Genomic DNA, 72,089 nt, shown 5'->3' with positions numbered 1-72,089 from the left:
TTTTACATAGTAAAATGACTCTTCTGCACTTTATTACTTAAAAATTAATTATTTGTCAGTACATGCTTTGAAACATGTAAATAACCTCTTCCTCATTCAAGAATTCCCTCCCATTATTTCTTCTATATTTATTTCTTGATATTTAGGTCCAAAGAGATATTTTTCCTTCTCACATATTTAATCATGCCTTCATTTTTTACCAGTATCCATCAGAGATATTTTATCTAAATATGTGAGGCAAATCCACCCCATCATCTGTTTCTGTATAGTCTGTGAAGGAAGAATGATTTTCCTTCATGAATGGAAAAGAATTAAAAGAATTTTTTTCACATAAACATTATATGAAATCTAAATTTCAGTGTAATTTCATGAAGTTTCATTTTCAAAATATTATGATTCATTTAATATGTCTCTGATCACTTTTGTATTACATAGTCAGTTTGAGCAACAGTTGTAGTACTACACCTGGCTGTCTACATGAACATTGCTTTGCACTGTTGCCTATCGAACTAGAAGTCACAGTGATGTCATTGTAACACAACAGTGCTTCATGTGGCAGGTGTTCTGTCATACCCTGGTAGTTAGTTAATGTTTTAAAATCACAAATGCATACTCAGTGTGTAAAAGCTAGAAGAGAAAGTGTATTATGAATATTTTTAAGGAAACACGGAGTGTGGATTACCTCTTATTAAGGAATTTACCAAAGTACACATTTGGCTATCAAATGCTGAAGAACATAGTGTATATCAACATTATCAGATTAAGCAGTCATCTCAATATTCCCAACTCACAAGAAAGAAATGTTTAGAAACTTTTAGTAGTTTAAAACCCATCAAATTCCAAATTCTTAGTTTTGCAAATATTTCAACACAGGCAACTTAAGTTATTGAAAGTGTTATATTTTTTGCCCATTTAAGCTTTTATAGGTGTTCCACATCTGATAGGGTGGGACAAAATATTAAACATGATTTCATAGATTCAACATCAGGAAATAGTCTGCCCTGCTTGACTATCAAATGAATCACTGAGATGTTGACTTTGATTACATATTTGTTTTCATTTTTTAAAAAATTTTAATTACATTTAATGAGTGAGGCCTACTAAAGAGTCTAGTCTTTGGAAAGAGGATATAGTAACACTTTTTAAAAGCATTTTTTTTTTTTTTCAAAAAAAAAAGGAAAAATGAAAATCATGCTGGAAACAAACTTCTCAGTATTCATTTGTGAGTCAAGCAAGGTAGGCTGTTTCCTGCTGTTGAATCAAGTAAATGAACTTTGATTAAAGCAGTTGAAGACATGTGCTCAGAGAAAATAAAGTTGCCTAACATCACACTTCCCTTCCAAAATGAGTGCACTCTAATTTTACTACACATGTATTGACAAGAACTGCTATAAATTAGTGTTATCTTTGCATCTGTTAAAAAAATTAGGGACATTTTTTTCTTTCTTGTTGAGAACATCTAAATATTCTTTTGTTCTTGTCCCTTGTCCTGAAAGGCCTAAAACTTTTAATGTCTGTCTCAGCCAGTATGGTTTGTAGGGAGACCTACAAAGCCTATGCTGGTAAACTACCACCTGGTAAGGGAAGGGAATAATTTTGAACCCAGGAGTCTAATCTGCCCTAGGAAGGAGTCCCTGAGGGCCAACGTAGCCTTGAAGGCTGTGGTGGGGTGTTTTCCTCCCCGCAGGTGGGCAAAGAGGTTTTCAGGACAATCAAGGGTCAAATCCTCCTGACACCACCATTGGGTTTAGGACTCCAGGAATGGGAAACTCACCAATCAAAGGCCATTGGTGGATGGAGTTCTGGCGGTGGAGAAAATGGGTTCAGGCTGTCCAGTGAGTGGCACTTCAGAAGGAAGAGGGACCCCAAAATGGGTTTTAACCCTCTTCCCGGGTTTTGGCACCAATGAAAGGAAAGTGACCACAACAGTTGGAGTGACCAAGAGATCTTTATTGCAGCAATGCAACAGAGGAGAAAAGAAAGAAAGAAAAGAAGAAGAGAGAGAGAGAGAGGGAGGGAGAGAGGAGAGAGCACGCATGAAAGGGAGACAGAGCAAGAGAGAGAGAGAGCAAGCACAAGAGAGAGACAGAGAAAGCAAGAGAGAGGGGCCAGGCAGGAGGGAGTTTTATAGCCTAAATCTAATGGGGTCTCTGGGTCTGCAAGCTGCCTTCCTGGCTCAAGGGGGTTAAGTGTTTGGCCCTGAGCAGGGGGTGAAGTGCTCAGCCTTGAGCTGGGGCTTGGGCGTTTGGGCTTGAAGCAAACAGTTGATAACCAGACAGAGGGTTTGAGTGGCCAGGTCATCCTGCAGCTAACTTTGTTTAGCATGCCCTGCAGACAGCTTACTCAGCCTGTCCTGCACCTAAAAGGTTCAAATTCTGTATTTAGTGGGAACTTGAGAATCAATCATTAGATAATCATGATCTAAGAGCATCTTGTATGAGCAACAAAAGACTGAGGAATGATTCCATGAGAGATGTTAGAAGAGACCTGAGATGAGTAAGTTATTATGGAAAACAAAAAACTAACATCTATCATTAAAACAAATAAGGCAAACTCTATGTACACTGAAAAACAAATTTGTGTTCTTTGCGAGTTTATATAACCCACTTGTAAGTTCATATAACCCCTAGCGCCTTCTGTAGCCACTGCCAAACAACAGAAGAAACAAACTGGGTGAGATTATGCAAGAAAAGATCTTAAGAATGATCACCAGCCCCTGAGATGGCTGCAAAGACAGACTTAACCATCATTCGGGTACAAGGAAGCTGTCCTTGAAGTTTTTGAATGCATCTTTGTGTTTGTTTCATAATTGCTGTAATTCAGTAAATGTGCCCTCTCTTCTTCTGAAATTTTTAAAGTATCTCCAAAGGTTTCATCCCTTTAAAGAACCTGGGATAACCTGATATGCTTTCACCAGTGTCAACAAAATCTTACCCAATTTATAAGAGCTGAGTTACACAGGTTCTAGAACACTACTCACTGGCCAAAACAAACTCCATAGGGACTATTTATTCCTCAGTGACACAGACAGCAGTTCCTGTCAGCCTAAAATTTTTGTGAGAGCTGATTTTCCTTCATCAGCTGATCTCAACAGTGAGTACCAACAGAATAGATTCTGAGCCACTGTCAATTCTCATCCTGTTTTGCATGAGAGATTACTATCTGTATCTACCTCCTTTAATTATCTATGAACACCCCCACCCCTTTTCTTTGGGACTTCCATGAAGGAATAAGGAGACACAGACAGGCTTCCTACTTACACAATTGCCTTCTCCTACATTCATCAAAGACATGCAAACTATACTGAGGAGCCAGTGAGCACCCACCTGAATCCTCCTCACATGCAGCTTTCTCCTTTGCTTCTGTGATACCAGAGCTCTCAAAATTTTCTCTCCCCTCAGACTGACAGTTGAGTGACTAAATGCAATAAACAAGAAAATAGAAGAATTTGGAATGTTTGTAGATGCTGCCTGATGCTCTTTCTCATCACTCAGAGTTTCTGGAACCCTTTGTGACATTTCAAAGGGTGTGTGGATGGTGTTACTAGCTGTTAGGAAGGATGTGGTAGGGATCACACTTCACTTTTGGCTTTCTCCTCAACTTATATCTCCTACTATGGGCTTCTCCATTTATCCATGTGATGCAGTATAAATTCTCCCTCACCACAATCTGAAGGCTGAATTCTCCAAAGTTTTTCCTAGGAAATGCAGGATGTCAATATCAAAATAGCTCTCCATCTGCCTGCATTGAAACCAATCTTTTGATGCATCAGCCCAACTCTTCCCTCCCCAGAACTCAATATTTCTTGTCCTAGATGTCAACTTAATGAGGGGAAACCTCTAGCAGCTTAGTAGGGCCTTAGTTTTATCTTTCATTTGGTAGCCAAGAAACCAATCATGAAGGCATCACTCAGGTGAGTCTAACATTAATCATTTTCTGTTCTTATTCTGGAAAAGACTAAACTCAGAAATCCTCCTATTGATCAGGTAACTTGGATTGTTTGTAAAGAACTCAATGTTATTTCTTGACATATAATTTAAACAAAGCCAAATTTACAGCTTTTTAGCAAATTCAGTTTCTTGGTATGCACAGAATTAAAAAAAATAACTGAAATCTATACTGGTTCTAAATCTACGATTATTAGAACTTTTGGGATTGTCTCAATCATGTAACCTTCAAGGAAAGATTTCTCAGGAAGAACAAATAGAAATGCTTGGCTGGTCTGAATTTTGTAGGGATTCTGACCATGGAAATACACAGGGAAGCATTCCTCTTGTGAGCACATTCAGAGAGGGTAACTGGCACTCTGTTTCCCACCCTTAGAATGCCCTGCAATTTCTCCTAGGAACTAGTAAGATAATGAATATATGTGCTATGTCTAGCTGCTGCGGCAATGCCCCTAGAGTCTTATCAGCCTAGACCTTGATCTCAGGCACACAGCTCCTGAGACAAATACAATGTTTCACTGACCCTAAACTTGTCCACATAACAGTAACTTTATACAATAGACTTTCTTGAGAGATATATATAACTCCTAAAAATAACACAGCACATTGCAATTTAGTATGTAACTGAGGGATAAGCTGCATAATGTTGCTAATTCTGTAACCTGCCTAGTCATATAATGAACAATACATACCAATGATGCCAATCACCTGAAGTGAACTATGGATATAAATAAAGCTGGCAGCTTGGCCATTCTGCCATCTTTCCTTCCTCTGCATCTTGCCTGTATGTCTCCCTTTTTGTTCTCATTACACAATTTTAATTATGTTTGTCTTTACATTGCTTGCTTTCCATTTTTGTTTTAGTTTATTATTGAGATTCATATGATTTCTGATTTTAAAATCTCCTACTGTAAACTATGATAACTTTCGTGAAGTAACTTGTAACTACCAGGGCAGCATTTCTGAGGTAAGAACCAATTTAAAAAGAAGGCATTATCATTCTTCACTTTCAGCAGCATCTCAGATCCCTAATTCAAAAGCTTCTTAAAGACACAATGAGTTATGCATACTCTAGAAAAAATTAGAAATAAAAGAATGTCCATTGAAGAATTTCTTATTTCTACAACAATCAAAAAATATAAGCAATAAAAATATAAAACACTAAGAATTTCTGGGTAAAAAGTATGAATTCTCTGGCCAAATTATGCCTTCTCCAATCTATCCAGTTCAGCTAGCTGGACAAGTTTAAATAATTTGGTTGACTTCTCTGAGTTAATTCCTCTTCTCTATGTTGAGGATCATAATATCTGTTCCTCATGGATCTTTAAGAAGAGTTGTCTCACTTTTCAGCATTTCTGCTGCCTCATCTTTAAAACACTGATGCTAGCAATACACAATGTTGGCATTTTGTGAAGTTTTAAATCATTCATATATGTGTTCTGGTTAGTGTCATTAGTATGTTCATACACATCAGACATTGCAATAGTGCTAGGCATATATTGACCACTCAATAACTATTATTCACTTCTAAAATAACTTGAAATTTTATGTTTGCACTTGTAGGTGAAAAAATATGGACAACACAGAGGAATACTTACTTGAATTTAAAGGCTACAATTTTGAAAGGTCTTTAGTTAATATTCCTATAGTAGAAAATGTGGAAGATTTTGAAATTAGAGATGATGATGTCTTCATAATCACATATCCAAAATCAGGTAAGTATAAAGAGTGGATTCACAATCATAACTTTTGCTTTTCTTTGGTGTGTGTGTGTGCGTATGTGTGTGTAAATGTGCTCTTTTTCAGATATCAAAAGCAGCCTGACCTACATTTATATATCCATTAAGGATCAGAAAAAAGTTAGATGAATCTCAAATCTCTACTACCTAAGCCCATTTGCAATGGATATATTGTCAATTTTGTTATATATATATATATATATATATATATATATATATATAATGCTGAGCCAAGAGCAGGTACTGGGTAAATGCTGACCTGTTGACATGGTCTGCCAGACAGACCTGACACAGTTCAAACTTATCTTTTCTCTAATTTGTAAATGCTTCATGGGTTGAGATATTTATCATGTTCCAAGATGTTTCATTTTCTTAAGAAGTATTCCATGACAGCTGAGTTCCACTGAAGATTCTCAAAAACGTTTTCAACCAGCAAGTTCTACTAGAAAATAAAATAAGAATGATTTTGAGATTTGTGAAGACCATCATTACAAAGAAGTAGTAAAACACAATCCTGTTGGGCTAAACAAGTACTAAGAAGAGTAATAGTGACTTCTACTTCAGCAGGGCAGGATACTTGGCTTGGTTTGAGTTTTTAGAGTGGCCCATGTAGATTAAGAGGTAAAGCTGAAGTTATTAATGTCCACATACAATGTTTTGCTCATTTATAGTGTAGTTTCCCCAGAATACCACAAGCAAGTTGGTCATACATGGTTAGACCACATAAGTGAATAAAAATGTCATATATATATATATATATATATATATATATATATATATATATATATATATATATATTGCTTTGCTCATGTCAAGTTCTGCTATTTCCTGACATCCTTGGATGCTTAAATAGTTTACAAAACCACCTTACATGGTAAAGAGAAAAGGAGGGGAAAGTGAACTCGCTATAATTTTGTTAATTTGTCTATAATTCTAAAGGGTAAAGTTCTGAAAAAGGAATTTCATGAAAGAAAAACAGGTACCTACAAAATATAGTCAAGAGGGACTCAGTAGCCAATAACATATTTTAAGAAAATATAGAAGAAATAAGCTCCAAGATTCCAAACATAAAAAATGACACAAAGAGGGAAATGCTAATTTCCCTGATGTGAATAGTGCAGGGTGTATGCATGTGTGGAAATATCACACTCTACCCCATCAATATGTAGAATTATTATAAGTTAAGGAAAAAGTTAAAAACACGAAAAAAGACCTAACATGGAGCAGGAAACAGAGAAGGAGAGGCAGAAATAACCCAAATCATCACTGTCATGGAATCAGAACAAACACAGCTCTTCAAGAGATAAAGGAATTTAGAGTCTTTGATTTTATCTTTATTAACTTTAATGTTTCATAGAGACAAAAATGAAAGTTGGACAAAGTTGTTAGCATACATAGAGTGTTTAAAAGTAAAGAAAGCTGAAATGATTTTATGGTGAATGACACTATTGTTGACTTAATTTTTAATGACTAATTGAGTTTGAAAACAAGATGATTTATTTTTTCAGGTACCATCTGGACACAGCAGATACTAAGCTTGATTTATTTTGAGGGGCATCGTAACAGAACTGAAGACATCAAAACAATAGATAGAGCTCCCTTCTTTGAATACAATACTCATAATTTGGACTTTATCAAAATGCCATCCCCTTGAATCTTCACTTCCCACATCCCATATTATTTAGCTCCAAAAGGTCTGAAGAACAAAAAAGCTAAAGTATGTCATACAGCTTAAATCTCTCTCTCTCTCTCTCTCTCTCTCTCTCTCTCTCTCTCTCTCTTGCACAAACAAAATAACCTGCTTTAAGTAGATTCCCCAACCTCACTAAACCACAGTTTTCCAAATGTTACAATCATTGTATGTTTAGGATATTGCCTTCCACAATAAAAATATACAAAAGTCCTAAAAACTATACCTGTAACAAGCAATTGTGGATATAATTTGCAATTTATTCTATAGCATATAACAAAAATTCTTTCACACTGGCCATGAATGCCATTCTTTTTTATGGTTTCATAGAATTTATTGTGTGGCTTTGCAATAATTAATGTGTATTTGATGGACAGGTAAGTTGCAGCCAATGGATGTCTTGTGTTGTAATAAACATTCCTATAAAGGCTTGCAATTTAATTCTCATGCCATGTTTCAATTAATGTGAAGTTTACAAATTAAAATGTCTTATATTTTAAGTGTTGACAGGGATTATCTAACTGTTTTTATGATATATGAATTATACTTCATCAAATACCATGTAGGAATGCCTCTGTCCTCACATGCTTACTAATAATGGGAATTATCAAATTTGTCTAATATGCTAAGTAAGAAAGTAATCTCATTTTTGAGTGATTTAATCTTTCAATTTTAATAAGATTATCCTTTTATATATTTTTATAGGCCTTTAAATAACCTTTTTATTCTTTGCCCGTATTTCTTTAGATTTCTTATTTACTGTTTGTGGAATATTTACTTGGGGCAAAGTCTTCCCCTTTAAAAAGAAAAGACTTTTCTGAAAAATGGTTTAAAACTTTTAACCTTATGTAACCCAACTCTTAATACTTCTTTCCTGACTTCTGGTTCTGGTGATTTACTAAGAAAACACAATACCCACAACAAAGATTATGTAAATACCCTCCAGCTTTTTCCTAGCTAACATTATTTTTAACCTTTTTTTTGGAGGGGGGGGGGATATGGGATTGAACTCAGGGTCACTCAACCACTGAGCCACATCCCCAGCCCTATTTTGTATTTTATTTCGAGACAGGGTTTTGCTCTTTCATTTCATTTCTGTGGTTATATATTTTCAGCACCTCTCTCTTTTTTTTTTTTTTTTGAATTTTTTAATATTTATTTTTTTAGTTTTTGGCGGACACAACATCTTTGTTTGTATGTGGTGCTGAGGATCGAACCCCGGCAGCATGCATGTCAGGCGAGCGCGCTACCGCTTGAGCCACATCCCCAGCCCCTCACCACCTCTCTTTTTGAGGCTGGCTCTGAACTTGTGATCCTCCTGTCTCAGCCTCCCAAGTAGCTGGGACTATAGGCTTGTGTCACCAAGCCTGGCTATATTAAAACCTTCTTAGGATTATAAATTAAATCTTATACTGCTTATTATATATGAATATTGCATTATACTTGTCCCAAGAGTCACTAATTGACACAGAATAGTTTTTTAAAATTTTCTGTGTCAATTAGTAAGGAAAAGTTTTCTATCAACTTTTTACAATATAGTGTAGTTCCACAACGCTTGTCAAATGTGGATTTTAATTTAAGAGACATTTGTTCTGGGAAAACAGACATTGCAAAATACCAACATTCTTCGAGCTTCATTCTATGGCTCTATTTTATCAGGTCTACTTTAATACCATCAATATGTACCTTTTATTATTCTTTTTACCCACTTGTAGATATTTAACATAGAAAAAAGTATAACTTTTTAATAATCTTGTCAATTTACTCCAATTTTGTGGTTATATATTTGCATTCATGCTGCAATGATAAAAATTTTATATTCTCCTATTTTTAGATTTTCGGGATATAAGGAGTTTTCTATTTTACTGGGTTTTCACCCTCTGAAGAACTAGCTTTTTTCCTGGATGTATACTTTCATTTTAATATTTGTCTCATTTTAGTATATATCTTTCCATCTTCTTTAATTAAATGTTCAGTTTACCTATTTCCAGCATTTATTTTTGTCAATATTAACATTTTAAAAAGGATATCACTTTTAGTATAACTATGGATATGATTTTGTTAATGTTTAAAACTCTGTTATTTCAGTTTTACTTTTATAATTGGTTTCAGCTCTTTTGAGATTTTTTTTAGTTTGAAAGTGTTTGTATAGTTTTCTATCATGGGCAATGGTGTTTACATATTCTAATTTTTGAAATTTATTTAAAAGTTAATTGTCAATTGCATGATCAGTTTTCAAACATGTAATATGTTTCATACATGAGAAAAGGAGATAAACTTTCTGTGTTGGATACTTATACAAATTTTAAAAACTAAATGAAATAAAATTTTAATAATCAATTTTATAAATTTATTTTTGCTTTTATTGTTATGTTAAAGACAGTTCTCTGTAAGTGTTCTACTATGATTGTGGCTAAATCAAAATATTTACAGATTTACTGGAACTTTTCCATTGAAGTTTTTCTATTATGAGCATCAGTGGACAAAAGTTCTTTTTCTGTTGGTCTTTGAAAACAAATTATGAGACATCCTGTTAAATCATTTGACCTACAATTTTACTTAATTTCATTTTGTTCCTTATTCTCTAATTCTCTGGGACTTTGCCACATGTTTGTTCTTGACTTGAAATGCCAATTCCATTGCTGCATAATATAACTTCTGAAAGTAGTTCTATCAGATCTGTACTTTCTCTTCATAGAAAAATTAGAATATTCCAGAATTTGCATATCACTACATGCTTTTATTCGTGTTCTTGAGAATGGCCTTTGGGCACATATGCAGGAATTCTCCTAGAATATATATCCAAGTAGGGAACTGCAAAGCCAAAAGTACAAGGATTTTCAGTTCTATGGGATGGGGCTATATTTTCTGAAGAAAGCAGGTGTATCAGTTCCTGCTAAATTGCTAATGGACGTGTTTTGACTTCCTCCTAGTAATGATACATATCAGAATTTTAAATTGTTTCAATGTGTTATTTATGAAGAGATATGTTAAAGTGATCTTAACCTACATGTCCATACTCAGTAATGAGATTAAGCCTGTTTTGAAAGGTTATTGACAATAATTATTGTGTATTCTGTGAAAGGCCTTTTTTTGGTTCAACATTTCATTAGTGGTATTTTCATATTAATTTTTTTATACAGTTTCTGTCCTATAAGTAAAAGAATTTATTTCAACACTTTTTGTAATAGAGAAAAATGGGGAGAACACCTAATTTTCCATGACTAGAAGAATGGATTAAGATGATTATGATTCATTCAGCTAATGAATATGATGCAACTGTTAAAATCTTGAAATAATATGCTGGAATTGTTAATATTATTTATAATTCTTCCTGCAGATTCTTTATATCTACAGAAATCCTAAAGATGTTTTGGTTTCCTATTTTCATTATTCAAATTGGGTGGCTATATTAAAGAATTCTGAAACTTTTGAGAATTTTATGAAAATGTTTCTAGATGGACAAGGTAACTATGAGTTTATTTATCAAGGAACTTAGGGAAGATATTTAGAGAGATGGAAAAGGGCAATTGTACAATGGATGCTCTTGAGTAGTTACTATGACACATCAACTTAGTCTGCCACCCAGTGGCCTTTCCTTCCTTGCCAGGACCGTGTGGGTCTTGTCAAGTTTTCAAAGGCATGTTGTTTAGGAAACATTTTGACCAGTCCATAAAAGGCTTACAAATATTCTATCAATTTAAACTAGCTACAAATATAATTAAAACAATACATTCCAGAATTGCTAATGATCAGGGTGTTTGTGTACTCTCTCCTGGACCTGTGGGAAGCCTTCTAGGGCCATGGTGGAGTTTATCACTCCACTACTGATGAGGATTGAAAGTTGCAAGGGACTTGTAGTGAGAAGTGTCAGGATCTCACTCATTTAAAGATTATATTCAGGTTCTGTCTCATTGTAAACAGGTAGCTTTGCTATCCAGAAATCTTAGAGAATAAGAAGAAATGGACATGTGTTTTCTGGTGGATATAGGAAAGTGGAGGAACTTGCTTTAAAGAAATCTGATTTAAACTTAGACCCAGGGGCATTCTCATTTTTTTATTGCTGCCTTCCTACATCCATAAAGTCGCTTTTCATGGTCACTTCTCTATGAAAACCATGATTGTTCCCCTAAGCAGTAATCATTTCAAAACTGTAATATAGTTGTTCAGTGGTTGGGCCTTTATTTTTGTTTTTGTGACTATAAGGAGGAAAAGACAGAATACTTTGCTATTCAATAAGTGCAACATCTCCACCTTGTTACTAATTATTTTTTTATTTTTATTTTTTTTTACTAATTATTTTTTGCACAGTGGTGGGAAGTTGTTGGTTTGATCACATAAGAGGCTGGTATGAACACAGACATGACTTCAATATTCAGTTCATGAGCTATGAAGATATGAAAAAGGTAATAAGAAGTATTTTTAAAAATTCTATTTTTTAAACCTTTTTTTCTCCTGGTTTCAGGAAAACTCATTCTCCTAGTCATTTTCATACATATTTCATAGGCTTTTGGAGGGCGAGTGGGGGTTCTAATTTCCTGCTTATCCATTAATTATTCCTGGTTTTCCTCAAGGGTGCCTTCTCACTACACACAGTCACCATGGTTATCATGTAACAACTGTAGCATTAAAGGCAACCTCAAATATCTAGGATACCAATCTTGTAAATCATTTTTATTAATATTAATTACGTATTAACGGCTTTTGTTATCTGATTTCTATATGACAATATAACATGCACTGATCATATTCAATCTCCCTTCTTCCACTCTCTTACCTCCCCTTCGCCCTGGACCCTTCATAGGTCCTAGTATTCACGATTCTACTTTCAGTCATTATTTGTTGTTGTTCTCACGTGTGCCTCTTGTGCTACTTGTCTTTCTATGTCTGGCTTATTTTATTCAACATGATCTCCTCCAGTTCATGAATTTTGCTGGAAGATTTCATTTTTTATATCTGAATAATAGTCCAGTTGTGTGTGTGTGTGTGTGCACCATATTTTCTTTATGTGTTCATCTTTGATAGACACCTAGGCTGAATCCTTATCTATTGTGAATAGTGATACAATAAACATGGGCATGTGAGTTGTCTCTTGTATGGTGACCCTGTTTCTTTTTGATACATACCCAGGAATGTAACAGTTGGATTATACAGTAGTTCTGTTTTTAGTTTTTTTTTTCTTTTTGAGGATACACCATACACCAAACATTTTCCATGGTTGTTACACTTAAGAAAGTTCATCAAGGAACACCATGACACTGGGGAAAGAAGCCACTTCAAAGACAGGATAATTCTTGCTATAGATGAGGGTGAGCCCTGTGAGGCACATTCTTCCTGTTTTTTAAAGAGAATCTTAAAACTAGTTCTCATGTGAAGTCATAGGATGCTTATATGCTGGTGAAAGTTTCAAAACTGACTGAAAATTTTGTGTAATTCAAACATAATACAGTTAAAGTTTATTGTTCTGTGGTCTCTGATTGATATGCTGATTCATTAGTACATCATCTATTCAGTTATTTAAAAAATCACTGAATGATTGCTCTGTGACTGGTACTGAATCTTGAGTAATAGATGACTGAATCTTTTATAGACAGAATTCATAATCTATCAGGGAAAACAGGTACTCACCAAGCTAGTATATGTAGTTCAAAAGTAATAAGTGAAATTATTAAGGAAAAGTCTACCTACAATGTCAATGTGCATATGTACTGAGAATAGCTAATATAGTTGATGGTCTTTTTTTCTGAAATAAATAAATAAGAGCTAACAGAAAGAAAAGAAATGGGAGAGACTTATAAGGAAAAAGGAAAATACATGACACCTTTGAAGACCTAAGGGAAGAACTTGAACAATGTTGAAGAGATGAAAGATTAATATAGAGGGGTTTTGTAGGAGCCAGATTTTATAAGATCTGTGGGCTATGTAAATGAGAGTGATTTCTTTAAAGTTAAAAGTAGTCAAGAGCCTCTTAAAGAATTATTAAGAAGGGTAGCCATAGAACATAATTCATATTTTTGAATATTACTTCCATTCAGAGTTGAAAAGGAAAAATAGTGAGTATAAGGAATCCAGTACACACACAGACCAGTGTGTTAATCCACTGAACATCAGTGCTTCCTTGGATTGGAGTAATGTCATTATGAATGAAGAGAATACAGAGTTTTGAGGCACAATTAAGATGTAAAAAAAAAGGGATTGTACAAAGGACAAATGATAAAGAGAGAGGTATCAAGGATGATTCCTTTATTTCCAGTTGGTGCAGGTGTGCAGATAGTGGTCTCATTCGTGAAGGTGTTTAGGGCACTCTGAGGCAGGGTTGGGTTAGAGGGGGATCAGAGGAGCTTGAATATGACATTGTTTTTGACCTGTGAAGATTAAAGTGATTTAGAAGAAATCAAATGAATAGAGTGAGAAACAAATGAAAAATACAAATCAAACTCAAAAAGATTTCTGCCTTTAGATATTAATGCCACTAATTTGAACATCATCACTATAAAGAATATAATGGCAGTAGCCTGGGAGGCTGAAGCAGGAGGGTTGAGAGTTCAAAAGTAGCTTCAGCAATTTAGTGAGGCTCTAAGCAACTCAATGAGACCCTATCTCAAAATAGAATATAAAAAGGAATAGAGATGTGGATAAGGGGTTAAGGGGCCCTGGATTCAATTCCCAATACCAAAAAGAACAAAAGAATGTATGAGAAGAATGAATGTGGATAAAATTGATTGGGGTAGGATGGAGTAAGGAAGTAAAGGAGAGAAGGAATATAGACGTTGGTCAACTCAAGTTTTCCGCTTTAGAGCTCTTTCTAGAGAAACCTCACAATGTTGTCAAAAATTAGATATTCAGGGCTGGGGTGGTGGCTCAGTTGGTAGAGTGCTTGCCTAGCATGTGTCAGGAACTGGGTTCTATTTTCAGCATCGTATTTAAATAAATGAATAAAATAAAGGTACATCAACATGCAAACAATATTTTTTTTAAAAAAAAACATTAGGTATTCATCAAAGTTGGAATACGTTTTGGAGTCTTCCTTTGTCTGCTGCTTCCCTTGGAAATGTCTTGGTAGTTTTACGAAACACTGCCCATGCCTGCTTCTCCAGTGATAAACCCAGCAAGATGTGTAATCTCAGGGCAGTTTCTCTCAGAGGATTTTTCACATTTCTCACTTAATTAGTAGTAGTAGCCCTAGAACCTTAATGACTATGCAGGATTATTTTCTACTTTCCTGTCACAAGTAGAGTTGAGTGGTATATAATTGAACTAGAAGCAATTATAACTATAATGTTTAAAGATTCATATTTAGGTGGAAAAAGTCAAGTTAAAAGACCAATAATTCATTATCATATAATGAGGATGGAGGTTACCATTGGGGGAAGGACAAGGTTTAAAATGAGGAAAGGGTGTTTATTGGGGGGTTCTGGAATGTGTGTCATTTTCACATGTGTATTTTAAAATGTAAAAATTCTGGAAATACTGTAATTTATCTTAAGAGAAATGATACTCCCCTTTGGGGGGAGTCTAATATGAGAGATTTAATCATTCCAATCCTGTTATCTTTTCCTTCAACATATTGGAACTGGCTGATGCCTCTTGGAAAGAAATGCATATATACCTGAAGGGTGTGGGGCAGTTGTCTTTGGAGACCCCACAAATACAGTGGTAAAGAAGAGAGCTGCCCGTTGTGTTACCATGAAAAACCGTTTTGTGGAATATGGCTCAGAATATTGGACAGTAATAGGTAGTAGAATTAGGGAACAGCTGGTGTTCTGAAGAATTGGCCAAAGTGCAAGACTGTAGCAAGACCTAGAAAAGATTCTCTGAATCTATGTTATGATTTAGATATGACCTGTCCCCCAAAAGATCATATGTGAGACTATGAAAGAAAAGTTTAGGGATGATATATGATAGGATGATAAATGGCCTGATCTAATCAAGGCATTAATCCCCTGAGTGGTAATTGTAGGCAGGTAGGTAGGGTAGAGCTGGAGGAGGTAGGTCATCAGGGATATTCCTTTGAGGTATAATGTCATGAGCTGATTGGAGCTCTCTCTGCTTCCTGGTGTGATGTCTTGAGTTGCTTTTCTCCACCACATTCTTCCACCGTGATATTCTGACTCACTTCAGGCCCTGTGGAATGGAGCCGGCTGTCTATGGACTGAGACCTCTGAAACCGCAAGTCTCCAAACAAACTTTGCCTCCTTTAAGTTTATTCTTGTCAGATTTTTTGGTCACAGCAATGAAAAACCTGACTAAAACAATCTGTGTTTCATCTTCCATTAAAATTATTCACTGAAGTCTACATTTCAATTAACAAGCTGGGGTTTATCTGATACTTTGGTTAATAATAGTTAGCTTTTGGGGAAAGATTTTAATTTTATCTCTTATTTCCTTGTATGTGACAAGTATAGCTGTTTTGAAATTCTTTCAGATATTTCTACATTTGTAACATCTATAGTTCTATTTTTATTGTCTTTTTTATGCTAGAGCTTGTTCACATTTTCTTATCCCTTTGTATTCATTTATATCCTGATTTTATTATTTTTTTCTGCACCCAAGTTTGGTGTAGAAATAAGTTAATAACTGTGGTGTGGGAGACCAACCTTGCTCGTGACTGAGTCACACTCCTCCTCTGGGTGCTGAAGTGCTCAATCACAGAAATGTGGCAGAGCTTTCCCCACCCTTCTTGGGTTCAAGGGTTGGTGTCTCCTGCATGGGTGTGTCTTGCTACAGCCCCATGGGTGAAGCTATGCTCACCTGTTCTTTTGTAATATAACCCCTTGCCCTGTTTAGGATAGAATCTTCCATGGAAGTGCCTTGTGTGTGTCCCCTTCTCTTACTGTGCCTTTGGGTGTGGCCTACCCAGGTGTCAGTCAACCTGGTGACAGTGGACATCATGAACATAGACTCAGCCCCCTGAAACCTGACCCCTTGCCTCATTTGAATAGCTTCTCCTCAATAAAAGGGGTAAGGGCATGTGCACTCTCTCTCTTCTTGTGGACCCTTAAGGTCAGAGGAGCCATCACAGTGACCCCAAAGAAAAAGGTATTTGTGTCCCTTGTGTGGTTATTTTGCACAGCCCAGTTAGCCCAGTTCAACTTGAGTAACCCCTGAGCCTTTTCTGTGGACCTGTTATTTTTATTCATCCTCTCACACTACATTTTTTCCCCTACAAGAATACAACTAACATACTCAGGAAGTTAGCAAGGCCCTGTATCCTCTGTCCCCAACCTGCCAACCCATCTCCATTTCTTGTGAGCACATAGTGTATCGAGCACTTTGAAGTTCACATTTCATAGGGGTAGGGGATTCAGGTTTCTTTAGTTGAGGGCTCATTTTTTTAATTTTATTCAGAAAAGAAATCCTTGCTTCTTGAATTGAAAGAAAAGTTTCTTTCTCATGAAAATTGTTATAACCTCTTTGAGATACAGTTTTTCCAGTTAAGTACTCTTGCCTATAATAATTCTGTTTAGGTTTTATCCTCCCACTGAAATTTTTACTTGTGATTAAATATCCATGACATAAAGTATATTTTTTACTTGTGATAAAATATCCATGACATAAAATATGCCACTTTAACGACTTTGAGGCAGGTACCAGGGATTGAACTCAGGGACTCTCGACCACTGAGCCACATCCCTAGCCCTATTTTGTATTTTTTTAGAGACAGGGTCTCACAGAGTTCCTTAGCCCTTGCTAAATTGCTGAGGCTGGCTTTGAATTCGCCATCCTTCTGCCTCTGCCTCCTGAGTCCCTGGGATTACAGGCATGAGCCACCGATCCCAGCCTGCTTTAACTATTTTTTTAAGGGAACGGTTGTGTGGCATGAAGTATGTTCATATTCTTGTGCCAACATCACCACTCTCCTACTCTAAAATGAATTCATATTGCAAAACTGAAACTCTATATTCACAAGGCTATAATCCCTCATTCTCCAGTCTCAGCTCCCTGTAGGTCTTGTAAAAAAACATTCTACTTTCTGTGTTTATGAAGTTGATTAGTCTTAGTATATCATATCAGTGGAATCATACAGTATTTGTCCTTTTTGACTGGCTCATTTAACTTAACTTACCATAATGTCTTCAGGGTTCATGCATTTGTAGCATAATGCCTTCCTTCTAAGGCTGAATAATATTCCAATGTACATATGTACTACATTGTATTTGTGTATCTCATACATATACATACATATAGATCACTTTTATATTCTGCATTGTGAATAATGATGTATGAACATGGTGTACAAATCTCTCTCTGAGACTTTAACTTTCAATATTTGGGGTACATACACAGAAGTGGATTTGTTGGGTCATATTGTAATGCTGTTTTTAGGTTCATACTATTTCCATTGCATTTGCAGCATTTTTATATTTCTACCAACATGCATAAATCTTAAGTTTTCTGTGTCATTGGTCTTATTCTTTTCTGTTGTGGTTTATATTTAATAATAAAAATATTGAAGTAAAAAATAAATAAAATATTTTAAAATTAAAAATAATAATAGCCTTCCTAATGGGTGTGAAGTGGTACCTTACTGTGGTTGATTTGCATTTCCCTAATGATTAGTGATACTGAGCAGCTTTTCATGTACTTATTGGACATGTGTATATCTACTTTGAAGAAATCTCTGTTTAAATCCCTTGCCAATTTTTAATTGGACTGATTTTGTTGTTCTTGTTGATTTGTAAGAATTCTTTATGTATTCTGGGCAGTAGAACTTTTTAGATATTTGGCTTCTTATTCTACAACTTAAATTTCTTTGTTCTAATGTCTTTTTTGTTTTATTTTTTGTTTGTTTGTTTGTTTTGGGGTGTGTGTGTGTGTGTGTGTGTGTGTGTGTGTGTACTTGGGGTTTTCAATGTAAAAGATAATCTTATGTGCTAACAGGGACCACTTCATTTGCTTTATTTTCTATTTCAGTACCTTTTTTGTTTTTATTGCTTAGTTGCTCCAGCTAGTATTTCTAGTATCATAATAAATAAAAGTGGAAAAATGGAGTTGAACTTACTCCACATCTCGGATGAAAATCTTTCTCTTTTAGTTGAGTTTGCTGTTAGCTATTCCATATAAGACTTTTTCATGTGGAGGTAGTTTCCTTCCATTGCAGATTTATTGAGAGTTTCATCATACAAAGATGTTGGGTTTTGTTAAATGTTTTTTGTGCATCAATTGAGATAATCATGTCAGTTTGTTTCCCCATTCTCTTCTCATAACAAACTGCATGGTTCATATGATGACACTTCTTTGCATTCCAGCAATCAATTTCACTAGAATATGAAAATGTTGTGTGTTTAGCTGTAACTCATGCATACTCATGACTCTTTCAGGACCTCAGAAGTGCAGTGCTGAAAATCTGTGGATTTCTTGAGAAAGAACTTAGTGAAGAAGTTGTGGATACTGTTGTGAAACAGGCTTCATTTCAGAACATGAAGACTAATCCACAAGCAAATTATGATGATATTGTAAAACAGGAACTTGGAGTGAGAAACAATGAAGGAAATTTTCTGCGCAAAGGTACTATTCAGTAGTTCTTAGTAGCAAGATGTAAGCTGTCATTCAAGTCCTTGATACCTAGGAGAAATAGTAAGTGCTTCCATTATGTCTCTCCAAGTAACAGTGACATTTGGAACCTAGAGAAATTAAGCATCTAATTGAGAGTAGGTCTGAAGAGGTTTTCAAGAAACCTAAGTGTTTTAGTATACAAACTGACACATTAACTTGCTTAATTAATATTGCCTTATTTCTAAGTCACATGAGCCTGGTCAGGTATATTAAATTAGAATAATAATCCTTATGTTCCCTTTTTTCTTCTAGAATAATCTAAGGAGTAAACTTAATGTGTGTTTTGCTGTGCTGGGAGGAGGTTTGGATTACTGTGTTCCCATGTGTCGTCACAAAGAGTGATATCTTATTAGTGCTATCTGCTATGAATTCAGTTACTTCAAAAAGTCCTTGAAATCATTTTTACTGTGATCTTATTACATGCTTGAAGTAGTTGTCAAGAATGAATATTATTTTCCTTGTAACTGATACCCTTTATATTCAAATTATTATTATTATTATTATTATTAGTAGTAGTAGTAGTAGTAGTAGTAGTAGTAGTAGTAGTAGTATAGTACCAGGGATTGAACTCAGGGGCACTCAAGCACTAAGCCACATCCCCAGCTGCTATTTGGTATTTTATTTAGAGACAGGATCTCACACTGAGATGCTTAGAGCCTCACCCTTGCTGAGGCTGGCTTTGAACTCAACGTTCTCCTGCCTCAGCCTCCTCAGCTGCTGGGATTACAAGCATACAGCACCACACCTGGCTTCAAATTGTTAATTTTTGATTTAATCATTTAGTGTATAAACATTTTAAACATTTCACTTCTACTTTATTCACATTTTATGTCATAATTGGCTCATAATTTACCAATAGGATGATGGATATTAATTTATGAACAATTGTATAAACAACTTGTGGAAATTGCCCTAGATATTGATATATTTTAAAATTCCTTTTTTGATGACATTTATTATAAATTCTCCCTTTTAATTCCTCAGCTACAGTAGATAAAAAGCAATTCTCATATCCCTAAGAGCTTGTTATCTTTTTCCAAAGGCCAATAATAATATCTATACATGTGAACCTGATAGCTGGAAATGCCAAGTTATTTTTCACTTAAGAAGAATGGCATAATGTAATCCCTGTGGTTCAGGAGGCTGAGGCAGAGGAATGCAAGTTCAAAGCCAGCCTCAGCCAAAACAAGGTGCTAAGCAACTCAATGAGACCCTGGCTCTAAATAAAGTACAAAATAGTGGTGGGGACTGGTTCAGTGGTCGAGTACCCCAGAGTTCAATCTCTGGTACTCACCCCCACGAAAAAGAATGGCATAATGATGGTTTAATCTTGTATAAAAAAAAGATGCAGAAAGAGAAGCTCTGGTGCTCTATATGACTTTGATTTTATAGGTTGAAAATACTTGAGTCTTGTTTGTTTTGTTTTTTTTTCAAATTGAAAAAGAAAGAAATACTTATCTTGGAGGGTTTTAGTAAGAATTATATTACAGTTGATAAATGTGGTTCACTTAGTATGAGGTTCACTTAGTATATATACAGGAGTATATATATTAAAATACTTTTTAAATTCTAATATATTCGTATCTTTATAGTTTTTTATTCCTAAGGATCACAGAGTGGGAAAGGCTAACATATGAGGAAGTAAATTTTCAATCTCTTTACTGCATTATTTTGTTCCTAGATTGTTTATTCAATCATTCCTGTGTAAGAAAAGATGAGGTCTCCAATCCTGTGGACCTGAATAAATATTTAGCTTGGTTGAAAAGAGATTAACCCATTAATTTCCAATTTTTAAATTCTGTGAACACAATAATATTCACATGTTATTAGAAAGTTAAAAAAATAGGTATATTGGTTGCTCCATTTAAATTTGACAGGGGTTCCACATCTGGGACAATAGGACACATGGGTTCAAATGGTTGAGACAGTCTTTAACATGATGTGTTCTTTATTCACCAAAGTGCCATTCATGTTCTTATCCCATTAGGTACCATTGGAGATTGGAAACATCATTTTACTGTGGAGCAGAATGAACGATTTGACCAGATATTCCAAAGGGAAATGAAAGACTTTCCCCTCAAGTTCGTCTGGGATATAAATGAGGAGTAGAATTCTAATCAAACTATAAAAGAATCATATAAACTCTAATCAAATGCTATACCTTAACATACATAATAACATACGTAATGCCTATTACTAATTATACAACTTCATTAACAAAATAAATAAACTATGCTTAGATCAGTTGCCATGAATTCTTTAAAATTTAAAAAAAATTAGTTTTACTTTAATAATTAAAATTACAAATCAGAAATTAAAATGCTTTTGCAGCTTTGGTACCCTGCATGAAAATGGCAAAACAGGAAGCATAAAACATGACTTGGAAATATATTTAGAGACGATTCTGTGCCGCAGTCTGGCTGGGCACACAATCACGAGCCACCACACAGCTTGTAGATTCAAACAGCAACTCTTTATTCCCGAACTCACACCAGCCGTCTACAAACACGTTCTGGGGAAATCCACGTTCTCTGCCCAAATCCACCTCCACTGGGCTTCTATCTCCAAAATATACTGTCTGAATCCCGTGAGAACTCAAGGGGAACTCAGGCAGCAGGATATGCCCTATTCCCAGCAGGAATAATCTTAAACCTTAAACCTGGAACCTAAACCGGGAACGCCCTAATTCACCTTGGTCCTTGAGCAAGGTCACCTACATTCAATGTCAATGCAACATGGGGTACGCTGGCAAGGAAATTGTCATACCTACTTGGCTAATGGCTCCCAGCATCTCCCCCCTTCTGATTAATTAAACAACAAGCAATGTGGCTTAAGGACCATGCCTGGTAGGTTGTCCAATTCAACATATGGTTCTTACCCGTCATCGGAAAACTGACCTTTAGGCGTCAGCCTCCTGTCTTAGGTTGATACCACTGCAATTGAATCATACCCATCACTGACCACCGGTCCAGCATACAGCCATACTTGTGGATAGGTCTATGCACCAGTGGGGGGGTGAGGTTCTTTGCCTCACCTCTGTTGGCCCCCAAATTTGGCCTTGGTGCCAGTGGGGGAGTGAGGTTAATGTGGCTTAAGGACCGTGCCTGGTAGGTTGTCCAATTCAACATATGGTTCTTACCCGTCATCGGAAAACTGACCTTTAGGCGTCAGCCTCCTGTCTTAGGTTGATACCACTGCAATTGGATCATACCCGTCACTGACTACCGGTCCAGCATATAGCCATTGGCCCCCAAATTTTAGACGATCACTAGCAGAAGGGAGGAGGATACAGAAATGCCACAACACCAAGCCAATAGACGGCTCCTTGGGAAAAATTGCATCACTGGTGACACCATCAGCAAAGATATGTCAGCACTACCACAATTAACATGGGGTGCGCTGGCAAGGAAATAAAAATTGCATCACTAGTGACACCATCAGCAAAGATATGCCAGCATTACCACAATTCGCTGCACCAAACGATAGTTACGTAGTCCAGGCAAGTTCTGCAAGCAGTTCAAAGCAGAGGAATCTATCAATATGTCCATTTCCTCCCAAAATCCGTTTCCTCCCAAAGTAAGTTGACTCCTTGATTGAGCATTACTTGTGGAGTTATATTCATTGATGCATCAGTTTATACAGTTTACTGTGATAGCTATCATAGAAGCTGTAGTTTGGTTTTATCTTTGTCTTCACCGGCACTGGGATGAAGATAGGAATTCTGGCAATGATGCTAAAAAGACATTATCCTGAAAAGAATTATTAAATATAATGAAAAGGAAAGGTGAAAGTAAACAAACAGATCTGTTAACCTACTTTAAAAACAATCCTTAACAGCTTTTTACCTAATTTAAATTAGTAAACAAACAGATCTGCTAACCACCTTTAAAAACAATCCTTAACAGCTGCTTACCTAATTTAAATTAAACCATTTAAATCATGTGAATAAAAAAAAAATAATAATTCAGATCCATTTTTTCATGAGCGCTCCTCATATAAGAAATATGGACATACGCACATACAGACATACAACACAAAACACAAGAGTGTACACAAACGTACAACACATAAGAAAATAGTAAAGGCCTTGTAGCTTTACCTAGGTGAAATCTCCATTGCAATGTTTAAAAACTCCACCGTCAAAAAATAAAACTGATCAGAAAAACATTAACCTAGGTTTGTATGAGCTCAAAAAATAAAAATAGAACCTTATGATGTGGAAAAATGCAATAATAAAATAGCTATTGAAAAAAGCATCCTGGTTAATCACTGTCGCAGATGTAAGAATGGCCAAGCTGGAGTTCTGGATATCAGCTGTTATGGATTTGAGTCAAATCATCTTCTTTTCGATCTGTAGAGACTGTTTTAGTTAATCTCTCTGGAATCCAAAAGGGCTGCTGTTCTCCCTGTGGAAAAACACAAACAGACCCCCGACTCCAGACAATCACTGGGTCAGGACCTTTCCATTGTCCTGTTAGAATATCTTTCCAAAGTACTTTAGGCTTATGTACATTTTTTGGATACATATGTCTTTCTGCAGCACTAAGTCCTGATGAATCCAAATTTAAAAAGTTTAGAGTAAAAAGCGTTATTTTAAGTTTATCTTTGGGGGATATATACCCCTTTCCAATTCCCTCTTTTTGCTTTAATAAGTATGTTTTAATAGTTTGATGAGCTCTTTCAACTATGCCTTGTCCCTGTGGATTGTATGGGATTCCTGTTATATGAGTAATACCAAATGATGAGCAAAATTGTTTAAAAGAGGTAGAGGTATAGCCAGGACCATTATCGGTTTTTAACTGTTTAGGAACGCCCACAGTGGCAAAATTTTGTAAGCAATGAGCTATAACATCTTTAGTTTTTTTCTCCGGCATGAAGGGAGCCCATCAGAAATCCGGAAGAAGTATCAACTGTAACATGTAAATATTTTAATTTTCCAAATTCTGGCAAGTGTGTGACGTCCATCTGCCAAATATGGTTAGGTATCAGTCCTCTAGGATTGACTCCAAGATTAACTTGTGGTAAAAATGTCACACAATTTTGACATTGTTTTATTATATGTCTGGCTTGTTCCTTAGTTATTTTAAAATGCTTTTGTAAAGTATTAGCATTAACATGAAACCTTTTATGAAAATTTGTAGCTTCTTCAAATGTAGAGAAAATATGTATGTCATGTGTAGTTTTATCTGCTAAATCATTGCCTAAACTAAGGGCTCCAGGCAATCCTGTATGTGCCCTAATATGTCCTATGAAGAATGGATCTTTTCTGTCCCAGATTAGACTTTGTATAGTGGAAAACAAAGAGAAAACAGTAGAAGAAGGGGAAATCCTACCAGCAACTTCAAGAGATACTATAGCATTAACTACATACTGACTATCAGAAAATAAATTAAATACAGAATCTTTAAACATCACAAAAGCTTGTAAAACTGCATTAAGCTCTACCTTTTGAGCTGATTGTTTGGGTACTAAAAATGTAAAAGTTTGATCAGGGGTAACTACTGCTGCTGTACCATTATTTGACCCATCAGTGAAAATATTTGGAGCATTCATGATAGGTGTTTTTCTTGTCATTTTAGGAAAAACTACAGGATGCTTAGACCCAAAAGACAACAAAGGATTAGATGGTAAATGATTATCAAATGAAACATTAGATTTACACATGATTATTGCCCAAGCATTTAACTCATTAGCTAACTCATCAATTTGATCCATAGTATATGGAGTAATAATTTTATTGGGAGAAATTCCAAACACTCCCTTCGCTGCTTTTATTCCTTTGAGTATTAATTGTCCTACAGCCTCAGGATACCTAGTAAGAATAGTGTTAGGAGAATAAGATAAATGTATCCATAATAATGGACCTTCTTGCCAAAATACTCCTGTAGGAATATTTTTTGTTGGTAGTGCAATAAATAATAAAGGCAAACTTATATCAATTCTATCCAAATGCATATTTTCCATATATGTTTCAATAATTTTTAATGCCTTTCTTGCTTTACGAGTTAACATGCGGGGTGAATTTGGATCTGATGGACCTTTTAGAATATCAAATAAAGGTCCCAACTCTCCTGTTGGTATACCTAGATAAGGCCTTATCCAATTTATGTCTCCCAATAACTTTTGAAAGTCGTTAAGTGATTTGAGTTGATCTACTCGTATTTGAATTTTTGGTGGACGGACCATGGTTGAGGATAATAGAACTCCTAAATAATTAATTGGAAAATTTAATTGTACTTTATCTATTGCTATCTCTAGATTATAATTTTTTAATAAGTTTGTAAGTGTGGCATAACATTCCAGCAATATGTTTTTATCTTTATGTGCCAATAATACATCATCCATATAGTGAAATATTTGTAGTTCAGGATTTTGATTTCTAAGTGGCTGGATTGCTTTGTTAACATATATTTGGCACATAGTTGGACTGTTAGCCATCCCTTGAGGGAGTACTTTCCATTCATATCTCTGATCAGGACCTTCATGATTTAATGAAGGGATAGTAAATGCAAAACGTGGACTATCCTTGGGATGAATTGGAATTGAAAAAAAAACAATCTTTAATATCTATAGCTAAAACATGCCAGGTTTTTGGCAAAGCAGACAATTGAGGAATCCCTGATTGAGCAGGTCCCATAATAACCATCTCATTATTAATGGCTCTTAAATCTTGCAATAATCTCCATTTACCAGATTTCTTTTTGATGACAAAAATGGGAGTATTATGAGGAGATATGGAAGGTTGTATATGTCCTTCCGCTAATTGTTGTTTGACCAGATCATGGGCTACTTGTGTCTTTTCTTTAGTCAGGGGCCACTGAGGAACCCACACTGGTCTTTCTGATTTCCAAGTAATTTTGATTGTCTCAGTGGCCCTTTCTGAAAATCCAACCCATGTCTGTCTGTTCCTTGATCTATTTGTACTGGTGCTGCAATACCTTGCCCTTGTTTTCCTAATCTTTTTTCTTTCCTAAAGCCTTGTCTATCCCTAGTAGTGGGCACATTAGGATTGATGTTATTTGTTAACGTCAAACCTAATTGATCTAGGACATCTCATCCCCATAAATTTATAGGAAGATGATCCAATACATATGGCTGTATAGTTCCTTCACATCCTTCAGGATCCTTCCAATCTAATATCATAGAACTTCTATGGGGATTAGTCGCCACTCCTAGGCCTCGAAGTGTTTGAGTGGCTTGTTGTAATGGCCAATGTTTTGGCCATTCTTGACGAGATATGATGCTAAGGTCAGCTCCTGTGTCCAGTAGCCCATTAAACTCATGACCTTGAATATTTAGTTTTAGCATTGGGCGAGAATCTAAATTTAAAGACAACATAGCCCAATCTACACCTGTGGAGCCTAATCCCCTGGAACCTCTTTCTACACTATGACTAGGAAATTTATTATGTAGGCTGGGTATTATTAACAACTGTGCTATTCTATCTCCAGGTGAAATTACTGATATACCTCTTGGAGAACTAGCTATAATTTTTATTTCACCTACATAATCGGGATCAATTACCCCAGGACTTATCATAAGTCCTTTTAATGTAGATGAACTACGTCCCAGTAATAAGCCTACTGTTCCTTGGGGAAGAGGTCCTTTTAATCCTGTGGGAATGATTTGAACTCCCATCTCTGGAGTTAATACTGCTCTGGCAGAGGCGCAGATGTCCAACCCTGCGCTCCCTCGGGTTTGTCTGATGAGGGATTTAATGGACAATGTGTCCTGGGCACTACCCTGATGGTGTTGCTGGGATCCTCCACTGCCCCGTAGATTTGTGGTTGTGGGCCCCGGAGCATTGGGCCCCCCTGTCCGTTTTTTGGCAATGGAGCCTGATGCCTTTCTCCACGATATCTTGGATAAATACCTGGTCTTTGTCCATTTTTTGATAAGGGAGTACCTTCTATGGTGGTTTGAGAACGGCATTCATTAGCCCAATGTCTCCCTCTATGGCATCGTGGGCAAATACCCGGTATTCTATTCCTTTGATACCTACTTTTGTTAAACCCTCCTCCTATGGGGCAATTCCTTTTAAAATGTCCTGTTTGTTCACAATCATAGCATGTTTTTGGCCTGGCATCTAAAGCCTGTTGTACTGCAGCTGCCAAGACTTGCCCTTGTTCATTAATATCTCTACATAATTTAATATATGTGTTTAAATCTTCATGTCTCCATGGTCTAATAACCTCTCTGCAGCAACGATTTGCTTGGTCATAAGCCAGTTGTTTTATTAATGGCATTGCTTGTTCTGTATCCCCAAAAATTTTGGCAGCCGTTTGAATTAGCCTATCTACAAAGTCAGCGTAAGGTTCATTAGCTCTCTGTATTACCTTAGATAGCTGACCTTGTAAATCTCCATGTCCTTGTAAAGTCTTCCATGCCCTAACTGCGTCTGCAGCAATTTGTGCATATATAGCAGGATCATATTCAATTTGTTGCCGTTGACCCTCATAAGGTCCTTTTCCTAACAACATATCTAGATTTCTTTGAGGGTAACCGGCTGCTGCATTTCGCCTAGCTGTCTCCGTGCAAAATTCCTCATTGGCAACCTTCCATAACAAATATTGTCCTCCATTTAGTACAGATTTACACATGCTAGCCCAATCTGCTGGCGTCATGTCCAAGTTAGTAATGGACTCAACCATGCTTACCGTGAAGGGAGCTTGGGGACCATAGGTTGTTACAGCCTCCTTTAACTGCTTCACTGTTTTAAAATCTAATGCACAGTGAATTCGCTGCCCTCCTGCCTGTTCAAGTACAGGGCATGCTAATCTTTGAGGTCCTGTCTCAGGATCCCATTTATCAACTACGGGGTTTGAGGGCCACTCAGCTGTCTCCATCGGTGGGGCTGTTGGTTGAATTACGCCCTCTTGTGATAAAACAGAGTTAGTAACAGCCTCCTGTTGTGGCCTTTTTCCTAACAACCCCTTTTCCTTTAAATTTTCTTCCTCTGTCTGACTAGCTCGAGAGACCATCTCTTTTGTTTGATCTAAAATGTCTTTCTCCATGGTCTGAACCTCTAACAATTTACTTAACATCTTTTTGGTTTGTTTTTTACTTATTTCTAATCTACTATAAAGATAACGCAACCCAATAAGATAGCACAAAACAAAGCCGAAACTGAATGAAACAAAAACGGAATAAAAAATCATTGTATCAATTTTCTCTTCCTCAGGGCCGACAAACTTCAAACCTTTAGTCAACCATTTTTTCCAGTTTGCCTGAGAAATTTCTAGGGATAGGCAGCTTGAAACAAAAACAAGATAAATCAAAACAATAACACATTGTTTTTTGAATTGGTCACCCATTCTTTCGCTCTTCCTCAGGGGCGAGCAATTTCACTTACCTCCAAGCTTTAGAAGTTCCCCGTACGAGCCGCCAAATGCCGCAGTCTGGTTGGGCACAAATGCCGCAGTCTGGCTGGGCACACAATCACGAGCCACCACACAGCTTGTAGATTCAAACAGCAACTCTTTATTCCCGAACTCACACCAGCCGTCTACAATCACGTTCTGGGGAAATCCACGTTCTCTGCCCAAATCCACGTTCTCTGCCCAAATTTACCTCCACTGGGCTTCTTTCTCCAAAATATATTGTCTGAATCCCGTGAGAACTCAAGGGGAACTCAGGCAGCAAGATACGCCCTATTCCCAGCAGGAATAATCTTAAACCTTAAACCTGGAACCTAAACTGGGAACGCCCTAAACACGATTATCTTAAAACCGGGAACACCCTAATCTGCCTTGGTCCTTGAGCAAGGTCACCTACATTCAATGTCGCTGCAACATGTCAGCAACATGGGGTACGCTGGCAAGGAAATTGTCATACCTACTTGGCTAATGGCTCCCAGCAATGGTTAAGATACACTACAATTGAAATCTCAAAAAGAAAGGTTCTACTTAAAATACATTAGCAAGAAGAAATAGGAATCCATATATGATAGGTATTCCACTTACTGCATGCTATTAACCAATTCCAGTGTCTCGAAATGTTTTGTTTTATCAGAGTTCTAATTTTAGATATTTTTTGATTAATTGGACTCTCTCTTGATACCTCGTTTATTCTCTTCCAGGTCCACTTTAATGCTCTATCTGAGGTGCCTCTTCAACAAATGGTGTTGGGAAAATTGGAAATCCATATATAGTAGATTAAAATTTAACCCTTATATCTCAGTCTGCACAAACTCAACTCAAAGTATATCAAGGACCTTGGCATTAGAACAGAGACTTTGCACATACTAGCAGAAAAAGTAGACCCAGCTCTCCATCATATAGGTTCAGGAACAAACTTCCCCAATGAGACTCCTAAAGCACAAGAAGTAGAATGAAGAATCAATAAATAGGATGATATCAAACTAAAAAGCTTTACACAGCAATGGAAAGAAACAATAACATGAAAGAGAGCATATAGAAGGGCAGAAAATCTTTACCACCTGCGCCTCAGATACAGCATTAATCTCCAGGATATACAAATAACTCAAAAAACTTAACACCAAGAAAACAAATCAATAAATCAATCAATCAAAAACAAACCCAATCGACAAATGGGCAAAGAAACTGAACAGGCAGTTCACAGAAAAAGAAATATGATCGGTCAACAAATATATGAAAAAATATTCCACATCTCTAACTATTAGAGAAATGCAAATTAAAAATACCAAGATTCCATCTCACTCCAGTCACAATTGCAATTATCAAGAATGCAAGCAACAATAAATGTTGGCAAGGATGTGAGGAAAAAGGGTCACACATACACTGCTGGTGGGACTGCAAATTGATGCAGCCAAAATGGAAAGCAGTATGGAGATTCCTTGGAAAACTTGGAATGGAACCACCATTTGACCCAGCTATCCCACTCCTCAGCTTATACCCAAAGGACTTAAAAACAGCATACCACAGTGACACAGCCACATCAGTGTTTATTACAGCACAATTTACAATAGCCAAATTGTGGAACTGACCTAGATGCCCTTCGATAGATGAATGGGTAAAGAAATATGATATGTATGCACAATGGAATATTACTCAACCATAAAGAAGAATAAAATTATGGCATATGCAGGTAAATGGATGGAACTGGAGAATATAATGCTGAGTGAAATAAGCCAGTCCCCAAAAAACAAAGTTCAATTGTTCTCTCTGATATGTGGATGCTAATCCATCACAAGGGAGGGTAATGAGGGGATGTATAGAAATTCATTGGATTAGACAAATGGGAATGAAAGGAAGGGACAGGAGATGGGACTAGGAAAGACAGTAGAATGAATCAGATATAACTTTCCTATACTCATATATAGGAAAGTAAATCCACGACCAGTGTAAATGGTCATGTAAATCCACATCCTATTCAACCACAAGAATGGGATGAAAATTGTAAATCCACACGACCAGTGTAAATCCACATCCTATTCAACCACAAGAATGGGATGAAAATTGTAATAAGTTGCAACCCATGTATGTACAATATGTCAAAATACACCCTACTGTCATGTATACCTAAAACCCACAAATAAAAAATGCAAAAAAAAAAAAAACCCAAATTAATTGCTCTCTTTTCCCCTTAACAAAAACACATCATCATAACTTATAACTCTCCTTGTAAATACATGAAAATACATGTATTTTCCTTGTATACATGGTTGTTTCTCTTATAATATTAGTACTTTAAATTACAGATATAATTTTTAATCCTTAGTAACCATAATTTCCAGTGAAAATTAGGGAGTAATCACGAACTATCTTACTGGTGTTCTGAACATAGGATTAAACTACATCATTTATTTTCTTAATATACTCTGAAGAATTTTTTGCTGCATGCAGAATGAAACCACATTCCTAAGGAAAGCATTTATCCTTGTGTAAACTACTGCAAGTAAAGCTGTGCCTGACACTCCCGTGTCTTACCCGACTTGTCTTCAAGATCACCACACATGAGCTATACTAGTACTTAATTCTCTTCAGGTGTCCCATGCTATTTTTCAACCATGTCTTTGGCAGTAGGTGTTCCCTCTGCTTGAAGTGGCATTCTCCTAGATAGGTGCATGGTTCTTTCTCTCTAACCTAACTCAGAACTCAATTTAAATATCTCTTAGGTTTCTTATTTCCCTGATAGCACATGTAAAATATAACTCCCAGTAACTCTGTTTGGGAAGGCCTTAAATAGCTTATAAATATCAAACCATTTAAATATTCCACTTTTTCTTTCTTTCCTGTTTTTTTATTTTTACATTATAATTATACATAATAAAGGGATTTTTCATTATATATTTGTACATGCACATGATATAACAATTCACTTGGTTCAATATCATTTCCGTTTATCCTCTCCCTCCCCTTCTCCCTCCCTCTGGTCCCTTTTCTCTACTTAGTGGCCTCCCTTCTATTTTCATAAAATCTCCGCTATCTTTTCTTTTGCTTCTTCCTCTCTAGTTTACACATCTGAGACAAAACATATGGCCCTTGGCTGTCTGAGTTTGGCGTATTTCACCTAACATAATGTTCTTAAGTTCCATCCATTTTCCTAAAAATGACATAATTTATTTTTTTTTTTTGGATTGAATAAAACTCAATTTGGGATATATACCACATTTTCCTTATCCATTCATTCATTGATGGATATTTAGGTTGGTTCTACAGTTTGATTATTGTGAATTATGCTACTATAAACGTGGATATGCATTTATAACTATAGTATGAAGACGTTAATGCTTTAGGGTAAATACTAAGTGGTGGTATAGCTGGGTCATATGGTGGTGGTTCCATTCCTAGACATTTGAGGAAACTCCATACCAATTTCCATAGTGATCATACTAATTTACTATACAACCAACAATGTAAAAATGTTCCTTTTCCGATACGTTCTCACAAGCATTTATTATTGCTTGTATTCTTTCTGGCTGCCATTCTAACCAGAGATGAGAGCTCTGTCTGCCTTTGATTTGCAGTTCCCCGGATTGCTAAAAATGTTAACATTTTTTCATGTATTTGTTGGTCATTTGAACTATTTCTTTCTTTTGAGAAATGTCTGTTTCGTTCATTTTTGCCCATTTATTAATTGGGTTATTTGGTTTTCAGTGGGTGGTTGTGTTCAGATTTTTGAGTTCTTTATATATTCTGGATATTAATCCTCTGTCAGAAGAGTAGCTAGCAAAGATGTTCTCCCATTATGTACATTCTATCGTCACATTTGTGATTGCTTCTGTGGCCATGCAGAAGCTTTTTATTCGATGCCATCCCATTTATTAATTCTTGGTATTATTTCTTTTTGATATTTATTTTTTTAGTTGTAGGTGTACATAATATCTTTATTTCATTTTTATGTGGTGCTGAGGTTTGAACCCAGTGCCTCACGTGTGCTAGGCAAGCATTCTACCACTGGGCCACAAAGCCAGCCCCTTGATATTATTTCTTGAGCTTTAGGAGTTCTATTTAAGAAATTGTTGCCTGAATCTATATGTTGGAATGGTGAACCTATGTTTTCTTCTATGAGTTGCATACTTCCTGGTCAATTCTTAGGTCTTTATTCCATTTTGGGTTCACTTGTGTGCAGGGTGGGAGATGAGGATCTAGTCCTATTCTTCTACATATGAATGACCAGTTTTCTCAGTACCATTTGTTTAAAAGGGTATCTTTTATTCAATATATTTTTTATTCTAATTTGTTATCTATGACAGCAGAATGCATTACAGTTCATATTACACATATAGAGCACAATGTTTTATATCTCTGGTTGTATACACAGTATATTCACACCATTCATGTCTTTAATCATGTACTTTGGGTAATGATGTCCATCTCATTCCACCGCCTTTTTTATCCCCATGCCTTCTCCCTTTCCCTCCAATCCCTTTGCCCTATCTAGAATTTGTTTAATTCTTCCTTGCTCCCCTTTCCAACCCCACTATGAGTCAGCCTCCTTAAAATCAGAGAAAACGTTCAGCATTTGTTTTTTGGGGATTGGCTAACTTTACCTAGCGTTACATTTTCCAACTACATCCATTTACCTGCAAATGCCATGATTTTATTCTCTTTTATTGCTGAGTAATATTCCATTGTGTATAGGTATTACATTTTCTTTGTCCATTGATCTACTGAGGGGCATCTTGGTTGGTTCCACAGTTTAGCTATTGTGAATTGTATTGCAATAAACATTGATGTGGCTGTGTCACTGTAGAATGATGTTTTTAAGTCGTCTGGGTATAGACTGAGGAGTAGGATAGCTGGGTCAAATGTGGTTCCCTTCCAAGTTTTCCAAGGAATCTCCATACTGCTTTTTGTATTGTCTGCACCATTTTGCAGTCACACCAGCAATGTATGAGTGTGCCTTTTCCCCCACATCCTCACCAACACTTATTGTTGTTTCTATTCTTAATAGCTGCCATTCTGATTAGAGTGAGATGAAATCTTAGAGTAGTTTTGATTTGCATTTCTCTAATTGCTAGAGATGTTGAACATATTTTTCCATATATTTATTGATTGATTGTATATCCTCTTCTGAGAGCAGTTCCTTGTCCCATTTATTGATTGGGTTATTTGTTTTTTTGTTTTTTTTTTGGTGTTTAGCTTTTTGAGTTCTTTATATACCCTAGAGATACCTCTATCTGATGTGCAAGTTGTAAAAATTTGCTCCCCAGCTGTAGGCTCTCTATTCACCTCACTGATTGTTTCCTTTGCCGAGAAGAAGTTTTGTAGTTTAAATACATCCCACATATTAATTTTTTATTTTAATTCTTGCACTATAGGAGTCTTATTAAGGAAATAGGAGCCTAATCTAATATGATGGAGGTTTGTACCTACTTTTTCTTTTTATTAGATGCAGGGTCTTTGGTTTAATTCCTAGGTCCTTGATCTACTTTGAGTTGAGTTGCATGGTGAAAGATAGGGGTTTAATTTCATTTTGTCACATATGGATTTCAGTTTTCCCAGTACCATTTGTTGAAGGGGCTATCTTTTCTCCAATGTATGTTTTTGGTGCCTTCAATGTATGTTTTGTCAAGGATCAAAAGACTGTAAATGTGTGGGTTTGTCACTGTGTCATCTATCTGTACGATTGGTCTATATGTCTGTTTTTATGCCAGTATTATGTGTTTTTTTGTTACTAGAGCTTTATATTGTAATTTGAAATTAGGTGTTGTGATACTTCCAGCACTGCTTTTTGAATTATAACTGCTTGGGCCATTCGGGATCATTTATTTCTCAAAATAAATTTAGGAATATTTTTGCAATTCTGTGAAGAACGTCCTTGGTATTTTGATGGGAATTTCATTGAATCTGTACATTGTTTTTGGTAATATGGCAATATTAACAATAATTCTGCCCATGAAAGTTCCTTCCACCTTCCAGTATCTTCTGTAGTGTTTTTTCTTTTTTTTAATTTTTAATATTAGTTGTTCAAAACATTACATAGTTCTTGACATATCATATTTCATACATTAGATTGAAGTGGGTTATGAACTCCCAATTTTACCCCATATACAGATTGCAGAATCACATCGGTTACACATCCACTTTTTTTACATACTGCCATACTAATGTCTGTTGTATTCTGCTGCCTATCCTTTCCTCTACTATCCCCCCTCCCCTCCCCTCCCCTCCCATCTTCTCTTTCTACCCCCTCTACTGTAATTCATTTCTCCCCCTTGTTTTTTTTCTCTTTCCCCTCACTTCCTCTTATATGTAATTTTGTATAACAATGAGGGTCTCCTTCCATTTCCATGCAGTTTCCCTTCTCTCTCCCTTTCCCTCCCACCTCTCGTCCCTGTTTAATGGTAATCTTCTTCTCATGCTCTTCCTCCCTGCTCTGTTCTTTGTTGTTCTCCTTATATCAAAGAAGACATTTGTCATTTGTTTTTTAGGGATTGGCTAGCTTCACTTAGCATAATCTGCTCTAATGCCATCCATTTCACTGCAAATTCCATGATTTTGTCATTTTTAGTGCAGAGTTATATTCCATTGTGTATAAATGCCACATTTTTTTTTATCCATTCATCTATTGAAGGGCATCTAGGTTGGTTCCACAGTCTAGCTATTGTGAATTGTGCTGCTATGAACATCGATGTAGCAGTATCTCTATAGTATGCTCTTTTAAGGTCTTTAGGGAATAGTCCAAGAAGGGGAATAGTTGGGTCAAATGGTGGTTCCATTCCCAGCTTTCCAAGGAATCTCCATACTGCTTTCCAATTGGTGGCACTAATTTGCAGTCCCACCAGCAATGTACAAGTGTACCCTTTTCCCCACATCCTCGCCAGCACTTGTTGTTCGACTTGATAATGGCTGCCAATCTTACTGGAGTGAGATGGTATCTTAGGGTGGTTTTGATTTGCATTTCTCTGACTGCTAGAGATGGTGAGCATTTTTTCATGTACTTGTTGATTGATTGTATGTCCTCCTCTGAGAAGTGTGTGTTCAGGTCCTTGGCCCATTGGTTGATGGGGTTATTTGTTTTCTTATTGTTTAATTTTTTGAGTTCTTTGTATACTCTGGATATTAGGGCTCTATCTGAAGTGTGAGGAGTAAAAATTTGTTCCCAGGATGTAGGCTCCCTATTTTCCTCTCTTATTGTTTCTCTTGCTGAGAAAAAAACTTTTTAGTTTGAGTAAGTCCCATTTGTTGATTCTTGTTATTAACTCTTGTGCTCTGGGTGTCCTATTAAGGAATTTGGAGCCTGAGCCCACAATATGTAGATCGGAGCCAACATTTTCTTCAATCAGATGCAGAGTCTCTGTTTTGATATCAAGCTCCTTAATCCATTTTGAGTTAACTTTTGTGCATGGCGAGAGAAAGGGATTCAGTTTCATTTTGTTGCATATCGATTTCCAGTTTTCCCAGCACCATTTGTTGAATATGCTATCCTGCCACCATTGCGTGCACCTTTATCAAATATAAGATAGTTGTCATTTTGTGGATTGGTCTCTGTGTCCTCTATTCTGTACCATTGGTCCACCTGCCTGTTTTGGTACCAGTACCATGCTGTTTTTGTTACTATTGCTCTGTAGTATAGTTCAAAATCTGGTATCGCTATACCGCCTGACTCACACTTCCTGCTTAGAATTGCTTTTGCTATTCTGGGTCTTTTATTTTTCCATATGAATTTCATAATTGCTTTATCTATTTCTACAAGAAACGCCCTTGAGATTTTGATTGGCCTTGCATTAAACCTATAGAGAACTTTTGGTAATATCGCCATTTTGATGAAGTTAGTTCTTCCTATCCATGAACAGGGTATATTTTTCCATCTTCTAAGGTCTTCTCCTATTTCTCTCTTTAGGGTTCTGTAGTTTTCATTGTAAAGATCTTTCACCTCTTTTGTTAGGTTGATTCCCAAGTATTTTATATTTTTTGAGGATATTGTGAATGGGGTGGTTATCCTCATTTCCATTTCAGAAGATTTGTCACTGGTATACAGGAATGCCTTTGATTTATGTGTGTTGATTTTATATCCTGCCACTTTGCTGAATTCATTTATTAACTCTAGTAGTTTCTTTGTAGACCCTTTTGGGTCTGTCAGATATAGTATCATATCAGCCGCAAATAGTGATAATTTAAATTCTTTTTTTCCTATTTTTATGCCTTTAATTTCTTTCTTCTGTCTAATTGCTCTGGCTAGTATTTCAAGAACTAAATTGAATAGAAGTGGTGAGAGAGGACATCCCTGTCTTGTTCCAGATTTTAGAGGGAATGCCTTCAGTTTTTCTCCATTCAGAATGATGCTAGCCTGAGGTTTAGCATATATAGCTTTTACGATGTTGAGGTAAGTTCCTATTATTCCTAGTTTTTCTAGTGTTTTGAACATAAAGGGATGTTGTACTTTGTCGAATGCTTTTTCTGCATCTATCGAGATGATCATGTGGTTCTTATCTTTAAGTCTATTGATGTGGTGAATAACATTTATTGATTTCCGTATATTGAACCAGCCTTGCATCCCAGGGATGAATCCTACTTGATCATGGTGCACAATTTTTTTGATATGCTTTTGTTTTCGATTCGCCAGGATTTTATTGAGGATTTTTGCATCTAAGTTCATTAGAGATATTGGTCTGTAGTTTTCTTTCTTTGAAGTGTCTTTTTCTGGTTTCGGGATTAGGGTGATCTTGGCCTCATAGAATGAATTTGGAAGATCTCCTTCTTTTTCTATTTCTTGAAATAACTTGAAATGTATTGGTATTAATTCTTCTTTTAAGGTTTTGTAAAACTCTGCTGTATATCCATCCAGTCCAGGGCTTTTCTTGGTTGGTAGTCTTTTGATGGCTTCTTCTATTTCCTCCTTTGTTATTGGTCTGTTTAAATTGTATGTATCTTCCTGACTCAATCTGGGCAAATCATATGACTTAAGAAATTTATCGATATCTTCACTATCTTCTATTTTATTGTAATATAGGGTTTCAAAATAATTTCTAATTATCTTCTGTATTTCTGTAGTGTCTGTTGTGATATTGCGTTTTTCATCCCGTATGTTAGTAATTTGAGTTCTCTCTCTTCTTCTCTTCATTAGCATGGCTAAGGGTCTGTCGATCTTATTTATTTTTTCGAAGAACCAACAATTTTTTTAATTTATCAATTTTTTTAATGGTTTTTTTTGTTTGTTCAATTTCGTTGATTTCCACTATGATTTTAATTATTTCTTGCCTTCTACTACATTTGCTGTTGTTTTGCTCTTCCTTCCTTTTCTAGGGTTTCAAGATGAAGTGTGAATTCATTTATTTGTTGGTTTTTTCTTTTATTGAGGAATGAACCCCAGGCAATGAATTTCCCTCTTAAACTCTTAAAACTGCTTTCATTGTGTCCCATAGATTCCGATATGTTGTGTCTGTATTTTCATTTATCTCTAAGAATTTTTTGATTTCCTCCTTTATGTCTTCTGTAACCCATTGATCATTTAGTAACATATTGTTCATTTTCCAGGTGATGCAGGATTTTTCCTTCCTTCTTTTATCATTGATTTCCAGTTTCATTCCACTATGATCAGATAAGATGCATGGTATTATCTCCACACCTTTATATTTACTAAGAGTTGCCCTATGGCATAATATATGGTCTATCTTTGAGAAGGATCCATGTGCTGCTGAGAAGAACGTGTATCCACTTGATGATGGTTGATATATTCTATATATGTCGGTTAAGTCTAGGTTATTGATTGTGTTATTGAGTTCTATAGTTTCTTTATTCAGCTTTTGTCTGATGGATCTGTCCAATGGAGAGAGCGGTGTGTTGAAGTCACCCATAATTATTGTGTTGTGGTCTATTTTGCTCTTGAACTTGAGGAGAGTTTGTTTTATGAACGTTGCAGCACCATTGTTTGGTGCATACATATTGATAATTGTTATGTCTTGTTGGTGGATGGTTCCTTTTAACAGTATATAGTGTCCTTCTTTATCCCTTTTGATTAACTTGGGTTTGAAGTTGATTTTATTCAATATGAGTATGGCCATTCCTGCTTGCTTCCAAGGACCATGCGAGTGGTTTGATTTTTCCCAATTTTTCACTTTCAACCTGTGTATGTCTTTTCCTATCATATGAGTCTCCTGAAGGCAGCATATTGTTGGATTTGTTTTTTTAATCCAGGTTACTAGCCTTTGTCTCTTGATTGGTGAATTTAAGCCATTAAGGTTTAAGGTTACTATTGATATATTGTTTGTACTTCCAGTCATGCTTATGTATTTATTTATTTTAATATGGCTCGTTTTTCCTTTTTGGTTATTTTTTTTTCTTCCCTTTACTGAGTTACCTCCCACTGTTAGTTTTGGGTGCTGTTTTTCAATTCCTCTTCTTGTAGTGTTTTGCTCAAAATGCCTTGCAGTGCTGGTTTTCTGGCTGCGAATTCTTTTAACTTTTGTTTATCATGAAATATTTTAATTTCATTGTCAAATCTGAAGCTTAATTTTGCTGGATACAGTATTCTTGGTTGGAATCCATTATTTTTCAGCATTTGAAATACATTGTTCCAGGATCTTCTTGCTTTCAATGTCTGTGATGAAAAATCAGCCATTAACCTAATTAGTTTACCCCTGAATGTAATTTGCCTTCTTTCTCTCGTAGCTTTTAACATTCTCTCCTTGTTCTGTCTGTTGGATATCTTCATAATTATGTGTCTTGGAGTTGGTCTATTACGGTTTTGTATGTTTGGGGTCCTGTAGGCTTCCAGGATTTGGCAATCCAATCCATCTTTCATATCTGGGAAGTTTTCTAGGATTATTTCATTCAGTAGATTGTTCATTCCTGTGGTTTGAACCTCTATACCTTCTTCTATCCTGATGACTCTCAAGTTTGGTTTTTTTATGACATCCCATATCTCTTGGATAGATTGCTGGTGATTTCTTAGCATCCTTTCTGTGTTGACTATATTCTTTTCAAGTTGATAAACTTTGTCTTCATTATCTGATGTTCTGACTTCTATTTGATCTAGTCTATTTGTAATATTCTCATTTGAGTTTTTAATTTGGTTTATGGTTTTCTGCATTTCTAGGATTACTGTTTGATTTTTTTTTAAATCTCTATCTCCTGGTAGAGCTCGTTTTTTGCCATTTGAATTTGCCTATTTAATTCATTTCCAAAGTATACTTTCATTGTTTGGACTTGCTGTCTAATGTCTTCTCTAAGATTCCGTTCCATCTGAGTTAGGTATGCCTTGAGTTCTTTCTCTGTCCATTTTTCTGATGCCTCTAGGTTCTCCTGTGAATTTAAGTTGTCCTGCATTGTTTGTAATCCTTTTTTCCCTTGTTTTTTCATGGTGCTCACGTTACTTTCCAACTCTGTTTGACTACTCTGTTTCTGTTTTCTTCTTTAAATTTGTTTTGGTTTTTATAGTTCCAATATCTCTCCTTTGTGTTGGGAGACAATGTTTAGAAATGTTGGATTTAATTGTGATTTAAGGTAAATTCATTAGTTTCATTAAAGGCCTACAGAATTTGATGGCATGTATAGAATTGAGGTTTGAACTTAGGATTTTATGTTGAGGTCGGGCGATTTGATGGTATGGAGGTTAGTATATGTTAGCTTCTTTGGGGTGTTGCTCAAATGCAGGCGGATATTAACAAGAGAAAAGACAGGAGTACTTGGGAGTAGTTAAGGGCTTAGGCGGACTATGGACCGATTTGTAGTATTCATCTATTTGCATTTAGTAAGTTGTACGTAATCTGGGTGGTCATGCTTAAGAGGAAAGATGGGGAAAAGGTAAGGAAGCAATCCAAGAAAGAGAGAGGTAGAGAGGAAAGAAAGAGAAAAGAATAGAAAAGAAAAAGAAATGATAATAAAAAATAATAATAAAATGCAGTAAAATACAAATTACATTTAAAAAATAATAATATAGTTATAGAAAAGAAAAAAAATTAAAATTAAAAAATTTTTAAAAAATTTAAAAAAAAAAGAAAGAAAAATGGGACACTGTTAGACTTCTATTTTCTTCGCTTCCAGTAGGTGGTGCTGTGTCTTCTGGGCCAAGATTTTGCCCTCTGGCTGTAGGAAACAATCCATGTGAGGCCACAACCTCCTCCCCCCCCTGGTGTCTCTCAAATCCTGTTAGCTTAGGTTTATTACTGGTTTCTAGTCTCCTGACTTCTCCTGTCAGCCAGGCCTTTCCCGGTGTGATACCTCTCAGCAGTTCAAACTACACTCTGTGCCTGCAGTTTCCTGGACATGGAGCGCAGATTTTGGGAACTGGCACCTTATTGTTTTGATTCCCTCCACTAGCCCCTCCTCCAAGACCTGGCGCTACAGGTTTTGTTTTCGCCGCTGTTGGGGGCGGGAGTTGGAGGTCAGGTGCCTTTACCTTTCCCCACAGGTCTATTCACGTTCACTCTGTTAATCACACCCCCAGAAAGCCGGGGAGAGATTTTATGTGATTTCCCCACTGTATGGGAGATGGTCTAAATGACACAGACCTGTTCTATCGCTAAATGAGCTGCAATCTGTCGAAAACTGGCGATGGTGACGTCAGCTCTCCAAGATGGTGGCCGCTGGCTTCCTAGGTGGGCTGCCCAGTGTGGAGGATAGAACTGAACCGCTTCCTTCCCCCGTCTCAAACCCAGAACTCAGCCCGGAGCACAGTGAGGGCACAGCTGGCAGGAGCCCACAGAATCTGCAGCACCATTTCTCTGCATTGCTAGCTTGCCATTTCTAGGGACGCCGTTTCCCAGCACGCCACAGTCTCTAGCAGCGGGGTGGGCCACTGAATAAACAGCTTGAATCTCTGGGCGGACAGTTCACTCATGGTTGAGCCCCAGTAACTGATCCTTGGGCGATGGAAATCCTTCCTCTAGGTTTTGGTGCACCCCAATTTTGCTGGAAATTCCTAACAAGATAGCTTTTGGCCGTTCTAACTCGTCATTCACCAGCGCAGTGACGCGGTACACGGGGGTGATGCACTCCATTCGCCGCCATCTTCCACATTCTGATAAACAGTGGAAATTTAAATTTTGCCTTTCCTGTTATCCATTGTATTTCCCTCTCTTGCCATATTGTTCTGGCTAGAATTTCTAATTCTATATAGAATAGGAGTGGTAGGAGTGGATATCCTTAACTTATATTGGATTTTAAAGAAAATGTTTTTGGCTTTTCCCCATTCACTATAAGGCTTTGGGTTTGTCATATATAGTCTATAGGATGTTATGGTAAGTTCCTCCTACCCCTCATTCCTTTAGTGTTTTTATCATGAAAGAGAGTTGAACATTGTTGAAGATTTGTCTACATCTATGGAGATGATTTGTGATTTATATCCTTAATCCTATTTATGAAGTGAATTACATTTAATTGAATTGCAAATGTTAAACCATCCTTGTAACCTTGGGTTGAAATCAACTTGGTGAAGATATCTAATCTTCTCAATATATTGTTGAATATGATTTGCTAATATTTTATTGCAGATTTTTAAATATAATTTAATCAGTGATTTTGGTCTATGAGTTTTCTTTCTTTGGTATGTCCTTACCTGGTTCTGGTATTAGAATGATACTAGCTACATAGAATAAATTTTATTTTTTTTATATTTTAAGGAATAACTTGAAGAGTGTTGGCATTCTTTTTTCTTTTTTCCTACTTTTTCTTGAATCACTTTTGTAATATAATCTTTCCTAGTAATTTAACAATTTTAACTAAATTTAAAACATATTAAAAATAAGTTTTCAATAACATCTTTTGTTCTATTTTCTACTATATCTGTAGTTGAAATTTCCTTTTTATTCATAGTATTATGTACTTGGGTCTTTTAACCTTTTTATTGTTCAGTTTTGTCAAATATATTTTTAGGAATTTATTTCAACCTTTCAGAAACGGGACTTCTGATTATTTTAAATATCTGTTATCTATGTTATCAATTGTTGCTCTTTATTATTTCATCTAATTTCTCTCGTTTTATTCTGTTATTCCTCTAATTTTTAAAAAATTAGATGTTTAACTCATTTACTATAAGACTTTTTACTTTTTTTAAATGAACATTTTTTAAAGCTATAAATATCTAAGTTCAGCATTAGCTGCAGCTGCAAGTTTGACATGTAGTTTATTGACATGTATTCACTACTACATATGAAAAGAAATTATGATTTCTTTTTGAATATGTGAGTAATTTGAAACTTTTTTAAAAGAACTTTACTAAAGTATCTTTGAAAGCAATATCTCATACTTGGTTTCCTCCACAATTACAGTAAATGTATGGTGCAAGCATCATGTCATCAACATCATGGTGAGGGGACTATGGCGGAGTCATAACATAGTGGAGAAATGGACCTAGGTGTGTATAGAAAGGGCCAAGGCAAGGACTGGCCTCACTTTATGACAACCATCCCTCCTGAGGCAGCATCAATCCATTCATGAATGGTGGACTCCCATGACTTTGTAGTTTGGATCTTGAATGACCACTGGGAGGTTCATGTATTCAACACTTGGTCTCCAGACTGTGGTGCTATTGGGAGGGGGTGAATCTTCCGAAGATGAGGCCTAATGGAAAAAACATGATTTGGGGCATGCACTTGAAGGAGTTATTGAGACCCTGGCCCCTCCCCCCACCCCTGCTCTCTCTCTCTCTCTCTCTCTCTCTCTCTCTCTCTCTCTCTGTTTCTTTGTCACCATGATGTTAACAGGCCTCCTCTAACATGCATTCCTACCATGATGCATTGTTGTGTCACAGACCCAAAGCAACATGGATTAAATCCTCTGAAATTGTGAGCCAAAACAAACTTTCCACCTTTCAAATTGTTTTTCTTGGGTATGTTGTCATAGCAATAGAAAACTGACTAACACACCTTCTACTAGGCTCTATCTCTTAAACAAAATGGGACTAAGCCTAATACCATCATACTGAGGATCAAGATGTCAGCATATGAACTTTTGAGGAAAAAAATCCATATCCAAACCACAGAAGAATTCTCCCCTAGAAGCAGCAGAGAGAACATGGCCCCACATGTATACGCCTGAATTTCTACTTGTAGCCTCTAAATGTATAAAGGATAAATTGTCACTGTTTTTTTCCTTGTCTTTTATGGAACTGGGGATCAAACCCAGGGTTTTGAGAATATGAGGCAAGTGCTTTGCCACTGAGCTGTATCCCAGCCCAATTTCTACTGTTTTAAGCCACTCGTTTTGTGGTACTAAGCTACAGAAATCTAAGGAAAATAATATTTTTGATAAAATATTTTCAATATTTTCCATGCCTTTTAATCACGTCCTGCTATTTTTCTATCCTTACTTCCATTTTGGCCATTCATATTTGCTCAGAAAAAAAGGTTCATGTCATCAGTATATTATAGCTCAGTAAACAGGTATTGCAAAAGGTAGTCTCATTTAATCATCTCTGTATCTGTGGTCATATAGCATACTATTTCCTGTTTGTGTTTTTTTTTCATTTTAATGAGCTTAACAGGTTTTGTTCTTCACATTTTCAGAAAAAAAAAAAAAACAGAAGAATGTGGAACACTTGTATTTATTGTCATTCCAATTGTTAGACCATTTTCAAAATATTACTTTTAGTTCTTATCTTTGTCAACATCATCGTCTTTTCCCATTTTCTAGCTTCTTCAGAAAAATGCTTAGTTCTTTGCTTCCATTCTTACATGTAAAAACTTAAAAGATGCACATTTTAATTGAGACCATTCACCAGCAGGTCTCTCTCAAGTTAGGACCAGAAAAATCGATATAAGATGTTGTTATTTCTCTATACTCAGAATAACCATGTTTTTTTTTTCAGGCAAATATGCATTAATGGGTAGGACCCCAGTGGGAACCCAGGATGCTATAGGATCCAAGAAAGATTCCCACAGTCCCTTCCTCACTCAGTTCTCTCAGCAGCTCCACTCTCCACTACTTCACATTTGATCCCTTACCTGTTGGTTACTTGGAGATAACTAGATTCTCAGAAGTCTTCACTCCTTTTTTGCTCTACTGAGCTTTGAAAATTACCTTTTCTGAGTGCATATTCTACCCGTCCCTGTCTCCTAAAGACCTAACTTTTGTGCCCTTTGAAATCCCTGTTAATTATCAATCAAATACTCTGAAATCTCTGTTTGCTTTTGAAACATACCCTTTACCTTTTTGTTCTGAGTCAACAGTCCACCTTTTCCCAGCTTCTGAAACCCTATCTCTTATCCCTTTGAAATCCATAGTCAATTATCAACCAAATATTCTATAATATCTATGTCTTCTGGGAACCTGTCCTTCACCTATTTGCTCTAACTTGGCCAAATTTCTACGCCTCCTCTGCTTCTGAAGCCCTATATCTTATGCCTTTTGAAATCATGGGCAACTATCAACCAAATACTCTTTAACATCAGCAATCTTCTAGGAACCTGTCCTTCAACTTTTTATTATAGGAAACATTTATCTTCCTTATGAAAATAATGCTCTCCTTGTAGTATTTTTTTTTCCAATTGTGGCCATTTTCTGTCTCATGAGTGGTGTTTGACAGTCCTTCTTTTTTATTGCTAACTTCATATAATTAGCCCATTGTCCTTCATGAAAGACTCAACCCAGTGTTGAATGTTACATTATGTCCACATATCACCCATTATCCATTCTTACTATAGAGATCAACCAACTTGATTCAGTTCTCTCATTCATTGACGATTCCACCTCCTTGATAGCTGAATTGTTATTCCTATTATTTACAACTAGAAACTGATCAAAGCAACTATCAGATGATGTTGAAAGATGGAGGAAAAAAAGATGATTTCCCAGAGATTAAGGACTTCAGTAGCTACCCAGTGTTAAGTTCTGTCTGTTCCCCCTTCTATATATCCAAGCCTGGATACAAGGACAATATATACCCAGAAATTTCAATGGGCACATACTTTAAAAATTTCTGAGCCTGGCGCAGTGGCACACGTCTGTCATCCCAGCAGCTCAGGAGGATGAGACAGGAGGATCGTGAATTCAAAGCCAGCCTCAGCAACAGCAAGGTACTAAGCAAGTCAGTAAGACCCTGTCTCTTAATAAAATACAAAATGGAGCTGGAGATGTAGCTCAGTGATTGAGTGCCCTTGAGTTCAATCCCTAGTACAAAAAAAAAAAATTTTTTTGAGACAGGTCTGCTCTCTCAACAAGTGGATGGCAGTAAAGAGATCTTGCAGAACAGAATCCTTTTTCACCCTTTCCCAATCTCTTCCAGGCAAATACTAAGGAAAAGCCACTTACCTCCTCCACAGTGGGTTCTGCAGAGACAGTGGGTTTCAGCCTACTTAACTGGAACTTCCCCATGAGCATAAGCAGAGGTGAAATCTATTCCCAGCCATATATATATATATATATATATATATATATATATATATATATATATATATATATATATACATATATATATATATATTAGTTATACGCGGACACAACATCTTTGTTTGTATGTGGTGCTGAAGATCGAACCCAGGCTGCACACATGGCAGGTGAGCGCGCTACTGCTTGAGCCAATACCCATCCCAATATTCTTTAATCCTTGCAATGACATCCATCAAATTTAGTCTATAGGGGACATACATGATCCTTCCCTTCTCAAGATTCTCAAGGTTAGGAGACTTCTGCCCATTTTTGAGAGGAAACATTAAAATTAACATTTAAAATATAATCAGTCCTTATTTTCAGTGGTTCTCTAAGAGCCCAATGCTTTGTTCTCTTTCTTTTTTCCTCTGGAACTTTTTGCATCTGAGCACATCATTGAGTATTCCCTAATTTTTAAACTTTTGCTAACTATGAATTAATGTTTTGTCCATTTAATTACTGCAAGATTTTTTCTGCTCTTTGGAAATGTTTTCTTATTTATTTTATAAATCAAATAAATGTATGGTAAAAATCAGAAAAATATACAAATCCTATGTACACTGTCACACAAATATTCCCAAAAGGAACAGTACTAAGATCAAGGGAAAAGAAAAAATGCTAACATCCCAGAAGTGCTCTCATTTACCTGTTAAGTTACTGCATTATTCCTTGAAGGTGAACACCCACCTTCTAAAACCATCATTAGTTGCACCTTTTTTCGAATCATATAAGAAAACATGCAATAAGTGTCTGGCATGTTTCCACTGAATATTATATTTCTAAACTTGTGTATGTTTTTCAGAGAATTGTAATTCATGCTTCTTTATAGATAATTTGTTTCATAATGTGAAATATCACAATTTACTTATTTATTTGGATGTACATGGATATTGGTTTGTGCTATGGTTTGGGTAAGTGTCCTCCAAAAGACCCCTGTGTTGAAAGCTCCATCCCTACTCCTTAGTGCTCTTGGGAAGCAGACCACCTGTCGGGTCTAGATGGAGAAAGTTAAGTCATCAGGGCCATTCCATTGGGGAATATTAGGACCCTAGACTTTTCTTCTTTCTCTCTTTTTCCTTCCCAGATGCCTTGAAGGGAGGAGCTTTACTCCACTACACACTGCCCATCATGAAATAATGTTTCACTACAGCCCATAATCCACTGAGTCAAGTGACTGTGTCTGAAAACTCTGAAACAATGATCCCAAATGGACTTTTCCTTTCTTATGAATTTATTATCTCAGGTATTTTGTTATAATAATGGAAAGCCAAGTAACACAGGTTGTTTCCATTTGATGACTTTGTATGGTGCTACCCTTAAAGGCTTATAAATCTACTAAAGTTTTATTAAATATTCAACTGTTCAATTTCTGTGATGTAATTTTATTGAGTGATACATTATGGATAGAACTTTGTTGTAGTGGTGGTAGTGTTACTGTACTGGGGAATAACCACAGGGGAGTTCTACTACTGAACTATATCCCCAAGCCTCCTTTCCTTTTCTAAAACTTTTGACACAGGGTCTCTGTATGTAGCTGAGGCTGGCTAGAACTTGCTATCCTCTTACCTCAGCTTCCTAGGTCGTGAGATTACAAGTGCATGCCATCCTGACCAGCCTGAAAAAACTATTTTTTCATCTAGTGCAAACTGTGATCTGTTAAATTATTAAAAAGAAGTACCTATTTATATAGGACTTCTCCATTTATTCTATATCACATTTGAATATCCACATTGATTTCGAAACCAAAGAATTAAAATTTAAGTACAAGAATAAAATGATTTTTAATGTTTAATTGATCCTGAATTTAATTGTGGGTATTGGAAAATACACAATACAGAATAATTTCTGAAGATATTTGCAAGTCATGTTTTTTGCTTCCTGTTTTGCCATTTTCATGCAGGGTACCAAAGCTGCAAAAGCATTTTAATTTCTGATTTGTAATTTTAATTATTAAAGTAAAACTAATTTTTTTAAATTTTAAAGAATTCATGGCAACTGATCTAAGCATAGTTTATTTATTTTGTTAATGAAGTTTTATAATTAGTAGTAGGCATTATGTATGTTATTATTATTATGTATGTTAAGGTATAGCATTTGATTAGAGTTTACATGATTCTTTTATAGTTTGATTAGAATTCTACTCCTCATTTATATCCCAGACGAACTTGAGGGGAAAGTCTTTCATTTCCCTTTGGAATATCTGGTCAAATCTTTCATTCTGCTCCACAGTAAAATGATGTTTCCAATCTCCAATGGTACCTAATGGGATATGAACATGAATGTCACTTTGGTGAATAAAGAACACTTCATGCTAAAGACTGCCTCAACCATTTGAACCCATGTGTCCCATTGTCCCAGATGTGGAACCCCTGTCAAATTTAAATGGAGCAACCAATATACCTATTTTTTAACTTTCTAATAATATGTGAATATTATTGTGTTCACAGAATTTAAAAATTGGAAATTAATGGGTTAATCTCTTTTCAACCAAGCTAAATATTTGTTCAGATCCACAGGATTGGAGACCTCATCTTTTCTTACACAGGAATGATTGAATAAAGAATCTAGGAACAAAATAATGCAGTAAAGAGATTTAAAATTTACTTCTCCATATGTTAGCCTTTCCCACTCTGTGATCCTTAGGAATAAAAAAACTATAAAGATATGAATACATTAGAATTTAAAAAGTATTTTAATATATATACTCCTGTATATATACTAAGTGAACCTCATACTAAGTGCACCACATTTATCAACTGTAATATAATTCTTACTAAAACCCTCCAAGATAAGTATTTCTTTCTTTTTCAATTTGAAAAAAAAAAACAAAACAAAACTCAAGTATTTTCAACCTATAAAATCAAAGTCATATAGAGCACCAGAGCTTCTCTTTCTGCATCTTTTTTTTTTTATACAAGATTAAACCATCATTATGCCATTCTTTTTCGTGGGGGTGAGTACCGGAGATTGAACTCAGGGGTACTCGACCACTAAACCACTCCCCACCTCTATTTTGTTTTTTATTTAGAGCCAGGATCTCACTGAGTTGCTTAGCACCTTGTTTTTGCTGAGGCTGGCTTTGAACTTGCATTCCTCTGCCTCAGCCTCCTGAACCGCAGGGATTACATTATGCCATTCTTCTTAAGTGAAAAATAACTTGGCATTTCCAGCTATCAGGTTCACATGTATAGACATTATTATTGGCCTTTGGAAAAGATAACAAGCTCTTAGGGATATGAGAATTGCTTTTTATCTACTGTAGCTGAGGAATTAAAAGGGAGAATTTATAATAAATGTCATCAAAAAAAGGAATTTAAAAATATATCAATATCTAGGGCAATTTCCATAGGATGTTTATACAATTGTTCATAAATTAATATCCATCATCCTATTGGTAAATTATGAGCCAATTATGACATAAAATGTGAATAAAGTAGAAGTGAAATGTTTAGAATGTTTATACACTAAATGATTAAATTAAAAATTAACAATTTGAAGCCAGGTGTGGTGTTGTATGCTTGTAATCCCAGCAGCTCAGGAGGCTGAGCAGGAGGATGTTGAGTTCAAAGCCAGCCTCAGCAAGGGTGAGGCTCTAAGCATCTCAGTGTGAGACCCTGTCTCTAAATAAAATACCAAATAGCAGCTGGGGATGTGGTTTAGTGCTTGAGTGCCCCCGAGTTCAATCCTTGGTACTACTATACTACTAATAATAATAATAATAATACTTTGAATTTAAAGGGTATCAGTTACAAGGGAAATAATATTCATTCTTGACAACTACTTCAAGCATGTAATAAGATCACAGTAAAAACGATTTCAAGGATTTTTTGAAGTAACTGAATTCATAGCAGATAGCACTAATAAGATATCACTCTTTGTGATGACACATGGTAACACAGTAATCCAAACCTCCTCCCAGCACAGCAAAACACACATTAAGTTTACTCCTTAGATTATTCTAGAAGAACAAAGGGAAAATAAGGATTATTGTTCTTCTCATTTAATATACCTGACGAGGCTCATGTGACTTAGAAATAAGGCAATATTAATTAAGCAGTTTGTATACTAAAACACTTAGGTTTCTTGAAAACCTCTTCAGACCTACTCTCAATTAGATGCTTAATTTCTCTAGGTTCCAAATGTCACTGTTACTTGGAGAGACATAATGGAAGCACTTATTATTTCTCCTAGGTATCAAGGACTTGAATGACAGCTTACATCTTGCTACTAAGAACTACTGAATAGTACCTTTCCGCAGAAAATTTCCTTCGTTGTTTCTCACTCCCATTTCCTGTTTTACAATATCATCATAATTTGCTTGTGGATTAGTCTTCATGTTCTGAAATGAAGCCTGTTTCACAACAGTATCCACGACTTCTTCACTAAGTTCTTTCTCAAGAAATCTACAGATTTTCAACACTGCACTTCTGAGGTCCTGAAAGAGTCATGAGTATGCATGAGTTACAGCCAAACACACAACATTTTCATATTCTAGTGAAATTGATTGCTGGAATGCAAAGAAGTGTCATCATATGAACCATGCAGTTTGTTATGAAAAGAGAATGGGGAAACAAACTGACATGATTATCTCAATTGATGCACAAAAAACATTTAACAAAACCCAACATCTTTTTATGATGAAACTCTCAATAAATCTGCAATGGAAGGAATCTACGTCAACATGAAAAAGTCTTATATGGAACAGCTAACAGCAAACTCAACTAAGAGAGAAAGATTTTCATCTGAGATGTGGAGTAAGTTCAACTCCATTTTTCCACTTTAATTTATCATGATACTAGAAATACTAGCTGCAGCACCTAAGCAATAAAAACAAAAAAGGTACTGAAATAGAAAATAAAGCAAATGAAGTGGTCCCTGTTAGCGCATAAGATTATCTTTTACATTAAAAACCCCAAGTACACTCACACACACACACACACACACACCAAAACAAACAAAAAATAAAACAAAAAAGACATTAGAACAAAGAAATTTAAGTTGTAGAATAAGAAACCAAATATCTTAAAAGTTCTACTACCCAGAATACATAAAGAATTCTTACAAATCAACGAGAATAAAAAAATCAGTCCAATTAAAAATTGGCAAAGGATTTCTTCAAAGTAGATATACACATGTCCAATAAGTACATGAAAAGATGCTCAGTATCACTAATCATTAGGGAAATGCAAATCAACCACAGTAAGGTACCACTTCACACCCATTAGGAAGGCTATTATTATTTTAAAATTTTAAATATTTTATTTATTTTTATTTCAATATTTTTATTATTAAAAATAAACCACATCAGACAACAATAAGACCAATGAATCAGAAAAATTAAGATTTATGCATGTTGGTAGAAATGTAAAAATGCTGCAAATGCAATGGAAATAGTATGAACCTAAAAACAGCATTACAATATGACCCAACAAATCCACTTCTGTGTATGTACCCCAAATATTGAAAGTTAAAGTCTCAGAGAGAGATTTGTACACCATGTTCATACATCATTATTCACAATGCAGAATATAAAAGTGATCTATATGTATGTATATGTATGAGATACACAAATACAATGTAGTACATATGTACATTGGAATATTATTCAGCCTTAGAAGGAAGGCATTATGCTACAAATGCATGAACCCTGAAGACATTATGGTAAGTTAAGTTAAATGAGCCAGTCAAAAAGGACAAATACTGTATGATTCCACTGATATGATATACTAAGACTAATCAACTTCATAAACACAGAAAGTAGAATGTTTTTTTACAAGACCTACAGGGAGCTGAGACTGGAGAATGAGGGATTATAGCCTTGTGAATATAGAGTTTCAGTTTTGCAATATGAATTCATTTTAGAGTAGGAGAGTGGTGATGTTGGCACAAGAATATGAACATACTTCATGACACACAACTGTTCCCTTAAAAAATGGTTAAAGCAGGCTGGGAACGGTGGCTCATGCCTGTAATCCCAGGGACTCAGGAGGCAGAGGCAGAAGGATGGTGAGTTCAAAGCCAGCCTCAGCAATTTAGCAAGGGCTAAGCAACTCTGTGAGACCCTGTCTCTAAAAAAATACAAAATAGGGCTGGGGATGTGACTCAGTGGTTGCGTGTCCCTGAGTTCAATCCCTGGTATCCGCTTCAAAGTCGTTAAAGTGGCATATTTTATGTCATGGATATTTTATCACAAGTAAAAAATATACTTTATGTCATGGATATTTTATCACAAGTAAAAACTTCAGTGGGAGGATAAAACCTAAACAGAATTACTATAGGCAATAGTACTTTAACTGGAAAAACTGTATCTCAAAGAGGTTATAACAATTTTCATGAGAAAGGAACTTTTCTTTCAATTCAAGAAGCAAAGATTTCTTTTCTGGATAAAATTTTAAAAAATGAGCCCCCAACTAAAGAAACCTGAAACCCCTAACCCTATGAAATGTGAACTTCAAAGTGCTTGATACACTATGTGCTCACAAGAAATGGAGATGGGTTGGCAGGTTGGGGACAGAGGATACAGGGCCTTGCTAACTTCCTGAGTATGTTAGCTGTATTCTTGTAGGGGAAAAAATGTAGTGTGAGAGGATGAATAAAAATAACAGGTCCACAGAAAATGCTCAGGGGTTACTCCAGTTGAACTGGGCTAATTGGGCTGTGCAAAATAACCACACAAGGGACACAAATACCTTTTTCTTTGGGGTCGCTGTGATGGCTCCTCTGACCTTAAGGGTCCGCAGGAAGAGAGAGAGTGCACATGCCCTGACCCCTTTTATTGAGGAGAAGCTATTCAAATGAGGCAACGGGTCAGGTTTCAGGGGGCTGAGTCTATGTTCATGATGTCCACTGTCAGCAGGTTTACTGACACCTGGGTAGGCCACACCCAAGGGCAGAGTAAGAGAAGGGGACACACACAAGGCACTTCCATGGAAGATTCTATCCTAAACAGGGCAAGGGGTTATATTACAAAAGAACAGGTGAGCATAGCTTCACCCATGGGGCTGTAGCAAGACACACCCATGCACGAAACACCAACCCTTGAACCCAAGAAGGGTGGGGAAAGCTCTGCCACATTTCTGTGATTGAGTGCCTCAGCACCCAGCAGAGGAGTGTGACTCAGTCATGTGCAAGGTTGGTCTCCCACACCACAGTTATTAACTTATTTCTACACCAAACTTGGGTGCAGAAAAAAATAATAAAATTAGGATATAAATGAATACAAAGGGATAAGAAAATGTGAACAAGTTCTAGCATAAAAAAGACAATAAAATAGAACTATCGATGTTACAAATGTAGAAATTATCCGAAAGAATTTCAAAACAGCTATACTTGTCACATACAAGGAAATAAGAGATAAAATTAAAGTCTTTCCCTCAAAGCCAACTATTATTAACCAAAGTATCAGATAAACCCCCAGCTTGTTAATCGAAATGTAGACTTTAGTGAATAATTTTAATGGAAGATGAAACACAGATTGTTTTAGTCAGGTTTTTCGTTGCTGTGACCAAAAAAACCTGACAAGAATAAACGTAGAGGAGGCAAAGTTTTTTTGGTGGCTCGCGGTTTCAGAGGTCTCAGTCCATAGACAGCCGGCTCCATTCCACAGGGCCTGAAGTGAGTCAGAATATCACGGTGGAAGAATGTGGTGGAGAAAAGCAACTCAAGACATCACACCAGGAAGCAGAGAGAGCTCCAATCAGCTCATGACATTATACCACAAAGGGATATCCCTGATGACCTACCTCCTCCAGCTCTACCCTACCTACCTGCCTAAAATTACCACTTAGGATATTAATGCCCTGATTAGATCAGGCCTTTTATCATCCTATCATATATCATCCCTAAACTTTTCTTTCATAGTCTCACATATGATCTTTTGGGGGACAAGTCATAATTAAACCATAACATAGATTCAGAGATTATTTTCTAGGTCTTGCTACAGTCTTGTACTTTGGCCAGTTCTTCAGAACACCAGCCATTCCCTAATTCTACTACCAATTACTATCCAAAATTCTGAGCCATATTCCACAAAATGGTTTTTCATGTAACACAACGGGCAGCTCTCTTCTTTACCACTGTATTTGTGGGGTCTCCAAAGACAACTGCCCCACACCCTTCAGGTATATATGCATCTCTTTCCTAGAGGCATCAGCCAGTTCCAATATGTTGAAGGAAAAGATAACAGGATGGGAATGATTAAATCTCTCATATTAGACTCCCCCCAAAGGGGAGTATCATTTCTCTTAAGATAAAGTATTTCCAGAATTTTTACATTTTAAAATAAAATACATATATGAAAATGACACGCATTCCAGAATCCCCCAATAAACACCCTTTCCTCATTTTAAACCTTGTCCTTCCCCTAATGGTAACCTCCATCCTCATTATATGATAATGAATTATTGGTCTTCTAACTTGACTTTTTCCACCTAAATATGAATCTTTAAACATTATAGTTATAATTGCTTCTAGTTCAATTATATACCACTCGACTCTACTTGTGACAGGAAAGTAGAAAATAATCCTGCATAGTCATTAAGGTTCTAGGGCTACTACTACTAATTAAGTGAGAAATGTGAAAAATCCTCTGAGAGAAACTGCCCTGAGTTTATACATTTTGCTGGGTTTATCACTGGAGAAGCAGGCATGGGCAGTGTTTCGTAAAACTACCAAGACATTTCCAAGGGAAGCAACAGACAAAGGAAGACTCCAAAACGTATTCCAACTTTGATGAATACCTAATGTTTTTTTAAAAAAAATATTGTTTGAATGTTGATGGACCTTTATTTTATTCATTTATTTAAATACGTTGCTGAAAATAGAACCCAGTTCCTGACACATGCTAGGCAAGCACTCTACCAACTGAGCCACCACCCCAGCCCTGAATATCTAATTTTTGACAACATTGTGAGGTTTCTCTAGAAAGAGCTCTAAAGCGGAAAACTTGAGTTGACCAATGTCTATATTCCTTCTCTCCTTTACTTCCTTACTCCATCCTACCCCAATCAATTTTATCCACATTCATTCTTCTCATACATTCTTTTGTTCTTTTTGGTATTGGGAATTGAATCCAGGGCCCCTTAACCACTGAACCACATCCCTATCCCTTTTTATATTCTATTTTGAGATAGGGTCTCATTGAGTTGCTTAGAGCCTCACTAAATTGCTGAAGCTACTTTTGAACACTCAACCCTCCTGCTTCAGCCTCCCAGGCTACTGCCATTATATTCTTTATAGTGATGATGTTCAAATTAATGGCATTAATATCTAAAGGCAGAAATCTTTTTGAGTTTGATTTGTATTTTTCATTTGTTTCTCACTCTATTCATTTGATTTCTTCTAAATCACTTTAATCTTCACAGGTCAAAAACAATGTCATATTCAAGCTCCTCTGATCCCCCTCTAACCCAACCCTGCCTCAGAGTGCCCTAAACACCTTCACGAATGAGACCACTATCTGCACACCTGCACCAACTGGAAATAAAGGAAGCATCCTTGATACCTCTCTCTTTATCATTTGTACTTTGTACAATCCCTTTTCTTTTTACATCTTAACTGTGCCTCAAAACTCTGTATTCTCTTCATTCATAATGACATTACTCCAATCCAAGGAAGCACTGATGTTCAGTGGATTAACACACTGGTCTGTGTCTGGACTGGATTAGTTATACTCACTATTTTTTCTTTTTAATTCATGAATGGGAATAACATTCAAAAATATAAATCATATTCTATGGCTACCCCTCTTAATAATTCTTTTAGAGGCTCTTGACTACTTTTAACTTTAAAGAAATCACTCTCATTAACATAGTCCACAGATCTTATAAAATCTGGCTCCTACAAAACCCCTCTATATTAATATTTCATCTCTTCCACATTGTTCAAGTTCTTCCCTTAGGTCTTCAAAGGTCTCATGCATTTTCCTTTTTTCTTATAAGTCTCTCCCATTTCTTTTCTTTCTGTTCGCTCTTATTTATTTATTTCAGGAAAAAAAAAGACCTTCACTTTCAACTATACTAGATACTCTCAGTACATATGCACATTGACATTATAGTTAGACTTTTCCTTAATAATTTCACTTATTACTTTTGAACTACATATACTAGCTTGGTGAGTACCTGTTTTCCCTGATAGATTATGAGTTCTGTTTATAAAAAATTCAGTCATCTATTACTCATGATTCAGTGCCAGTCACAGAGCAATCATTCAGTGATTGTTGAAGTAACTGAATATATGATGTATTAATGAATCCACATACCAACCAGAGTCCACAGAACAATAAATTTCAACTATCTTGTGTTTGAATTACACAAAGTTTTCAGGCAGTTTTGAAACTTTCACCAGCATATAAGCATCCTATGACTTCACATGAAGATTCTCTTTAAAAAACAGGAAGAACATGCCTCACAGGCCTCACCCTCATCTATAGCAACAATTATCCTGTCTTTGAAGTGGCTTCTTCCCCCATTGTCATGGTGTTCCTTGATGAACTTTCTTAAGTACAAGTACCATGGAAAAAAGTTTGTTGTATGGTGTATCCTCAAAAAAAAAAAAAAAAAAAAAAAAAAAACCCACTAAACTAAAAACAGAACTACTCTATAATCCAACTGTTACATTCCTGGGTATATATCAAAAAGAAATAGAGTCACCATAGAAGAGACAACTCACATGTTCATGTTTATTGTATCACTATTCACAATAGATAAGGATTCAGCCTAGGTGTCTATCAAAGATGAACACATAAAGAAAACATGGTGCACACACACACACACACACACTGGACTATTATTCAGATATAAAAAAATGAAATCTTCCAGCAAAATTCATGAACTGAAGGAGATCATGTTAAATAAAATAAGCCAGACATACAAAGACAAGTAGTGCAAGAGGCACACGTGAGAACAACAACAAATATGGACTGAAACTAGAATCATGAATACTAGTGCCTGTGAAGGGTCCAGGGGGAAGGGTAAGTAAGAGTGGAAGAAGGGAGATTGTATATGATCAGTGCATGTTGCATGGTCATATAGAAATCAGATAACAAAACCCATTAATACGTAATTAATATTAATAAAAATGATTTACAAGATTGGTATCCTAGATATTTGAGGTTGCCTTTATTTCTACAGTTTTTAAATGATAACCATGGTGACTGTGTGTAGTGAGAAGACACCCTTGAGGAAAACCAGTAATAATTAATGGATAAGCAGGAAATTAGACCCCCCACTTACCCCCCAAAAGCCTACGAAATATGTATGAAAATGACTAGGAGAATGAGTTTTACTGAAACCAGGAGAAAAAAGGTTTAAAAATAGAATTTTAAAAAATACTTCTTATTTTACCTTTTTCATATCTTCATAGCTCATGAACAGAATATTGAAGTCATGTCTGTGTTCATACCAGCCTTTTATGTGATCAAACCAACGACTTCCCACCACTGTGCAAAAAATAATTAGTAAGAAGGTAAAGATGTTGCACTTATTGAATAGCAAAGTATTCTGTCTTTTCCTCCTTATGGTCACAAAAACAAAAATAAAGGCCCCAACCACTGAACATCTATATTACTGTTTTGAAATGATTACTGCTTAGGGGAACAATCATGGTTTTCATAGAGAAGTGATCATGAAAAGTGACTTTATGGATGTAGGAAGGCAGCAATGAAGAAATGAGAAAGCCCCTGGGTCTAAGTTTAAATCAGATTTCTTTAAAGCAATTTCCTCCACTTTCCTATATCCACCAGAAAACACACATGTCCATTTTTCTTCTCATTCTCTAAGATTTCTGGATAGCAAAGCTACCTGTTTACAATGAGACAAAACCTGAATGTAATCTTTAAATGAGTGAGATCCTGATACTTCTCACTACAAGTCCCTTGCAAGCTTCAATCCTCATCAGTAGTGGAGTGATAAACTCCACCATGGCCCTAGAAGGCTTACCACAGGTCCAGGAGAGAGTACACAAACACCCTGATCATTAGTGATTCTGGAATGTATTGTTTTAATTATATTTGTAGCTAGTTTAAATTGATAGAATACGTGTAAGCCTCTTATGGACTGGTCAAAATATTTTCCAAACAACATGCCTTTGAAAACTTGACAAAACCCACATGGTCCTGGCAAGGAATGGAAACGCCACTGGGTGGCAGACTAAGTTGATATGTCATAGTAACTACTCAAGAGCATGCATTGTACAATTGCCCTTTTCCATCTCTCTACATATCTTTCCTAAGTTTCTTGATAAATAAACTCATAGTTACCTTGTCCATCTAGAAACATTTTTATATAATTCTCAAAAGTTTCAGAATTCTTTAATATAGCCACCCAATTTGAATAATGAAAAAAGGAAACCAAAACATCTTTAGGATTTCTGTAGATATAAAGAATCTGCAGGAAGAATTAGAAATAATATTAACAATTCCAGCATATTATTTCAAGTTTTTAACAGTTGCATCATATTCATTAGCTGAATGAATCATAATCATCTTAATCCATTCTTCTAGTCATGGAAAATTAGGTGTTCCCCCAATTTTTCTCTATTACAAAAAGTGTTGAAATAAATTCTTTTACTTATAGGACAGAAACTGTATAAAAAAATTAATATGAAAATACCACTAATGAAAAGTTGAACCAAAAAAAGGCCTTTCACAGAATACACAATAATTATTGTCAATAACCTATCAAAACAGGCTTAATCTCATTAGTGAGTATGGACATGTAGGTTAAGATCACTTTAACATACCTCTTCATAAATAACACATTGAAAAAATTTAAAAGTCTGATATGTATCATTACTAGGAGGAAGTCAAAACATGTCCATTAGCAATTTAGCAGGAACTGATACACCTGCTTTCTTAAGAAAATATAGTCCCCATCCCATAGAACTGAAAATCCTTGTACTTTTGGCTTTGCAGTTCCCTTCTTGGATGTATATTATAGGAAAATTCCTGCATATGTGCCCAAAGGCCATTCTCAAGAACATTCATAGCAGCAAGTAGTGATATGCAAATGCTGGAATATTCTAATTTTTCTATGAAGAGAAAGTACAGATCTGATAGAACTACTTTCAGAAGTTATATTATGCAGCAGTGAAAATGGCATTTCAAATCAAGAACAAACAAGAGCATGTGGCAAAATCCCAGAGATTTAGAGAATAAGGAACAAAATGAAATTAAGTAAAATTGTAGGCCAAATGATTTAACATGATGGCCCATAATTTGTTTTCAAAGACCAACAGAAAAGGAACCTTTGTCCACTGATGATCATAATAGAAAAACTTCAATGGAAAAGTTCCAGTAAATCTGTAAGTATTTTGATTTAGCCACAATCATAGTAGAACACTTACAGAGAACTGTCTTTAACATAACAATAAAAGCAAAAATAAATTTATAAAATTGATTATTAAAATTTTATTTTATTTAGTTTTTAAAATTTGTATAAGTACCCAACACAGAAAGTTTATCTCCTTTTCTCATGTATGAAACATATTACATGTTTGAAAACTGATCATGCAATTGACAATTAACTTTTAAATAAAATCCAAAAATTAGAATATGTAAACATCATTGCCCATGATAGAAAACTATACAAACACTTTTAAACTAAAAAAGTCTCAAGAGAGCTGAAACCAATTATAAAAGTAAAACTGAAATAACAGAGTTTTAAACATTAACAAAATCATATCCATAGTTATACTAAAAGTGATATTCATTTTAAAATGTTAATATTGACAAATATAAACACTGGAAATAGGTAAACTGAACATTTAATTAAAGAAGATAGAAAGACATATACTAAAATGAGATAATAATTAAAATGAAAGTATACATCCAGAAAAAAAGCTAGTTCCTCAGAGGGTGAAAACCTAGTAAAATAGAAAACTCGTTATATCCTGAAAACTCTAAAAATAAGAGAATATAAAATTTTTATCTTTGCAGCATGAATGCAAATATATAACCACAAAATTGGAGTAAATTGACGAGATTATTAAAAAGTTATACTTTTTTCAATGTTAAATATCTACAAGTGGGTAAAAAGAATAATAAAAGGTACATATTGATGGTATTAAAGTAGACCTGATAAAATAGAGACATAGAATGAAGCTCCAAGAATGTTGGTATATTGCAATGTTTGTTTTCCCAGAAAAAAATCTCTCTTAAATTAAAATCCACATTTGATAAGCGTTGTGGAACTACGCTATATTGTAAAAAGTAGATAGAAAACTTTGCCTTATCAGTTAAAATGTACAAAACAGGGAGGAACTGCTACATAATCAGCAGAAGTACCTATTTTTGGAATAAAGATTGCACACTGAAGAGAGAGACAATGAAAATTTAGCATATCAATATATAGACTTCAAAATAGTGGAGATACTCAAGTCAAAGATTTAAGAAAATATTCTGTGTCAATTAGTATCTCTTGGGACAAGTATAATGCAATATTCATATCTCATATAATAAGTAGTATAAGATTTAATTTATAATCCTAAGAAGGTTTTAATATAGCCAGGCTTGGTGACTCAAGTCTGTAGTCCCAGCTACTTGGGAGGCTGAGACAGGAGGATCACAAGTTCAGAGCCAGCCTCAAAAAGAGAGGTGCTGAAAATATATAACCACAGAAATGAAATGAAAGAATGAAACCCTGTCTCTCAATAAAATACAAAATAGGGCCGGGGATGTGGCTCAGTGGTTGAGTGATCCTGAGTTCAAGCCCATGTACCTCCCCCAAAAAGGTTAAAAATAATGTTAGCTAGGAGGGTATTTACATAATCTTTGTTGTTGGTGTTGTGTTTTCTTAGTAAATCACCAGAACCAGAAGTCAGGAAAGAAGTATTAACAGTTGGGTTACATAAGGTTAAAAGTTTTAAGCCGTTTTTCAGAAAAGTCTTTTCTTTTTAAAGGGGAAGACTGCCCCAAGTAAATATTCCACAAAACAGTAAATAAGACAACCTAAAGACACAGGGGCAAAAAATAAAAAGGATATTTAAAGGCCTATAAAATATATAAAAAGATAATCTTATTAAAATTGAAAGTGAAATTCGCTCAAAAATGAGATTACTTTCTTACTTAGCATATTAGGCAAATTTGAAAATTCCCATTATTAGTAAGCATGTGAGGACAGAGGCATTCCTACATGGTATTTGATGAAGTATGATTCATATATTATAAAAAGCAGGTAGGTAATCCCTGTCAACACTTAAAATATTAGACATTTTAATTTGAAAACTTCACATTAATTGAAACATGGCATGAGAAATAAAGTGCAAGTCTTTATAGGAATGTTTATGACAACACAAGACATCCATTGGCTGAAACTTATCTGTCCATCAAATACACATTAATTATTGCAAAGCCACACAATAAAATTCTATGAAATCATAAAAAAGAATGGCATTTTATGGCCAATGTGAAAGAATTTTTGTTATATGCTATAGAATAAATTGCAAATTATATCCACAATTGCTTATTACAGGCATAGTTTTTAGGACATTCATATATTTTTATTGTGGAAGGCAATATCCTAAACATAATTTGGGGAATCTACTTAAAGCAGGTTATTTTGCTTTTGCAAAGAGAGAGAGAGAGAGAGAGAGAGAGAGAGAGAGAGAGAGAGAGAGAGAGAGAGAGACTAAGCTCTATGACATACTTTAGCTTTTTTGTTCTTCAGACCTTTTGGAACTAAATAATATGGAAGATGAGAACTGAAGATTCGAGGGGATGGTATTTTGGTAAAGTCCAAATTATGATTATTGTATTCAAAGAAGGGAGCTCTATCTATTGTTTTGATGTCTTCGGTTCTGTTACGATGCCCCTCAAAATAAATCAAGCTTAGTATCTGCTGAGTCCAGATGGTACCTGAAAAAATAAATCATCTTGTTTTCAAACTCAATTAGTCATTAAAAATTAACTCAACAATAGTGTCATTCACCATAATCATTTGAGCTTTCTTTTCTTTTAAACACTCTAAGTATGCTAACAACTTTGTCCAACTTTCATTTTTGTCTCTATGAAACTTTAAAGTTAATAAAGATAAAATCAAAGACTCTAAATTCCTTTGTCACTTGAAGAGCTGTGTTTGTTCTGATTCCATGATAGTAATGATTTAGATTAATTCTGCCTCTCCTTCTCTGTTTCCTGCTCCATGTTAGGTCCTTTTTCGTGTTTTTAACTTTTTCCTTAACTTATAATAATTCTACATATTGATGGGGTAGAGTGTGGTATTCCACACATGCATACACCCTGTACTATCACATCAGGGAAATTAGCATTTCCTTCTCTGTGTCATTTCTTTCTGTTTGGAGTCTTCGAGCTTATTCCTTCTGTACTTTCTTACAATATGTTATTGGTTACTGAGTCCCTTTTGACTATATTTTGTGGGTACCTGTTTTTCTTTCATGAAATTCCTTTTTCAGAACTTTACCCTTTAGAATTATAGACAAATTAACAAAATTATAGCGAGTTCACTTTCCCCTCCTTTTCTCTTTACCATGTAAGGTGGTTTTGTAAACTATTTAAGCATCCAAGGATGTCAGGAAATAGCAGAACTTGACATGAGTGTATATATATATATATATATATATATATATATATATATATATATATATATATCATTTTATTCACTTGTTTGGCCTAATCATGTATGATCAACTTCTTTGTGGTGTTCTGGGGAAACCACACTATAAATAAGCAAAACATTGTATGTAAAATCTTAATAACTACAGCTTTACTCCTTAGTCTGCATGGGCCACTCTAAAAACTCAAACCAAGCCAAGCATCCCGCCCTGCTGAAGTAGAAGTCACTATTACTATTATTAGTACTTGTTTAGCCCAACAGGATTGTGTTTTACCACTTCTTTGTAATGATTATCTTCACAAATCTCAAAATCATTCTTATTTCATTTTCTAGTAGAACTTACTGGTTGAAAACGTTTTTGAGAATCTTCAGTGGAACTCAGCTGACATGGAATACTTCTCAAGAAAATGAAACATCTTAAAACATGTATAATTATGGAAGATAAATCTTCCAACTCAGGAAGCATTTACAAATTAGAGAAAAGATGAGTTTGGACTGTCTCAGGTCTGTCCAACAGACCAAGCCAACAGGTCAGCCTTTACCCAGTACCTGCTCATGGCTCAGTATTTGGTTTCTTTATATATATATATATATATATAAAGAAATATATATATATATATATATATATATATATATATATTGCAAATGAGCTTTGGTAGTATAGATTTGAGATTTAGCTAACTTTTTTTCTGATTCCTAATGGATATATAAATGTAGGTCAGGCTGCTGTTGATGTCTGAGCACATTTACATACACAGAGACACAATCACACACACACACACACACACACACACACACACATACCAAACTTTGGAAAAATCTACTCTCATGAGGCCACTCTTTACACTTACCAGATTTTGGATAGGTAACTATGAAGACATCATCATCTCTAATTTCAAAATCATCTGCACTTCGTACTATATGCATTTTAACTAAAGACCTTTCAAAATTGTAGCCTTTAAATTCAAATAAGTATTCCTCTGTGTTGTCCATAATTTTTCACCTACAAGTGCAAACATATAATATCAAGTTATTTTAGAAGTGAATAATAGTTATTGAGTGGTCAATATATGCCTAGCACTATTGCAATGACTGATGTGTATGAACATATTAATGACACTAACCACAGCACATATATGAATGATTTAAAACTTCACAAAACACCAACATTGCTGTGTTGCTAGCATCAGTGTTTTAAAGATGAGGCAGCAGAAATGCTGAAAAGTGAGACAACTCTTCTTAAAGGTCCATGAGGAACAGATACCATGATCCTCAACATAGAGAAGAGGAATTAACTCAGAGAAGTCAACCAAATTATTTAAACTTGTCCAGCTAGCTGAACTGGAAAGATTGGAGAAGGGATAATTTGGCCAGAGAATTCATAATTTTTATCCAGAAATTCTTAGTGTTTTACATTTTTATTGCTTATATTTTTTGATTGTTGTAGAAATAAGAAATTCTTCAATGGATATTCTTTTATTTCTAATGTTTTTCTAGAGTATGCATAACTCATTGCGTCTGAAAGAAACTTCTGAATTAGGGATCTGAGATGCTGTTGAAAGTGAAAAATGAAAATGCTTTGCTCTTTAAATTGTTGTTACTTCAGAAATGCTGCCCTCGTAGTTACAAGTTACTTCATGAAAGTTATCCTAGTTTACAGTAGGAGATTTTAAAATCAGAAATCATATGAATCTCAATAATAAACTAAAACAAAAATGGAAAGCAAACAATGTAAAGACAAATATAATTAAAATTTTGTAATGAGAACAAAAAGGGAGACATAGAGGCAAGATGCAAAGGGAGGAAAGATGGCAGAATGGCCAAGCTGCCATATATATTTATTTATATCCATAGGTTACTTCAGGTCATTGGCATCATTAGTACATATTGTTCATTGTATTACAGACTTAGCAACATTATGCAGCTAATCCTCAGCTACATACTAAATTGCAATGTGCAATGTTAGGTGTTTTATGTAGCTCTCAAGAAAGTCCACTGTATAAAGTTATTGTTATGTGGAGAGGTTTAGGCTCAGTGAAACATTGTGTTTGTCCCAGGAGCTGTGTGCCTGAGATCAAGGTCTAGGCTAATAAGACTCTAGGGGCATTGCCACAGCAGCTATACATTGCACATGTATTCATTATCTTACTAGTTCCTAGGAGAAATTTCAGGGCATTCTAAGGGTGGGAAACAGAGTTCCAGTTACCCTCTCTGAGTGTGCTCACAAGAGGAATGCTTCCATGTATATTTCCATGGTCAAAATACCTACAAAATTCAGACCAGCCAAGCATTTCTATTTGCTCTTCCTGAGAAATCTTTTCTTGAAGGTTACATGATTGAGACAATCCCATAAGTTCTAATAGTAGATTTAGAATCAATATAGATTTCAGGTTTTTTTTTAATTCTGTGCATGCCAAGAAACTGAATTTGCTAAAAAGCTGCAAATATGGCTTTGTTTAAATTGTATGTCAAGAAATAACATTGAGTTCTTTACAAACAATCCAAGTTAACTGATCAATAGGAGGAATTCAGAGTTTAGTCTTTTCCAGAATAAGAACAGAAAATGATTAATGTTAGACTCACCTGGGTGATGCCTTCATGACTGGTTTCTTGGCTACCAAATGAAAGATAAAATTAAGGCCCTACTAAGCTGCTAGAGGTTTCCCCTCATTAAGTTGACATCTAGGAAACATGAAATATTGAGTCCTGGGGACAGAAGAGCTGGGCTGATGCATCAAAAGATTGTTTTCAATGCAGGCAGATGGAGAGCTATTTTGATATTGACATCCTGCATTTCCTAGGAAAAACCTTGGAGAATTCAGCCTTCAAATTGTAGTGAGGGAGAATTTATACTGCATCACATGGATAAACGGAGAAGCGCATAGTAGGAGATATAAGTTGAGGAGAAAGCCAAAAGTGAAGTGTGATCCCTACCACATCCTTCCTAACCGCTAGTAACACCATCCACACACCCTTTGAAATTTCACAAAGGGTTCCAGAAACTATGAGTGATGAGAAAGAGCATCAGGCAGCATCTACAAACATTCCGAATTCTTCTATTTAGTCACTCAACTGTCAGTCTGAGGGGAGAGAAAATTTTGAGAGCTCTGGTATCACAGAAGCAAAGGAAAAAGCTGCATGTGAAGAGGATTCAGGTAGGTGCCGTCTGGCTACCCAGTATAGTTTGCATGTCTTTGATGCATGTAGGAGAAGGAAATTGTGTAAGTAGCAAGCCTTTCTGTGTCTCCTTCTTATTCCTTCATGGAAGTCCGAAAGAAAAGGGGTGAGGGTGTTCATAGATAATTATGGAGAAAAGGAGGTCAATACAGATATTTGTCTCTCATGCAAAACAGGATGAGAATTGACAATGGCTCAGAAACTATTCTGTTACTCACTGTTGAGATCAGCTGCTGAAGGAAAACCAGCTCTCACAAAAATTTTAAGCTGACAGGAACTGCTCTGTCACTGAGGAATAAATAGTCCTATGGAGTTTGTTTTGGCCAGTGAGTAGTGTTCTAGAACCTGACTGAGTAACTCAGCTCTTATAAATTGGGTAAGATTTTGTTGACACTGTGGAAAGCATATCAGGTTATCCCAGGTTTTTTTTTAAAGGGATCAAACCTTTGGAGATACTTTAAAAATTTCAGAATAAGAGAGGGCACATTTACTGAATTACAGCAATTATGAAACAAACAAAAAAACACATTCGAAATCTTCAAGGACAGCTTCCTTGTACCTGAATGATGGTTAAGTCTGTCTTTCCAGCCCATCTCAGGGGCTGGTGATCATTCTTAAGATCTTTCCTTGCATAATCTCACCCAGTTTGTTTCTTCTGTTGTTTGACTGGCAGTGGCTACAGAAGGCTCTAGGGGTTATATAAACTTACAAGTGGGTTATATAAACTCGAAAAGAACATAAATTTGTTTTCCAGTGCACATAGAGTTTGCCTTTTCTAATCAATGTGCCTTTATTCATTTTAATGATAGATGTTAGCTTTTTGTTTTCCACAAATAACTATGATTCATCTCAGGTCTTTCTAACATTTCTCATGGAAAATTGAGTCATTCCTCAGTCTTTTGTTGCTCATAAAATCTGCTCTTAGATAATGATTATCTAATGATTGATTTTCAAGTTCCCACTACATACAGAATTTGAACCTAGGAGAGATCTTGAATCTTTTCAAAATAAAATTCCTTCTGGTTAGAAAGTAGTGTGTAATCTGAGGCTAATTTCAGTTTATAAATATTAAACCTGTCTCTTATTCCTCATGATATTTGTCAAATTAGAGTTTCTAAAATAGTCCATTTTGTGAAAATAAATACAGCATGAAAAGTAGAAATCAATAGGAGTATTCTATTTATTATTATGACAGGCTCAATAAGAATTTCTTTTATTATACAAATTTTAATGAACCGAATGTATAAGGGGGTCTTTTGAGGTTCTTGGAATCTTTTGCCTTCCTCTCTTCCCTCTTTTTCTCCCTGACTCCCAATAATTATCAGCTGTGAGACATCTAGACCAGTCAGTAATAACAGCCAAGTGAATAAGACAGCTGCTTCCATGAGCAGAGGCAGCATTTTGATTCCCTTCTTCCCTTCTTGCTAGATGTTATGTGCATCTAGCAAGTAAGGCGGCCTGAGAGGAATCCAGAGCAATGGCTGAGTGCAGAGGTGGGGCAGGAAAGGATAGATGTGGGACATCTTGTACCACAGTGTAAAGATTTACACAAAGAATAATGAAAAAGTCAAAAGGACACCAGAGCCAGCTTGCAGGTATCACATCTGACCACTTCAAGAACAATTCGAATTTTGCAATACATAATCATAGAATAGATCACAACCTTTTCAGTACAATAAGGAAATGTGAGTTTATATAAAGGTAAGACAAACCTTACTGGCTGAGACATACATTAAAAGTTTTAGGCCTTTCAGGACAAGGGGCAAGAACAAAATAGTATTCAGATGTTATCAACAAGAAAGAAAAAAGTCCCTAATTTTTTCTAACAGATGCAAAGATAACACTAATTTATAACAGTTCTTGTCAATACATGTGTAGTAAAATTAGAGTGCACTCATTTTGGAAGGGGAGTGTGATGTTAGGCAACTTTATTTTCTCTGGGCACATGTGTTCAACTGCTTTAATCAAAGTTCATTTACTTGAATGAACAGCAGGAAACAGCCTACCTTGCTTGACTCACAAATGAATACTGAGAAGTTTGTTTACAGCATCATTTTCATTTTTCCTTTTTTTTTTGGAAAAAAACATGCACTTAAAAAGTATTACTATATCCTCTTTCCAAAGACTAGACTCTTTAGTAGGCCTCACCCATTAAATCTCATTAAATTTTTTTTACCAAAAAAATAAAAAATAAAAATAAAAATAAAAATGAATCTGTAATCAAAGTCAACATCTTAGTGATTCATTTGATAGTCAAGCAGGGCAGACTATTTTCTGATGTTGAATCTATGAAACCATGTTTAATATTTTGTCCCATCCTATCAGATGTGGAACACCTATAAAAGCTTAAATGGAGCAAAAAATATAACACTTTCAATAACTTTAGTAGCCTGTGTTGAAATATTTGCAAAACTAAGAATTTGGAATTTGATGGGTTTTAAGCTTCTAAATGTTTCTAAACATTTCTTTCTTGTGACTTGGGAATATTGTGATGATTGCTTAATCTGATAATGGTGATATACACTATGTTCTTTAGCATTTGGTAGCCAAATGGGTGCTTTGCCAACTTCCTTAATAAGAGGTAATCCACACTCCGTGTTTCCTTAAAAATATTCATAATACACCTTTCTCTTCTAGCTTTTACACACTGAGTATGCACTGGTGATTTTAAAACATTAACTAACTACCAGGGTATGACAAAACACCTGCCACATGAAGCACTGTTGTGTTACAATGACATCACTGTGACTTGTAGTGCGATAGGCAACAGTGCAAAGCAATGTTCATGTAGACAGCCAGGTGTAGTTTCTGCAACAGTTGCTCAAACTGACTATGTAATACAAAAGTGATCAGAGACATATTAAATGAATGACCATAACATTTTGAAAATGAAACTTCATGAAATTACACTGAAATTTAGAGTTCATATAATGTTTATGTGAAAAAAATTATTTTAATTCTTTTCCATTCATGAAGGAAAATCATTCTTCCTTCACAGACTATATAGAAACAGATGATGGGATGGATTTGCCTCACATCTGTAGATAAAATATCTCTGATGGATACTGGTAAAAATGAAGGCATGATTAAATATGTGAGAAGGAAAAATATCTCTTTGGACTGAAATATCAAGAAGTAAATATAGAAGAAATAATGGGAGGGAATGCTTGAATGAGGAAAAGGTTATTTACATGTATTCAAAGCATGTACTGTCAAATAATTAATTTTTATGTAATAAAGTGCAGAAGAGTCATTTTACTAGGTAAAACCCAGATAGACACCACTTTAACCAATTTAATCAAAGTAGCATCCCTAATACTGACATTAAGCCAACCTACATTTCTCCTGTTGACCACTGAGAGCACATTGAATTCAGGGCATTCCTGTCAAAAAGTTCAACCTTATTCTATCATGAGTAAACATCAGAAAAACTCATTAATACCCATTATGCCATATACTATTTTTAACAATGCCAAAAGGAGTAAGCAAGCAGGACAGAAATGATTTGAGAATAAAGGAAACTAGCTAGACATGACAATTAAATACAAAGCATAGTCTGGCACAATGGTGTACACCTGTAATTTCAGTGACTTGGGAGGCAGAGGCAGGAGGATTGCAAGATTGAGGGCAGTCAGGAAGGTTAGTCAGACACTGTCTCAAAATAAAAAATAGAAGAGCTTGCTGGTGTACTTATGTGTTACAGTGCCCCTGGGTTCTATACCCAAGACCACAATATAAATAAATTAATAAATATGCATGATGTTGCATTTGATCCTATCACAGAAAAAAAATCTATAGGATATTGTTGTTACAACTGAACATTTTAAAATATATATTTGTAGTTTATATAATAGGACTGCATCAATGTTGCATTTCCTGCTTTTGATAATTGTATTATGTTTATTTTAGATAATGTTATTATTCTACGGAAATACCCATATAAGTAAATAGAAATAAAAGGACATGATTTTAGTCTCAAAATTTTTTTAAACATTTAGTTTTTAGTTGTAGGTAGACATAATACCTTTATTTTATTTTTATGAAGACAAATTATGCTTTTATCAGTAAATATAGAAAAAGTATTTCGCAAAATCTCATGCTCGCTCATTTTGAAAAGAAACTCCAGCAACTCAATATTGGAGTGGGACTTTATTTTATGATAAATATCTTTAAAAAATAATGCCTACATCTAGCATTGTACTTAATGGTAGAAAAATAAGTTATTTTATCCTAACAGAAAAGTAAGAATGTGCCTTTATCACTCCTATTGTACTACGTGGTCTAGATAATACAATTACACAAGTAAAGGAAATGAAATGTATACTTGTTGACAAGAAAGAAATAAAACTGGTTCTGTTCATAAATAATGTGAATATTATTTAGTGAAAAAGGTAATGTGCTATGAAATCATGAAAAGACAAGGAGGAGATTTAAATGCAAAAGGTGCAAAAAGATCAGTCCAAAAAGATTAAATACTGTGTAATACCAATTATAGCATATTCTGGAAAGGGCAACAATAGAAATAGTGAATAGATTAGTGGTTTCCAAGGTTTGGGTTAAGGAAGAGAGGTTAACACGTGGAGCACATAGGATTTTTACTGAAACTATTCCGTATGAACTTTGAATGCTGGACTCATGATGCATTTGTCCAGACTATAAAACAAATTCAACATGAACAATGAACCCTAATGTAAACAGTGGACATTAGTTAAAAATGCTGTATCAATATTGGTTCATCAACTATGACAAATATGATGATTAGCTTGCAATCTTTTTATGTTATAGAGGACACTTGGAGCTTCCTTTCTCCCTCACTCCATCCTACTTAAACTGAAGCAAAATTCCTAGGCTGGTATTACGGTTTGGATATAAGGTGTCTCCCAATAAGCTCATTGCAGTACTCAATACAGGAATGCTCAGAGGTGAAATGATTAGATTATGAGAGTTGTAACCTATTCACTAGACTATTCCATTTTATGAAATAACCTCTGCCCTTTGCAACAGTTTTTTGAGTTTACACCAGTTTTCTCATACTAAATAAGAGACTATAGACTGAACTTCTGAAGATATGAGCCTAAAATAAATTTTTTCTCCTCTAAGCTGTTCTTGTCAAACATTTTATCACAGTGGCAAAAAGCCATCTAACGGAGCAGGAATGCCATATCAAGGTTTCATGGTTTCTTTTTAAGCTGTTCATCCTTCACATTTCAAGTTTTTCAATTGGATCTTCTTATGTAAGGAGATTCTTCACTTCTCTGTATCACTCAGGGTGCTGGGTGTCCTTGATGTAATTTGAGAATCATCAGCAACATCAGCTAAGACTGTAGTACTTACTTCTGGGGAAATACCTGCCCTATGTGATGTCCTGGGGTTGTGCCCAGTTTTTCTCTTCATATTAAAGAAAGTATATTATCTTCCAGTATCTTGTCTCCTCTTTGGGGCCTGTCAGCCAGGCCCTGCTGTGAGTATGAGGCCAGTTTTATCAGACAAACTGTTCTGCTACTCATGACAAAGTCTGGTTGTTCTCCTATTAAACATAATCAATCTTACATAACATTAGGATTAGACAAGACCACTCTGTGGCCATGATGGATCAAGACAAAACAATATCACTCTGTTGACAAAAAGCAGTTTTTGTTTATTGTTTTTTGTTTTATTTCTGTTCTGGGCAAGTTAACTTTTCAAGGACACCTGGGAGGGGGAGAGCTTTTTCTTTCCTTTCTTTCCTCATCCTGCCAGCTGTTACCATGGAGCCTAGTTGATAACTCCCTTATCTTAGAAATGTAGCCATCACTGTGAAGCCCAGCTCAAGGCCAGAGGCCTTATTTACATATTTTGTGAAAAACTAGTAAGGGAGTGTCTAGCTTTTGGAGCACTGATTTTTCCAGCCAGTGGCCAAGTAAAACAGGGCAACACGAAAAAAAGGAAGTTTATCTACACTGAACTCTTTTATAGGGATTCTTTTGCTGAAAGTCCTAAAATCAGCCATGGTGAAGATTTCTGGAGAAGGTCAGTTAAGACTTTTTGTGGGCCTGGGTAGGGAGGGGGAAGACGGGGAAGGCAGGGCTGAGAGCAGCTCTGGTGGATCTGAGAATGAGGAAGGAGATGTAAAAGAATAATGGGAAAGTGGTTTGGGATTTTCCTAGCAAGGAAAACTTGAGCAGTTGAACAGGTAGAGCAGAGGGGAAGACCAGAGTGAATATCCCAAAAAGCCTGTAAGGGACTTTAATTCTTAGTAACCTGTTTTCAGTGATGACAAAGCAATGTTAAAGGCCATTTTCATCAGGTCTCTGATACGGGGGTCTGAGGGCTCTACTCAGCTTGTTTGAGTTTTGAGTTAGCTGGCAAGAGGACCTGGTGGGTCTGAGTGTGGGCACTGACAGAAGAGAGGAGTGAGTGGGGGGAATGGCAGCTTGTTGTATCCCTGAGGCATATTGTTCTGCAGTCCCTGCGAGCATCCCTATGGTAAGGGGAACTACAGGAGTAGCATGTTGATTTCTTTCTGCCTGTTCGGATCCAATGTGTGCTTTCTCTTTGTTGAAGCATCTTTTTCTTTTAGAATTTTTTTTTCTGGTTATACTTTGGAATAATTTCTGGAAACCTTAGAATCTATAAACAAATTATTGTACTTTGATAAGAAAAATATCAATAAAAATGTAGTTTAAATCCTTAGATGT

The 72,089-nt window shown here is 35.6% G+C and overlaps 1 protein-coding gene and 1 pseudogene across 1 annotated transcript; one reads left to right on the top strand and one right to left on the bottom strand.

Annotated features, from left to right (window-relative positions):
- The first annotated feature begins 5,520 nt into the window (after window positions 1–5,520).
- Window positions 5,521–21,117, top strand: LOC139706205 (amine sulfotransferase-like; annotated as a pseudogene).
- A 26,549-nt stretch (window positions 21,118–47,666) lies between these two features.
- LOC139706204 (amine sulfotransferase-like) lies at window positions 47,667–58,014 on the bottom strand. Its single transcript, XM_071613883.1, has 4 exons — window positions 57,924–58,014; window positions 57,010–57,104; window positions 49,916–50,102; window positions 47,667–47,926 (listed from the first exon to the last, which is right to left on the bottom strand). The coding sequence occupies exons 1-4, from the start codon at window positions 57,940–57,942 to the stop codon at window positions 47,805–47,807; spliced, it is 423 nt and encodes a 140-aa protein (XP_071469984.1). The 5' UTR covers window positions 57,943–58,014; the 3' UTR covers window positions 47,667–47,804.
- Window positions 58,015–72,089: the final 14,075 nt, after the last annotated feature.

The sequence above is a fragment of the Marmota flaviventris genome, chromosome 6, assembly GCF_047511675.1.
Source record: "Marmota flaviventris isolate mMarFla1 chromosome 6, mMarFla1.hap1, whole genome shotgun sequence".
Lineage (NCBI taxonomy): Eukaryota > Metazoa > Chordata > Mammalia > Rodentia > Sciuridae > Marmota > Marmota flaviventris.
The sequence above is the reverse complement of the archived record's forward strand: the minus strand, read 5'-3'. Positions and strand labels throughout refer to the sequence as shown.

What these genes read in the sequence shown, in the direction of transcription:
- LOC139706204 (XM_071613883.1), bottom strand. An exon ending in GCTATGAAGATATGAAAAAG is followed by an intron (nt 50,103 to 57,009) that starts GTAAAATAAGAA and finishes TGACTCTTTCAG; the next exon opens with GACCTCAGAAGTGCAGTGTT. An exon ending in AGGAAATTTTCTGCGGAAAG is followed by an intron (nt 47,927 to 49,915) that starts GTACTATTCAGT and finishes ATATCCCATTAG; the next exon opens with GTACCATTGGAGATTGGAAA.